Source organism: Mizuhopecten yessoensis, unplaced genomic scaffold (assembly GCF_002113885.1).
Source record: "Mizuhopecten yessoensis strain PY_sf001 unplaced genomic scaffold, ASM211388v2 scaffold8387, whole genome shotgun sequence".
Classification (NCBI taxonomy): Eukaryota; Metazoa; Mollusca; class Bivalvia; order Pectinida; family Pectinidae; genus Mizuhopecten; species Mizuhopecten yessoensis.
This window is the reverse complement of record NW_018407522.1, coordinates 628,914-694,699: the sequence shown is the minus strand read 5'-3', so window position 1 is coordinate 694,699 and position 65,786 is coordinate 628,914. Positions and strand designations below refer to the sequence as shown.

The following is a 65,786-nucleotide window of genomic DNA, read 5'->3' as shown; positions in this document are numbered from 1 at the left end:
GAATTTTGCAGACCGGCGGGTCTTCCAATTTACAGCAAACATTTTAATCTCCGATTTCAAACACCAACTTCCGGTTTTTGTGTCGGAAAATACCCGTCTGTTACTCACACTTCCTGGTGTCACAGCCGACTCAGTATAAGTCACATTGTATTTCTGTTGTTTTCCAGCCTAAGAGAACTTTGTACGAAAAGTTGGAGACATCACGTATGTTTCGCAGATGCGAAAGAAGCGAATATTGTTTTTTTAGCAAATCACGTGATGAGAGTGTAAACCCATTGTGGATTTTACTGATACCCCACATGGACAGGTAACCCGCAGAAAAAATAAAGTTATGTACAGTAGTGTAAACATTTAAACAATAGTTGAAATACATTTTTAATATCTAGTGTATCTTGAATTTTAGTTCAAAAACATCAAAGGTTGTCAAAAGTAATGTACATTTTCTTGTTTACCAGAACAGTTACATGTACATGTAAAAAATAAAGAAACTAGAAAATGTCTGTAAGACATAAATGCCCTGCTGCCATGTGTTCTGTAAAAAGTTACAGCCACTTTGATCTTGATACCCTGAAACATGCACACACACACGGTACTACACTTACAGTTGATAGGTTGATTTTAATATTCATATTTTTTTTCTTTATGTTATAACCATCTCCATTACATATTGAATGAAGTTGCTAAGTGTTTTAATTGAATAAGTCGATGATTTTCTTTATATAGCAACAGTGACCTTGGCTTTGACCTTGGAACCCTGAAACACAAGGGTATACCCATATTTGACCTTTGTATAAAGTTTGACAAAAATCCGTGAAAGAATGAAGTTGCTAAGTGTTTAAATTGAATCAGTTGATGATTTTCTATATATAGCAAGTGTGACCTTGGCCTTGACCTTGGATCCCTGAAATACAACGATGTCCAATGTATAATCATCCTTGACCTTTGTATAAAGTTTGACCAAAATCTGTCAAAGAATGAAGTTGCGTAAGTGTTTACATTGAATCGGGTTGGGACTCGAAGGGACGGACGATTTTCTATATATAGCAAGTGTGACCTTGGCCTTGACCTCGGATCCCTGAAATACAACGATGTCAGAAGTATACTCATATTTGACCTTGTATAAAGTTTGACCAAAATGTCAAAGAATGAAGTTGCTAAGTGTTTACATTGAATCGGGAAGGGGCATCAGACATCTAAAATTAAATAATTATAGTAAAACAACTACATTTTACGTAACACACATTTAACTTTATTGTACAATGGTAACAAACAGTTGACTTTACACTTTAAACTTGTCGCGATGTTCAAGGTAATATATGACCTATCGACAAATGTGGGATATCTTACACCCGGGCTCATATTTACAATGTTCATTGGACATACTAGGAAGCTAAGATTATAAACTACCTGGCTCGTAGCATTTGTAATTGTTGTGAAAAATCCCTCCCTAATAGTTTTCATCGTATCATTAGGATCTATTATCGAAGTGTTATTTAAGGGTTGAAATCTAAAATCGTTTCACTTTGTGTAAATATGGGTTTCAATTTGTATCTGTATATTTATAGTAGACATTCATTTTCTTCCTTTTAAGATATCCAACAACATTCAGCATGGGAATTAAGTTTTTTGTTTCCACATGAAAACAAAATAAATAATCGTCATGACAATTACAAACTAAGCGACCTTTTTCCTCTATAACGTACTATTAATGGCACCATTTTCTACTGATAATTTAAAACATCGATAGCTATTCGAAATAAGGCATGCGTAGGTAAAAATAATAATATTTCCTAATTTCACTGCAAACTTGACAATTTTCCTGAATACTTAAAATAATCATAAGAAAACAAAACCGCAGGGATTTACAATTTAAGTATTTTTTCACACCGTGTAGCGTATCACATTGGACAGAGTTTAGTATTTTAACGTACCGAATGTCGGTACACAGGTACAACGTAATCGCCCTTAACATGATTCTTATTGACAAAGCTTTGATGAAACGGAAACGTTTTAAAATCGTTCATAAATCTCACATGAAATTATAATAATACCAGAAAGTAATCGTCCTTAATGTTTTGAAGGGCACTTTGTTACGTAAACTAGTCACCAGAAATATGACGAAATAAAACATATATTGAAACATTTCAATCGAAGATGGAGGCATGAAACAGAAAAAAAACATTTAACCGCATCACATCATCATACCTGGACTTCTCCTGTGGCTAAATTGTAAGGAAAATGAAGAGTTTTTTAAAGAAAAATATTCCGTCCAACCAATATGTTATGATTATCCAGGTTGAGTTTAAAATGTTCTTTGGTTGATGTTGCAATATCTGTTCTGTAGCATTTAAATGAGGCGACACTATAAATGATACCGTTGGAAGCACGGTCCCACTACAAACAGAACACAATATATCTTCAGCACACACGCAGGCATACACACCNAAAGGCCTAGCGGACGATCTGAAAAATTTGTTTTTATTCTATATTTTCCTTCGCAAGGACTTATTTATTTATTATCTACTATATATATATATATATATAATAAAAAGGGATTAAATGTCCATGTGAAGGAAGTAAATATAGAAAAAATAAGATTAACGACCGACTAAAAACTAGCTGCTTTCACCCTTCACTATATATTTCATTATATAGTTTTTTAGTCGGTCGTTAATCTTATTTTTTCTATATATATATATATAGTAGATAATAAATAAATAAGTCCTTGCGAAGGAAAATATAGAATAAAAACAAATTTTTCAGATCGTCCGATAGGCCTTTCTGCCTTCTAGGGCTTCTTCAGGCGGATTGATATATATATATATATAGTGTAAAGCGCTTTAGAGGGGTTTATGTCAGCTAGATAGGGCGCTATATCAAATGTTGTATATAATCATTATTATAATATTTATACAAAATTTCAAAAGAAGACTTCATTGAACCTATCATGATAGTGCTGACACTGGTTACGGTTGGGATAATATAATATTTACGTTTAACACCAAAAGAAAATGAAAGCTTGTCAATATGTTAAATGTACCTGTGCAATAAATACCTACAACAATGTCCAAAACAATCGACGTACCGTGATACTTTGCGCTGGAAAGTTATTTCTATTAATGTACGCAATTTTCAACACAAGTTGTACTTAAAAATATGTACATTTTGTTGCGTTACACTTTACACTTAAACGCTGCCATTTTATTATACGAACTATAGTATTGTATTTTCGGCCTCTCATGGTTAGCTTCATTACATGAAGTGGTAAATGTGAAATATTATTGCTGCAATATGGGTGGCCTTATTTGAATGATACTTTACTAATAAAAATCAGCAAACTTCGTTTGAAAAAACGGTCAATCGGAGAAAAAAAAAACATATTTCAAAACGAAGTTTGCTGATTAAATAATTAAAATATCATCATCAAATAAAGCCACCCATATGTTCTCTGAAATATTTTTTGTACTATAATTCGGCCCATTTTGTATTTAATACTATTACAGCACTAATAGTCACAGTTTCTGCCGGGGTACGGGGTTTCTGAATTTGTTAATAATATGGCCTTACATAACCGGATACTGGCTTTTAAGTGTCGATTTCCCCCTGTGTATAATCCCCTGTGTATAATTATACACAGGATCAAATGACATGTATCATTATGCATTGATTATTATTTATAGAAAACAAAACCTTTCATTAATCATTTAAACAAAAACACGACTTCCGGTGTCAATGGGGACTGTTGCTATTGTCCTCAGCTCCGCCTGAACTTAGAATTATTGTTCACGTTTAAACAGACACGCGAGTTATCAAGGGAACTGTTATGTGATAAGAAGAAGCTGCAACATGTTTGCACCTCTGCGTAAAATATATCGAGGATATACGCTCGCATTGATAAACTACGACAATTCCTGGTGGGCGATCAGCTGGTCGCGATGTAAACAAACAAGAAGCCGATGTCAACGGAAAAAAACGTTCGGCGGCGTCCAAGGACAGATCCATGTCATCAGATTTGAAATTTTCCGTCCCATGGAATGTGGAACCATGGACATGTCATATATGTAAAAGAATTTTTCAGGACGAGGATGCTAGGATGTTACAAAAGCCAAGGCCGCTTCTGCACAAAATGTTTGGATAAGGGAGACAATGAATACGCAGTGCTGACACGCTCAAACTCCATGTGGTTCTGTGCCCCGTGCCGAGTCACAATTGAGAAGAACCTCCATTCAGAAAAACTAGTGGGCAGAAATGAAAAGAATTCATAGGAAAATACGAGACGAGAATCCAAAACATAGAACAAGAATTAAAGGACAAGTGTAACAAGGAGCAAATAAAAGACATTGTACATGAAGAATTGGCAGCAAAATCTTGGCATAGAGAGCAGCAATCAGTTGATGAAACAAATTCAAAAGAACCCGAAGATGCCAAAGACATTATTACTGAATTTGAGGATAGAAAACGAAGAGAAAAAATTATCTCGATTGTTAGTGTTAAAGAGCAAGGGAATGAGGAAGGGAAGGAAAGAAAGATGGCAGACGAACAAGAAGTGAAGAAAATATTGACTTTATGCAAACTAAACTCGGTTGCACTAAATGATATAGAAAGAATCAGGAGACTGGGAAAATATCAATCTGTTGCAAAAGGAGCCAGACTGATTTTAGTAGCATTTGGATCCACAGATGACAAGACATTTTCATTCAAAAATATTTCAGAACTTCAAAAGGATGGAACATATAAATCCATTAAAATCGGTAATGACCTCACGATAGCAGAAAGACGGATAAAGACAACACTTCGACAAGAAGCAAAACGGCTAAGTACTGAAAAAATCACAATCGGAGAAATATATTTTTCGAGTAAAAGGCTCGCCCTGGAACAGGAAAATCCTCCGCCAAACAAAGCAATAACAAATCTGCGCCGAAATACTACACAGTAATAAGGACAATGAACTGCTTAATGTCTTTACACCAACGATGATAGCCTATTAAATAAACTAGAAAAACTGAAACTAGAATTACACAGTTGGATAATATCGATATTATTGCAGTAACGGAAATATACTCTAAAAACAAAAGATACTTACCGAGTAAGGCAGAGTTTATAATCCCAGGTTATAATTTTTTTTTTCTTATGAACGAGAACACAGAATATCACCAAAGAGGAGCATGTCTGTATGCAAAGGTTCAGGCAATTGTAGTGAATTTAGACAGTCAATTTAAAGAAAGAACTTGGATAAAAATTAAACTGAATGGAAACAATAAACTCTAAGAAGGCTGTATGTACAAAAGCCAAAATTTAAATGAAGAAAACATAGTGTAGGTGAATACTCTTATCACGTTAGCAGCAGCCCATAAATCATATAGTCACTTATTAATAGTAGGGGATTATAACTTAATAAAATAAATTGGAACTCATAGTCGTCAAATGGGAACAAAGAAAGCGAAGGTTTTATAGAATGCCTTATATAAAATTATCTGTATCAACATACAAGAAACAGAACAGATAATGAACCCAGTATACTGGACCTTATCATCACAAATGAAGAGGAAATGGTGAAAGATGTGTCATACCAAAGTCCCGTATGAAGCAGCGATCATTTAGTCCTAAGGTTTGACTATTTTTGTGAAACCAAACAACCTACCAACACGGCACCACGATTCAAGTACAGCAAACTGGATTATACAAGCATATTAAAAGAATTACAAAAATATTGGTCAACAGTTCTACAAGGAGATGTACAAGAAATGTATAGCATATTTATAGATCTTATTGAAACTACTAAAGACATATTCATTCCAAAGAGGAAAGGACAGAAAGTAAAATCAAATAACATACCGTTTAAAGATTCAGTTTTAAGTAAAAAAAACACCGAAAAAAACCCACAGAACATGGACAAGATATAAGGAAACTAATCGTGAGGTCTTGTTTTTAAAGTATACACGGATTCGAAATCAGCTGAGGTGGGAAATACGAAAATCAAAGAGAGAACGTAATAAAAAGATTGCATAGGACATATAACAGCAACCTAAGAAATTTTGGAAATTTGTCAACTCTAAGAGAAAGATTAAACAGGAATATCATATTTGGAAGGTTTAAATGGAGATTATAAACGGATTGCATTTATAGCAAGACTCGTCCGCAGTGTTTTCAGACAAGAGCCTATTGGGGACTTACCAGAATTGAAGAACAGACATATTTATATCCAATGTGAAGACATTGTTTGTACAGAGGAAACAGTTGAAAAACTTTTAGCAGATCTCAATGAGAATAAATCGCAGGGCCCGGATATGTTACACCTAAAAGATTTAAAAGAATTGAGGAAAAATATCAGTAAACCATTATCAGATATTTTTGATAAATCACTTTCTGAGGGTAAATAACCACAACAGTGGAAAGAAGCCAACATCACTGCTACAGTATCTTCAAAAAAGGTGCCAAATCAGAAGCAGGACACTACCGACCTGTTAGTTTCACCAGCGTTGTAGGGAAAACTCTAAAAAAACTGGTGAGGGATAAAATTGTCAACCACATGGACAGAAATATTCTCTTCGGCAACAGGCAGTTTGGTTTCCCTCCGAAAGATCGACAGTTGTGGGACCGCACAACGCACCAAAAATACCGTACGCACATCGTGCATACATCATGCACACATCGTCCACACATGGTGCGCACAACTGTGCGATTTAACAATCGTTTGCCCCATCGTGCGCTTCTCTCCGCACAAATGTGCGATTTGGTACAATTGGTTGATCAATATTACGGAATGTAAGAAACCCGGAGCCCTCGTATGGAATATCAAGAATGGGATTAGCTTCTAGGTAACAGAACAGGTAAATAACATTTTTATGATTGACCGGAGTTTTACCTGACCCGTGCCTTACAAAGAGAGCTGATACAGTGTATGTGATATCATATGACCGTTATAAAAGCACAACTGGACGTTAAGGTAATAGGATTGTGTCGCCATTTCTCAGAAGAATTTCTTCAAATTTTGAAGTTATATTGCTTTGAAGTGAAAAAAACTTTCTGTCACCAAAAAAATATAGGTTGTCAGAAATTTAAGGATTTAAAATGGAAATTTATGCAAAAAGGAGTGAATTTTGAAAGAAAAAATGAAACACACAATGATTAACAAAACATAAAAATGATACTGACATAGATTAGTATTGCATTAATGTATATCAATTTCATCAACGCTGAAATTGTGTAAAATTAATTATCTATAAACGACTAAAAATTGACATTTTATAATTCACATAGTAATTGCATGTAAGAGTTATCGTTTTTGGAAAAAAAAGTCACTGTAGTGAAATAGGTAGCCGGTTTCCTGAAGTACAGAACAATGGACACATGTGACTCATTGATTAAAAAACAACTGAATTAATGCCTGAATTGCTTTGAAATACTTTAATATTGAAAGAACACACTGTTCTGTCAATAATAAACATACAATATTCATCCGTTTAATATAAAACATTAGAATATGCGGAAATTGTGATACTATCTCCCTACATTGGATTTTCAACTAGGGATGCACTTTTTATTTCCTGTTAGCAATACACTCCTATGACCTTAAGTATTTGTTATTTGCATTCGTTGTGGTCTATAGCACCCCTTCACCTGGATTTTTACACATTGGCGAGTTACGTAAGTGCCCCGGGTGTGAAAAACTACGGTCCATGTACAGATACAAAGTGGCTATGTTTACCTGTATACCTGACCGTGTCAATACGTGTATGTGCTATTTTACATGTGTCGATTTGGGTCCCTTAAAAAACACTGAAAAAAACATTTCTAAATTAAGAAAATATAGATAGAAAGATCAGCTGATATATGTAGCTAGAATATAGAAATATATTTAAAAATCTTGTTTTTATGCTTAAACACAAGGCCGTATTTATTTCTCAATTTACACCAACCACGATTGTCATCGCACAACGTTCGTCCATCGTCCGCACAAATGTGCGCAAGCAATAATTGTCCAGATTTCAATAGTTCGCACATCGTGCATACATCGTGCACACTCCGTGCGCACATCGCGTGCACACCGCCCATCGTGTAACGTTGTGCGATCCCACAACTGTATTTAAGGCGCTTCTTAGACCACACTTAGAATATGCCTCTAGTGTATGGAGTCCATACAGGAGCAAGGATATTGATTAAGTTGGAAACAAATCTTTACTTTCCGTGTTGTTGATATATGGAGCAGTCTTCCACATGATGTCATTGATTCATCTAATGCTATACAGTTTTAAATTGGTTTAGATGAGTACTGTAAACGTGAAAATATAACTTTTAATTTTAAAAACTGTTCAATTAACACTTGAAGTATGTTATAATGTAAATTTTGTTGTATGTTCTGAAATGGATATAGAGGCTTGTAGCCATAATGTATCATATTAAATCATATCAAATTAAGTGTGCTGTCGGGATTTTGATTGATAACAAAGTGAGATAATGCTATTGAATATTCAATCAGTGTATCGTATATATGTTCATTCATGTCAGGCTATGTAATTAGCTGTTCTGTAGAAGAACACTTGACCGATAGTCATAGATGTGACATCATCTTGTCCTGTGACATACTTCTATGGTAAACAAAACAGGATTGAAATATTCTGACTTCCTTCAAATAAATTGCAAAGTACAATTTGGTAACGTCGTTTTCGTCCTGCCAGGTATAGACTGTGAGTTGTTTAACCGGTCCACACTCGCCCAGGAACGTTACTTCAGTCTGCGTCAGTGGGTATTTTGCGATGTCGGATGTAAAATGCCGATAGTATCCGAAGAGAGAAGCTTCGGATGCAGCATCGGGACAAAATCGGTACTACTCTGCAACGTTGACATGATCATTATAATCTAGGTCACTGTGACGCGTTTGGAAGGCTGTTTTGAAGGACGAGTAAGGAGGAATGAGGGCGTCTTGTTTTCTAGTCATCAATTGCGCACATTCTTGATCAACCAGTTTATTTGAGCTCTCATAATACGATTGAGGCAATTTCGCGGTTCGGCGGGTCTTCCAATCTATAGCAACACCTTTTATGTCTGACTTCAAATACCACTTTCTGCTGTCGGTGTCGGAAAATACAATTGCATTTTTGAAACTGCCTTTTGTAAAGGAAGACACAGTACAGTTCACGTGATACCTCTGTTGTGTTCCAGACCAATAAAACTTAGAATGAAATGTTGGAGAAAACACACGTTTCTCGCTGACAAGGAAGATGCGAATATTGTTTTCTTTGCACATTTCCCGGGTCGGCATAAATCCGTGGTTAGCAAAAATGGTGGCAGTTTCGAGATGCATTTTACTGACTCCCCAAATGGACAAGTGACCTGCAAGTAAGACATAGCTCTCTACCGTCAACACACCTGTGCATTTACTACCTAACAGGGAAAATAAAGTCAAAGCAGTTGCATTATATTATGGAACCTATGTCTCGTTTCCAGCTTAGTGAAATCAAAAATTCTGCATGTGAAATACTTGTCTCAGGCTGGAACCCCCTCCCCCTTCTTTATAAACAAGTTTTATAGAACTATTTAAAATTGTATAATGGAGTTAGATACATTTCTTTTCGTAGGGATCATAAAGGATTTAAACCTGACCTGACCGGAGATTTTGCCATTGTTTTTGAACATTGTAACTGAATATCACATCGTCGTCAAAATTAGATGAATTGTCTTCCCTGAATAATCTCCCTTAAAATCTTCCTCTGTTTAAATACCTGTACGATCATGGTAAGCAGAAGACGGGATGGCGATGTCATACTCGCATCTCCCGGCTGAAGCATACGTCACAGTGTAATACGTCATCACATCAATATAACCACGTCTGCAACAGAAAGAATCATGTACTTAACATTAATCTTAATTTATCCTAGCTACAATAAGTCAAAACAAACAAAAATAAAAAAATATCAACGATAAAATATATATACTACAGTATACCGCGATGTAAACAATCAATGTTGGTAGTGTAAACAAATCGTTCCACTTTCTCCCTCACTTCCGGTTTAGAGTAAAACTAATTTTGTACAGGAATATCATTTCCGAGTACACACATTCTAACAACTCGTGTGTGTCGTAACCGGTAAAATGTGTTTTATTGTGTTCAGCATTTCCATGCCTATCATTTCACTTGAATATCAAAAATCACTAGATGCACTCTTTAATGATGTTGCATCGACAACTACTGTAGTGTAGTTTATTTGTAATCAATGTTCAATGTACAGATGACCTCCAATAGTATGCATAAAAAGCATTACGTATAACGCTTTTCAATTCACTGACACTCTGTCCCACTGTTATGGCGATCCGATTAGTCGACACGACTGATTGTGTCAATGATCAAAGTAAATAGTAAAATTAGCCTGCAACCCTAAAATACAAAGTGCATTTGGTTCAAACAACACAATGTATACATATGGTTCAGGTCAACTGCTGTACCCGAGGAGAAATGGCTTTTGTCACGTACACAAACACGGTAGCATCCCGAACATCAAACAAATGTTGTAAATAGTTACCGTAGTTTAGATACGATCAATCCGGCATGGCTGTAAGAGCTACTTTTTCTTCACTTGATATCCATACAGCCTCATTAAGATGTGGCGCGTTTAACGACTGGATGCTTGACCGTTATATCTCTCCTGGTGCGAGATCTTCAGATGTTTGCTCAGGTATACCAGATGCTCGTACTTCACGCAGTCATAGTTCTCATCTGCGAGCTCGCAGTTATTCTCAGAACGTTTAGTGCATTTGAACTTAAAACTGTCTATCTGAGCTTTCAGTGGTGCCACTGTTTCGGCTACTGATATTTAATTTCAGAATTTAGCGACTGGAATTTAGGAGTACAAAATGTAGACAGCATATACAGAGTATATACAAAGTTTGACATCATATACCGTGGCCTCTTGGAATCGTTGACTTCCTCGCTGGTAGTGTCACCTTGCGTATCGCACATAACTTGAAACACAATGTTAACAATTTGGTTACAAGCAGGTTACACACATATATTTACATTTGCGGTGCAATGTCACTATGTGCACTACGTTAACTCGGTTTTGGGTCATTAGACTATGAACCGACATGAGTAGTAATACGGACGTGGTCAAAAGGTGAACAAATAATACGGAAGTCACGTTTGACTCTCGCTTGGATTTATTTGGCGGCAAGTTGTTTATAAGGCCATGAAATCATATGTAGCAGTTATATTCAACTCTGTATTTAAATTTTCGGCGGAAATAAATTGATATATATTTATTTTAAATCACAATGAACCTTGTTTTCAGTCGTGTCTCAGGCGTATGCTGTTAACTTTTTCACAACAATAACCTCATCTCGTGGTACAAATACGACTTTTTACATATAAACTTTCATGGCATACTATCAATAAATGTCCTCTAACCTATCCTGACGGTGTGGAAGCTTGCTGACGTGCTCCCGCTTGATGACAAAAATATGACAAAAAGCTCCTGCTACAACTCCAATGAAGCAAAATAATCCCTATTGAAAACAGCAAATACATGTTAAGCTAATAATGCTGATAACACCCACCCACACACACACACACACACATACACACACGCGCGCGCACGCTCTCTCTCTTTACTAGATTACTACAATCTCTGGGCTATAAAAAGCGAAGAGAATTAAAACAGTTGACATGGTGATGATCACGACTGCTAAAGTTCCTCGGCTACGCAAAGAGCTAAACATTGGTACGTGTAACCTTGCTGATAATGTAGATCGTGCCTGAAGTGTAATTGATACTGTATTGTTGCGCAAAGTAGTTAGGTCGAGAGCAAATTTAGGCAATCGAAAATATATGTACATATATTTATACATGATGTCAAATCCCACGTTTTGTATCTCATATTTATGATATGTTTATCAACAATCGGGATTCTGACTACGACGAAGGTCTTTAGTCTCGTTATGATAAATATACAATACCTGTAATATTCTGATATGCCCGGAACTTACGTGTGCGACCATGGGATCTATTCCGTGTTGAGTTCTAGCGAGGAGGATATCAAAAGGAATATGTACCAGTGTTGCTTGAGTGCCTCGTACAGTAAGGTCAAGCTCGGTCAGCCGGCTGTTAGGCCTCTCAGCACCTTATAGTGCATAATACCGATGTTTCGACGATGGACGTCAAACTACTCGTGCAACATATTTATTATAGATGTACATAAATATTAATTTCCAGTCGAAAACGCAAAAATTTACCTGAATTCAAACCTGTTTACATAACATTGTATTTTATATTCAGATATCATTATTTCATTCCAATCCACTAGAGAATCTCTGAAATTGAATGGATAAATATATACCGTGTTTCCTAAACAAAGGTTCTAGCAGACAACAAACTAAAGAAAGATGGTCAAGTATTGAGTATAATACATTTTGATTGAACATACAAGTATAACAGAAATCGTATGTATATCTGAAATCAAATTACAAATGACGTTGAAAAAAAGTTGATGAACTGTTTTACACAATTGTCTTACAGCAATAAAAACAACACTGCCAAAACTAATATCGATGACAAACCTAAGATCGAGTATTACGTAATAAAATTTCAATATGCACAGGGGACATTGACCCTGGTAGCTGTTCACTAGTCTCATTATTCATGTATTCATTCCTTTGTCGTAGCTCCATTGGTTTCGAGTTCGCATTACGGTTTTAATATCACTTCAGTATTCTCTATTTCATTACTATTATTTTGATATGACATTCTCCACTGCGCTTACAAACACATATGATATTATTTGTAGTGAATGTATACACAAATAAGTAATGTTTCAGGCATCGTATAAATAACATTGAAGATTATTGAACTAAGCTGGTAAAGGCGCAAATATGCATGTTTAAATATACATGATTTTCAGGACGTCTTCAGTTTCCTAAGCAGGATTTGAAAGCTTTGTATTTCGGTACAGGTATAAAGAAATATGATATGATACTAAACTATGATCAAAAGTTCCTAATAAGAACATAATCAATAGATACATGCATGGCATCTGATTTTTTATGAGTAGTACGATCCTTTAACAGCGCAACTCGCCCTTAGCACCACCCGTAATTACTGTTCATCAGAACTATACTCGAAGATTGCTGCTGCTGCCTCTGATGATGATAATGATGATAATGATGCCTATTGTTGACATATTGATGTTGATATTGATTATGAAACAAAGGTCCATTTAAATATCACCAATCTCTATATATATATCTTGGATACCTGGAATATATAATGTGTCATTGTTTTAAATGCTTTTAAATGCGTCGATATCTATGAATTTTTGTAAGTAACAACAGCCTCATTGCACATTTCCTTCCCACTAAAAGAGCATATCTCTTGACGTCGATATCGCTCAGCGCTTTTGCATTCAAAGTTTTGTAGAATCCGTAGGTCATAGTTTGTCCACAGAACAGTACAGGAATACTGCCTATCTCCTGTAATACGTCACTATCCTCTGTAAACCAAAATAAAAATAAGTAAACTTAAGATAGTGTATGTGATGTGCTCTATCTCATATTCTGTTCTCATGTTTTAAAGAGTTATACATTATCGAAGTTTAAAAAAATAGTTTTTTTATCAATATTTCATGGTTAAATATAGTGCCGTATATTGCTGAGACACTCCTCTTCAAATCACATTATATCAGCACGCAATAGATAACAAACAAAAACAAAATGATGATAGTGGTCGAACACAACATTTGCGAGTTCTGTCTATGGATTGTCTTAATATGTAGACATAAAGATTCTATGAGTATTAAGCAAAACCAAGACAAACAACTTATTTTCTATTTCAATATCCATTTAAACTTTTTTATCACCGAGATAATACACCTTATTCTTTTTTATTATTATTAAGAGATGCATTGCTTTATTAAAACTGTTTTAATTGTCAAGGAAACTGTCTGGTGGCTGTTTTCAAATGAAATGGCAATACGTTCTTTAAAATTCTTCCGTATGTAATTAGTGACTTAGTCTACAATGTAAGGATTGTAAATGAAGGAGTATTTTTAACACTACGTATTATAGAAAAAATGACCTTTTTTTCCCTTTCTTGTTTTGATTATTTTAAAGGGCTTATTAAACTTGATTAAAGGTTACAAATTATGTTCCATTACTTTTGTCGATGAAGAAGATTAATAGATATTTTTCCTAAATATTATTTCGGTGAAGGTAGTGAAGTGAAATAGTCAATATTCAAATGTTTAAGTAGGAAAAAGAAGAAACTTTTACATGTATAAGTAATAGTACAAACCGACTTCCTCGTCTGCTAATCTGGAATATTCACTGACGATTAATTTAGGTAGACAGTCGGCTATAGGTATCCAGGTGTACGTCTCCGGACATAACAGGAATGACGGGGAATATCTACTCTGTAAAAAGATAAACACAGCTCTCATAATTAGGTTTTCAATAATTCGGACAATATCTGTAATAAGTCATGTCAATTCTTTAAAAAGAAGTAACAGTTTGCAATAAGTCACACTTTCGCTGTAATGAATCACACATTGTAGTGATACATATGTGTAATAAGTCACAAACACTCTTAACAAATAAGTCACATTTCGTAATAAGCTACACAGTAATAAGTCATCTATGTAGGTCATGTCAACTTAAAAAAAACACGTCACAATTTGTCTGTAAGAATTCACACTTAATCTGTAACATTAGCTCAAACTATATAAGTATTATGTCATAAATACATTCCATTGAGTTGCAATAACTCTGAAATAAGTCATACTGATTATTTAATAACTCGCTTTGTAGATAAGTCACGATCTTTGTATATTACAAATAACAAATAATGATATAACGTTTGTGTTATTGATTGTTTAAAAAAAATTGAATATGTACATCATATATACAATCTAAATCATAACAACAACAAAATAGAAAGTTGTTTTTTCATTAGTGGTAAAAGAAACCAATTATCACAATAAACAAGTAATGGCCAAGTTGATCAGATGCTAATGACATTGTGACAAATTGTCATCATTCGTGATGGTAAAAGAGAAACAATATTTCAACCAAACAGATATCAACGTTTACCTTATACGTAAGTTTTGGACAGGAATGTACATAGTATCCCAAGTAGTAGTACATAAAGTCGGGGGCTTTCTTGTTGAGCTCTTGTATGAAGGCAATTTCCCTGTGAAATAAACATGTCCGCATTCAATAAACCGTTTGTGGAATATATGTTGCGTCTAACAACTTATGTACAGTGTAACTATATCCAAACAACAGCTAATGCACTTGATTACATGTAAGTACATCTCCTTACACTCTATTTATATTTAACCAGAAAATAAGAGGTAATTACATAAATTATACAGTTTGATATACATAGGAAACGTTTTACAACAAGTAATATTTTGTAAGTATCCGCAAACATGTTCATGTATTTCTGAAACCTTCAACATTCTTGAAGTCCCGAATATAGTAAAAGATGTTTATGTGTTTTAAAATTTACCTTATTCAATATGATTAGCTACAAAGTCTTTGAACCAATCACAAAAAAACATGTGACTCATAAACCAGTCATGTACTCACATATTCAAATGAATGACGTTTATCATTTACATATAACATGTTTGAAATTTAGTGTAACATCTTAACCATAAACTATCCGTGACTAGTTTCATGAATCTGAAATAGGATGGAACAAATGTAAGATATTATCACATAGTCGTTATATATATTTCATAAACATGTATTTAGAAAATCCTTTTTGGACAGCCTGACATGAAATCTAAAATATCAGATCGAAAAAAACAAAACGAAAAACGCGGGAGATGTCAAATCACAAAACACTATCGAATATCCAAAAACTTCGTAAAACTCACCTGAGGGCAGTATAGGTTCCTATCGACAAAAACCTATACTCTGGGAGGTAGTACAGGTACACGGCCGACAGACTTTGAGGAAGGATGTCCAGGACGCCTACAGCAATGATTCTACCATCTAAAATATAATGTTGGTGGAGGGATCCATACCCCATTGGTGGCCCACCATTTTTAGTCACGGTCTGAAAGGACAAGCAAGGAACATTCCTTTATAAATATTTAGGCAAGAGGCGCGATCGTTTAGTTTAACAGTTACATTTCCTGTGGAAGCGATGAGTTTTTCTTTCAATACCTCACATTTTGTTATATTTTGTTGTTGTTTAATTGCAGTTTTTTGACTAGTAAAGTCGAAACTACTTTATAATCCGACAAACAGTTCTGTAAATGATATATTTCCATCACAGTACTATTTATTGATGCTTATTTTGAGAACTACTTGAACTCCATTCCTATCCTTTCGTTATCAATACACTATAAATACATTGACATTTAGCAGTATTGAGGATGGATGCATTAAAGTAATTCACTTTTTTTCTTCTCGGCCAGTATACGATGTTCCTAAGACTTCCTGTTGTTCATTACCTGATGAATAGAGGTCATAAGGTACTAGTAACCCTTTTGTAATATATGCAAAGGAAAAACTTAATGACACATTAAACTATCAGAAAAGAGCATTGCTATGTTCACATTCTACCTTAAATAAAACACTATGAACAGAATAGTATATGCAGACGAATAGGTAGTGTGCACAATAAGTTTGAGGTGTGACTTTTCTGAAACAAATATTCAATCGAAAGATGAAAATATATATGGCGCGTGCCGGGCTAATATGCCTCGTGCTAGGCGAATATGGATTGGTCAGATATATGGCCAATACGCAGTTAGCAGTATCACTCAAACAATACAACCAGTAGCACAGACAATTTATATATTAAACATACACAAATAAAATTGTTGAAAAGCTAAAAATAAATCATCGCGATTCCCCTACATGAATATGCAACATCAAAACACAATACAATGAGTTATGAGTTTGAATTGACACAATGAGTGGTGATGACGTGACACAAAGAGTGGTGATGACGTGACACATTGAGTGGTGATGACGTGACACATTGAGTGGTGATGGCGTGACACAGTGAGTGGTGATGACGTGACACATTGAGTGGTGATGACGTGACACATTGAGTGGTGATGGCGTGACACATTGAGTGGTGTTGGCGTGACACATTGTGTGGTGTTGGCGTGACACATTGAGTGATGATGGCGTGACACATTAAGTAGGATTGTGACTTGATATATCGAGTTTGGCATAGAGACATAGAGATTTGTGGGAGTGACCTAATACCTTAAGTGTTGATTGTCACCTGATATAATGTACATCGAGTGACGGTTGCGACCTGCTAGACTAATGTAACACACACACACACACACACACGTGATTGGACCTTTAAAATTAATTAATTGAAACCATGATCCACACTATAACATACAGTCGTTTAGTCCTTCTATGACTAATCGGGTAAGCTAGGGGCCAAAAGGTTGGAAATCCAATTGGTCTAAACTGCTGTTAAAATATAAGGGGATATGCGTAAAACACAATAACTTATGAATTTCCAAATTAAGAGGAGTGCTGGTTGATTTCCAACTTGACAAATACTAACGTTTGTATATTATGAACCGTTTCATGCACTTCTTAAAAAGAGATAGCTGTGGCCATCCAGTTTACCTTGAGTGGTGAATGGACTAGTAATTTGAGCCAATGGTCTCTGTCGCACTCGTGTGGCTGGTCTTTATGGATACCCATCCGGTACTGCTTGAACACCTCTGCAGACTCTCTCTCACTTTTCCTGAACTCCTCATCTTGAAGTGACGGTATAATGAGGCGAACCTATAAGTACACAGATTAGGTATTGATAAAGCACTTGTTACAGCAGAGTTAATTTATAAAAATTAAAATTGTTAACCATGCTCAAACGTTTATTCATTTACAAACAACCAATGTTTTAGGATATGAACACTATCTTGATGTCTTGTATGGAAAGGATAACATAATATATACTTATGATTTTTACATCTGATTTCTAATTACCTCCAACTTGTGAGCACATTTCTCTGCTTTGTCAGGCTCACTAATGAACTCTGCAAACGTCTTCTGGAAAGAAAAAAATGCTGATATTCCATCTTCACAACGATTTAGATAAAATCAAAACAATAATGATTTACGGGGATATTAATGTTAGAAAATTTGGAATAGGCTGCAGCAGCAATGCATACAGTACAGATTCCAATATAAAGCCATTCTCTTTATTACAGCAACATTCTTACTAAAGGATCCATCTCCCTCTTCACTGTGCTTTTCCTATAAACAGTAATGCATCCTTAACGGTCCCTCTTCCACTTCACTGTGTTTTTCTTTACACAATATCTACCCTTAATGATCCCTCGCCGACTTCAATGTGTTTTTCCTATATACAGTTATGCATCCGTAAGGATCCCTCTCCCACTTCACTGTGTTTTCTTATATACAGTAATGCATCCTTAACGATCCCTCTCCTGATTCACTGTGTTTTCCTTTATACAATATCTAAACTTAATGATCCCTCTCAGACTTCACTGTGTTTTTCGTATATACAGTAATGTTACCTTAATGATCCCTCTCCGACTTCACTGTGTTTTTCCTATATACAGTTATGCATCCTTAACCATCCCTCTCCTGATTCACTGTGTTTTTCTTTACACAATATCTACCCTTAATGATCCCTCTCCGACTTCACTGTGTTTTTCCTATATACAGTTATGCATCCTTAACGATCCCTCTCCTAATTCACTGTGTTTTTCTTTACACAATATCTACCCTTAATGATCACTCCCCCATTTCACTGTGTTTTTCCTATATACAGTAATGTTACCTTAAGGATCCCTCTCCCACTTCACTGTGTTTTCCATATATACAGTAATGCATCCTTAAGGATCCCTCTCCCGATCCACTGTGTTTTTCCTATATACAGTAATCTTCCCTTAAAGATCCCTCTCCCACTGCACTGTAGTTTTTCCATTTATTCATTAATGTACCCTAGATTTTGTTTTGGTTCAGCTAGGGCTATTCCGTTGACTAGCTAGCACAGTCTGTTAGAGTGGTAGTATGATAATCTCAAGTTCAGAGTTCAAATACCGGTCAAGCCTCGATGTTTAGAGGATAGCCCTACTGTATTTTTAAATTTGCGACTGCATATCGTGATTATACTGTCGGAAATTGACGTGGAGAGGAGCCAGTAAAACGGATATTTGCGACAGTATACTCTTGATACACCCCCGCAAATTTAAAAATGCAGTGGGGTTATCCCCATTCTAATTCAAATCAGCCAATACTATCAAACAAAACGGCGATTTTAAGACATTTTTTAGTATTTTCTGAAACTGCCGTGGATTGGTGACATCAGGAATATTCAAAGAGACGCGGAATCATCTGATCTTTCGGGGTCACTCTATTGTTCGTGGTCATTGACGTCATTAACAATCGCCATCCGGGCTTCATATGCAAATGATAAATTTGCGGACGGTATATTTCATGGTTATACTGTCGCAAATTGTTTTGATTGACCAATCAAATGTCGTGTTACATCTAAAATGAGTTATACTGTCGATTATAATTTGTTTATTTCGTGGTTGTCACTTTCCATGTAAATCCCGCAAGTTATAGGTTTTCTTTCTGAAGTGGTTTATTAAAGCCAAAGTCATGCTTGAAAAATCACTGTCAAAAACGTGTACATGTACGTAGTTGTTGTAGTGTGACCGCACAACGCACCAAAAATAGCGTGCGCACACCGTGTATACATCGTTCACACACCGTCCGCACATCGTCCACACATGGTGCGCACAACTGTGCGACTTAACAATCGTTCGCCCCGTTGTGCGCTTCTCTCCCCACAACTGTGCGATTTGTTACAATTTGTAGATCAATATTACGGAATGACAAAAATACGGAAGGAACGTATGCAATAATGTACACTTTGTACAAATCTGTAATTTCTCATCACAATAATCAAGATTATGTAAAATTTTACAATGTGTACTACACAGTATTACAGCGACCGTTAGGCTGTCAATAATAGGTTTGGCTCCAAGGTAACAGAACAGGTAAATAAAAATTTGATGAGTGACCGGAGTTTTACCTGGCCTGTGGCCTGGTTTAACTGTATAACACGTACCATTACTGTGTTGTAAACGTACATGTGTCATACAAGGTTGATTAAAAACACCGAAAACACAATTTATGAATATAAGAATGTATAGACAGAAAAATGAGCTTATAGATGTAGCTAGAATATAGAAAAATACGTAGAAATCAAGTGTATATGTTTAAACACGGAACCGTATATATTGTTAAGGCATTCCTCAATTTACACCAACCACGATTGTTATCGCACAACGTTCGTCCATCGTGCGCACAGATGTGCGCAAGCAATGATCGTCCAACTTTTTATCATTCGCACATCGTGCACACCGTTTACACACCGTTCACACATCGTGCGCACACCGCACATCGTGTAACGTTGTGTGATCCCACAACTGTACATGGTTTGGCACGTGGATCCATCATCATTTTCTACTACACATTTAATTTTTCATTTCTCTTTTTCAATCTTCACACTAAGTATGTATGCAAATAAACATGGAATATTACCGTACTACAATTACTGGTCGTACTCATGGTACTTCTCTCGCGCTCGAGGCTCCCCGTCGACCCCTTTGAAGACGTAGATTCATCCTCTGCCATACTCCGTAGTTTTCGCAGTTCTCGTAATTTCTTCCTCTCTAAACGAATGTCTTTCGCCTTCCTCATAGCAGGCTTGGTGGGGTCAGCTCCTTGCCCTGAGTTAAATCAGTCATGTCATTTTGAAGGTCCATGAACACATACGATACAGTATTTTGTATTAAATATGTAGAAGAAAACAAGTCCTCGAATTCATCTTGACAGGTAACATTACGGATTAATAACGACTAGAAGTTATTCGACATTGAACCGTAAATCTAGCATTGTGTTCATATTCTGTTTTTCCCACATTGGGTACAAACTGAACTCGCTGCGTAAAATCTTAATTGCATTGGCTAATACAAAAACCTAACAATCACATGAAATAACTGTATCTATTAGTTTTTTCTGTGGTTCGACTCCCTTGTCATATAGATGTCCGTTATTTAGGAGATTTGATTTTCCTCCAATAGTAAACTGGCTATACAATGAAATATTTCTGTCCCTTCTGAACTGATCATTACGGTATATAATATAAGGATTTGATAAGAATTTATTTTGCACTCATATTACCATATATGCCGTCAAAATGAAAGTCATTGCGTATATTTACATCGAAACATCTTTAAATGCTACTCAGAGGAAACGAGTACGAGCAAGTAACTCTCTCTTGTTGAGATAATTGTTCTCACTAAAAACGTCGCCGTTCTCTGGATGCAGTAATTGTTCTCACAAAATAAAACTTACACAAATTGACCATCTAATGATATATAAAAAAGATTTCCTTGATAATATAAATACTGTTCAGAAACAAAGTCACTGATCTATAAAAAGTTTACTCTACCTGGTCTGGGATGAAGTTTTGATGCTGGATCAGGCGTAGACTCAGACCTGCTGTCTTTGATAGTGCCTCTTGTTCCGCGTACTTCCCGATCAGGTTTCCCCCTAGAGGATTTGACAGTCTCCCCTTTCCTGATACCTTGTATAAGGAACTTGTTCACCTGCTTCAGTACTTTTTTGTGTGATTTGCTCAACTTGAAGTTCAATGCCTCCATTCTGATGGTGTACTGTGGGCAGCACGTCTGGTTCATTGTTGGCTTATGAAGGTACTTTCCTTGTCTGCACATCAATGATTCAGCAATGCGATTATAATATAAATAAATTAATGCTAGTTTTATATTTGTTTCACGTGCATGGTCGTACATGTAATTAAATTGGGTTTGCTTTTGCGTTATCTTAACATATTAGGTCACATGAAGACGGTGTTCATAGATGCCGGTGCCACGCCATCGCATATAAGGACATCTCGACCGGTAACATGATTGACCCCAAACTAAACAGGGATACCTAGGGAGAAACTGCCAGAATGGCGAATGAGGTAAGAGAAAACAGAACTGATTTTAATCAAATTTAACTATAAAATGCCTCTCACACGTATTGACGTTAAAATATTAATTTTTCGTTAAACAATTAAATTCAATTGAAGATAAACTTCTTTAAATATTTGGGGCTAAACCAAGCGATTAGTTCATACGTGCTTTACCAGTAATACGCTTTATATCTAGCTAGGTTTACCATATATCGTGAGTTACGTCCCCTTAACTCCTTTCGAAAAACCGTCCCTCACCAAACCAACTTAATTTCTCACAATATTCGAGGTTTTAATTGTAAAAACATAAAAACGGAACCTCGCATATTTTCATCACTATACCATACTTTCCGATTCGTCCCGAACAAAATATACTTTTTTTATTTTTTATAAATGGAATAAAGATATACAGTATTACCCTCGACTGTTGAAAATGACCAATTCAAACGTCGTTTACGTCGTACCGTTCATGATAAAGTCATTAATAGATTTTTTTTTTTTAGAAGCGACATTCTGCTGATTTGATTGTATTTTTCTTGTGACGTCTCGCCGAATGCAGTAAAATTGTGTAAGAAGTATAAAATACTGTTGGATATGTTTCTGCTTATGATCGTGAATATGGAGATAGTACATTATCAGTTTGTGCAAACTCTCAGATAAGGAAAAATAAATATAAGGATATTTTTAATCAATTGTGACTTACAACATACACGAGCATGTAATTAAAAAATAACGGTAATTAAGTTTTTAATTAGTTACCTTCTCCACCCCCTGTCAATCAAGTCTTGATAATCTTGAACGTTTAATGAATCGGACCACATTCCTGAAATCAAAAGGCAACATTATTTTCACATCGAAAAAAATAAACACAAGACACGTACACTTTGCCTATCTGATTGTTGTGATATTTTTCAAAGCAAAGGAATGTAAAGAGTAACTTACCCGAGATTGTCTATATACGTTACAGGTAGGTTTTGCTGAATTTACTGAATAAAAAACGAAATAGGACACGTATTTTAACATGCATGCATGCGACATTAAATATCTACAATATTTCGATTTCAATAAAGTAAGTTTCCTTAAGTTTACATCTTTCATAAAAGGTTGATATATTTTAACTTCACGTTCAAGTATTTCATTGGGTGGGGCTCAAATTTCCAAGATTAGATATAGGAGTGTTTTCGTTTTCTCCCCCGTAGCAACATTTCCGTGTGCTATGATTATCGACACAAACATCTTTAATTCTGAAGTGACTTTCAGAAACTTTTGCGGCGTCTGCAGCTGGCATCACAAAGATCAAATAATATAGATATTCTTTGAAAATCTAAATTGATGTATATTTCATATGTACCTCCCCGTAATTTCTCGTTTGGAACTGTTTCTGGTCTACGTATAAAACCGTAATATTTTCGCAACCAAATCACCGGTAGCACGTTTACAACGATATCATTATCAGAAATGCCATGGCTGATTTCACATGATATTTGAAATAACAAAAAAAAAACTATTTATTTTGCAACAGTTATAAATCAGGCTATTCCAACTTATATAAATCACTCTTGTTAGCTCGGATGGGGTATTAATGCTTAAGGAAACCGGAGTACCCGGGGAAATTCAACGTGGTCGGGCAAGTTCTTACTTTTTCTTCCTGTCCTTCTGAAATCATATGTTTACAAATGTATATAACTACTGTTTGACCTGGCACTTGTATGGACCAAATGTTTATTTTGTACCAGAGCCGTATACAACCATATGTTACAACGGAAGATATATGAATCATTTCAATAAATTAGCATCCGAAGTCAAGTTTATATATACACGTACACTGTCTATACCGTTACAAGTATATAAAACATTTTAATATCCATATTCTTGATACAAAATTGAAAATAATGCACACATCTACGGCTTGTGAAAAGTTACAATACTGTATTCAACAATTGTATATAAATGTTAAAATTGTTATAAATCTAATCAATAAATGTAAATATGCGTGCAATATTTCATGTTTGTATTTGATAATAATTGAACATTGCATTGTTCGTTTACGCCATGTGCACCCTACCAAATCCGTACACTATATACTTATGCGTATATATGTATGCTAGTTGAATATACCCCTTATAAAAGGTCTGGTGAAAGTGGTTTGTAAATAACCTGGTTGGCAGTACTATACCTGAATGAGAGGCAGTTGAACGTGTATTTGAATCGAGACCTTTATACAAAGACTAAACCAACCAACCAGCCTACAAAGTCTGTATACTGTACCACAAGATCGGTTGCCATTGTTTTCACAGTAAAAACATTTCAGTGTGTCACTCGTCCCACAGTAGTCCACGATACCGGGGTCCGGACTCTCCATGACTGGATGGTTGATAGGGTAAATAAAGGACACCCTGCTCCCAGGTCGTTATCGCTATAGCGTGTATTGTATTGATTGTAGACACTCCAGGAAATATGTATTTATACACAGTCCCGCAACGACCTCATGGTTTATCGTTCCTGATATACGAAAAAACTTTACATTACTTTTTGAGGAATTTAATTAACAACCAAAACAACCAGGCACCTCTGCAGGAAAAAACATTGCATCTTCATCTTCATCTCTATGCCTTCCTACGTCAATATTGACGTTTACGGAAGTTTTGGTCTTGTGCTGTATTGCGTTGTTATGTACAGTGATGTTTTATTATATTTTTAATATTTGCTATAGGATAATTAGAGCGCATTATGATTTGTTTGCTTGCAAAGCTGTGTCATTCAAATAGATCATAAATACCATACAAAAACAGTTCAATACTTATATTTACGTTTTCTCTGCCTTTTATGTCCTTTTTTAACTTATAATTTATATTTAGAATAAGAAATGCCCGCCTTATCGACAGTCCACACATTTTCGTTCAATAGTTTGAACAGCGTATTGTCGCGTGCTAATTGGCAAACAAAGTAATACTTTTAAATTTTAACAAACACTTCAATTTTATTCCACAATTTAGTATCAATACAATTGCGTATGATATGTATATAGGGTGATTTAAGTTTATCAATAGAACTCTGAGCTGAAAGTTAGATTTGAAATTGTTTCGATTTTTCCCCGGAACATATTTCGCGCATGGACAAATACAGTGAACACCGTAAATACGACCTTGCCCTTCACGAGGGAGTAATTTTGGAAGTTAATTCGAACTTTTCTCTTTGCTCATTTGGCGAAGAATCCAGGCGTTAATGTATTTCTTGATTGTATGGGAACCTGACAACAGTCGGTAGATTCCATAACAGCGTCGTTATTTGACATGTCGTCAGAAACTGAGGAACCGTGGATGCGAGACGGGTGAAACTGATAGCGTTTGAAGTGAGGGATCTTGCGACGGAGAACAGGTTCGTTACAAATGTCTAAAATGTTTATGTGTGCTGTGACTCGTATCAGTAGGTCTATAGAATATGTGTATTTCAGACATTCGTAACGATTCCCTGTTGATCAGTGCAGTGTAACAGACGATATATCTGATAAATTGCATGAGCGTTAAAATTATTTCCATTGCCGGCATTGGTGATTTCAAACGATGTGCATTTTGTACGATATTGCAGACCTTGGTCTTGTTTTCGTTGTAATAAAAGGTTTTTTTATTTTATTTTTTATTTTGCACATTTTACAATGACATCGTCAAATCTCACAATGCCCAGCGATATTTCAGCAGCCGTCATGTTTATTTATATTGGATATTGTAGTTCCGGTCAGTTACGCTAAGAATTGTGTCTCGTGATGCGTGGTAATTAAAGTCCCATCAACGACACAGCTTTCGAAGAGGCTATATAGTGACAATGCCATGCAAATGTAAATATAAACAGGTTAAAAGCAGTAAGTGTTAGTTATGTTGTAGGTTTTGTATATGTTCGATTATGTTATATGTGGTGCATGTCCTGAATTCTGCTCGTGTTTCTGATTGGATTATTGTATGGTGTATGGAAAGAACGAGTGTCTGTATGTGTCGTTGGATGTGTAGTGTGTCTGTAACTAAGGTCGTGTCCTTGACGTGTTCTGATGTCTGCCGGGATGAGATTGTTAGTTTGTATATTACTTGTTGGTGTACAACTCTTCGGTCACGAGGCCGGCGTCTGCCACCAGACTACCGTGCCTCCTTAATCTAAGTTCTTACTTTTTGTTCCTGTTCTTCTGAAATAATATTCGTTTACAATAGACCTGTTTGTTTATTTGATAAAATACTGTTTGACTTGGCACTGGTGTGGAGCTAATGTATACTTTAAACCAGAGACGTATACAACCATATGTTACAACGGAAGATATATGAATCATTTCAATAAATTAGCATCCGAAGTCAAGTTTATATATACACGTACACTGTCTATACCGTTACAAGTATATAAAACATTTCAATATCCATATTCTTAATACAAAATTGAAAATAATGCACACATCTACGGCTTGTCAAAAGTTACAATACTGTATTTAACAATTCTATATAAATGTTGAAATTGTTATATATCTAATCAATAAATGTAAATATGCGTGCAATATTTCATGTTTGTATTTAATAATAATTGTACATTGCATTGTTCGTTTACGCCATGTGCACCCTACCAAATCCGTACACTATATACTTATGCATATATATGTGTGCTAGTTGAATATACCCCTTATAAAAGGTCTGGTGAAAGTGGTTTGTAAATAACCTGGTTGGCAGTACTGTACCTGAATTAGAGGCAGTTGAACGTGTATTTAAATAGTGACCTTTATACAAAGTCTACAGTGAGAGGAAGCCCGTATGGTGGAGTCATGTAGGCGATAAACGCGTAAACCAACCAACCAGCCTACAAAGTCTCTATACTGTACCATAAGATCGGTTGCCATTGTTTCCACAGTAAAAACATTTCAGTGTGTCACTCGTCCCACAGCAGTCCACGATACCAGGGTCCGGACTCTCCATGGCTGGCTGGTAGATATGGTAAATAAAGGACACCCTGCTCCCAGGTCGTGATCGCTATAGAGTGTATTGTATTGATTATAGACACTCCAGGATATATATATATTAATACACTCGCGCTGGTAAAGACCCGAGACACGATGCCATGGTTTATCTTTCCTGGTATACAAAAAATATCACGATACTTTCAAGGATTTTAATTAACAACCAAACAACCAGGCACTCATTGAGGAAAAACACTGCATCTATTTATAGACGCCTAATATTTACCGACGAATGACACCACAACGCTATATGTTTTTGCAAGTGGGAGTTTTAAATCCGTTCGACAATAGACTTGTACAAACCCCACATGTAAAATATAATGCAATATACTGATGAATAAAATATGTGATCAAGATGACCAAGTAGAATAGTTGAGGACGGCCGAAATTGTCTATATATTGCTATAATCATTGCAGCGATTCTATCACAACTTCCGTGAAAGTACATGATTTTATTTTGCAATTATAAAAAAGAATGTTCAAGTTATACTTCAAAGGATACTGTTCGGGGCTGTCAATGTAAACGTCTCATAGTAATCGTAAACCAATTATGTCTTTCAAGCCAAATGCTAAGTTTGATTTCCCTTCTGTCATTTTCTAGCAATAGTTAGCTTAAAATGTACTATAAGTCAGCTTCATTTACCAATAAGAGCGATTTTTGTAGTATATCCATTATTGTTTCTGCATAAAATTATAAGGAATAATATTAATGCGGTTATGTAATGTTTTTATGACTTGTTAAATTCCTTGCATAATGCTCGCCATGAAAACTGTGACAACTTGTCTTCTACATCACCTGTGTCGCTAAATCACATCTTCAAATGATAGATTTACATTGTAAAGCTGGCATGTGAAAATCAGAAGTCAACATCTAGGAAATTTTCTTCTGAATAATCAATTTATTATATAAGAAACACGACGTTGCCTGTTCTGATGATAAGAAAGTAATTTAGATGTAACTCAAGTAATGTTCACAGGGAAAAGTTAAATGAGAACGAGATCGATGAAAGGAGATAACTGACTTTTTAAGACTTTCTAAGTGCTACCAAATATAAATATAAATGATAAAGTCTCTGTTTCTCATTTAGGCCTAGAGTTTCAAGATGTGATTGAGAATATTTTCGTCTGATTGGATTCTTTTTTGTTTCCACACTTTTTAGATTATTTTTAATCTGACGTGTTTTATTTACTGCCGACTTGTCTAAGGTGAGTTCCGGATTCTTAGTTTTATGCTAATGATTCCAGTACCACTCTCAACAGCTGTAATTACGCATGTGTAGCTGTTTTTATTGCATGACTATGTCTAAAACATTTCTTAAAATCAAACCATAGCAGAACTTAATAAAATAATAAAGAAAAACTAAACAGAAAAATAGCAACAAAGTTCTGAGTGTAAAATATATCGGGGCAAGAACGAGATTCGAATCCTTGACTTCAGATTGTTTTATTATCACTCGAAGCGAATGAGCTACCTGGTAAGCGGAAGTGTACTGGCCTTACTGTACACGTGCTATAGTTACATCTAAAATATACAACAAAACCTTCATTGCAGTGGGACAGGGGCCATTTACTCTTCTGTTATATGCTTGAATTATTTCCCTTTACACGTAATACAGTCAATCAAAGTATATCGTTACAATCAAAATCGTTACGGCGTCAACAAGTCGTGTTCAAAAATAACACGCCTACTAACCGAACGGTGTGTCGCGCACTATATCTGGCTCGTCGATTGGTTGATAGAACGTTTGAGGTCGGTGTCGTCCTTGTAATCAAAAGCAGTGTACAACATTGTATCTTTTTCGGAGACTTGTTGTTTGCACGCTTTGTCAACTTACGATTACGCATACACGTATATGGAAATGTAAAATTTACATTGCATGTACATGTTTCAAGTCATGTGTCATGACTTAAATGTTTCGTTGCATGTGTACTTATCCACATTTTCGTGAACTATAATGGTATTTATGATTACAAGAGGGCAAAATGAAGAACATTACAAATGCTTGAAAGCTGCCCATACCAGCCGCTACACTGAAAGGTAATATCATACAACGGTGCAATGGTGCAACGGTGTATGGTACAAAATCCTTTGTATGGTAACTTACAGGATACTACAAATCACATTGTACATTTTAGTCAATGATGAAGAATAGGAAGAATGGGGATATTAGGTATAAGTGATATAATGCTAAGATATAAGTGATAATACACGTATTAGGTCATGTCGAAATAGGCATACTCATGATAGAGGTTAATGGTTGTAAGAACATCTCGGATTAAAAATAATGATGAAAATATAATATCACAACGTCAAATCCCACGGCCATCTGGGTGGTTCATATATATCTCACCGCCAGCCTCCACACGATCTCTAGGACCATTCCTAAGAGTCCAGTTCATTGTCAATAGCATCTGATCTGGTCATACAGTTCGTATGTCACAGCTGAGTCGGTGTTTAATACTGCTTTAATTAAAGGGCAGATCAAATTCATACTCAATGAGAAGTTGTCAGAATATATGTCTAGTTAGTACCACAGTCAAATGAATGCTACTTTTAACTCTTTGCTTATCATATAGATTTACCTATCTACAAAAACATAGCAATGCATTTTTCTTTTAAATATTGACAGAGAAAGTTAACTGTTTTACACAGTTGTTGAGTGTTGACATTTAAATTGTGGGCACCCTATAAGAAATTTCCAGACCAGGTCTCTGAACCTTAGTAGCATGTTCGAAATTTAATCAAGCTATCGTAAATAGTAAACAGATCCTCCTCTACCTGCAATGAAATCATCATACTTTCATTATTATGAAACGTTCTTTTCCCATAGCCAGTACAATTTTCTATGCGATTTTTCGATGACTAGTACAAGTGAACACTGTTACCTTCATCAGACAAATGACCAGAGAAGCGTATGCACACACACACACTAACCCACACACACACACACACACACACACACAAATAGAAAACATCGTATTCTTCTAAATTACGAAGGCTAAACCATAGATATGCTCTGGCTAATATTGCCATCTCCCAGTACATTATATATATGGTTTCCAGGCCAATTGACTTTAACATATCACTAGACATACGAGAAGCATCACATACGTATAATATATAAATTCAATGGTATCCATGTCAGTTTTTCTTTTGTTCACCTTCAACCATAGTTTCATCGATTTACGGGTTTGTTTTAGTGACGTTTTCGATATGATAAGTAGTTTTTCACTGGGGAAAGCTTTGGAATTAACAACGATGGACTATTGAATTGTGACAGAACATGATCGGAAAACGGTTAGACAATGTATAGTTATAACAATTCGACGTTTTGGAAGTGACGGTGATTCGACTTATAAAGGGAGAACCCAAATTTAATCGAATATATAGTCATGATGATGATGATCATCATCATCGATGATGATGATGATGATGATGATGATGATGATGATGATGAGTATGACGTCACTACCGCTGCTGATGGCGATAATGATGTTAATGATAATGAAACATAAACTCGTTTAAGTATAACACTCTCTGTGTATAGTAAATGTCTGGATAGCACAAATAATAATGACGAATAAATAAATGCAAAGTGCAGTTGTCTAAACTGTTATTAAGCACGTCATTTTTTTATGATTTTCTTATCAACAACATCCTCTGCGCACATGTTCTTCCCACTACATTGGCATATATATTCCAATACTTTGTATAACTTATATCTCAATCTGACGTGTCATCTGAGTTACAAGCTTCCCCTATGCTATATATGGTCTTACATCCTGAGTTGCATGTAGCTAATGCACAGCAAATAAAAATCATCTAATCTGCTTAAGCCTAGCGTCATTTATTCTTTGTCGTCGTCTACGGAGGCATAGGCTGGTCGCTCGGACAACCGACACTACACGGGGTTGTGGATTATGGTGTCAGACATCATGTCGAAGTACCAATCACTATGAACATGAAAACCACGCGGTGAATATGAGTAAACTGACGCCGACATTTAGATTTTCCGCCATCTTTGCTCTGCTTGTGAGAGGTTTATGAAGCTTAAATATAAAACAACAACAAAATTCCTCTGTCAACACTTTACTGCCTCCATCTTTATTCCTTGTTTTCTCTCTTCTCCCCTCCTTCTTTAGTTTCCACCAAGGGAGATAATACAAGTCATAATCATGCAAGAAGAAATTCGTGAGTTCTCTCCCTTCTACAACGCATTAAATACCTTATATAAAGAACCCAATATTTGATAGCCAACTTTCCATCAAACCTGGTCAAGAGCAATATCTTGGGAGTAAAATATTAAAATTTCAACATAGCATGTTGGCCTTTTTCTTGAGATAATCGTCTGCATGTGTCACCGATGTCAAATATAAACTTCCGGGTCAAGGGTAGAGGTAAACACAGGACTCTTCACACAGCAACCTGCACCAAAACATACATGCACAATATAAACAATTGACAAAAAATATGTTAGCTAATTATCTTTAGAGAATTTCAACACCAAACTTTTACACAAATACCAAGTTCTAAGAGGCATAGTATATTTTTACTAAAATACCTATACTTGTCAGGGACTTAATTCGTTGGTACTCAACCCGGAGTCATTTAATTGTGACCTCAGTCCTATTATATCACTTGACTAAGTTTTGTCCCGGTGTGTACGTTTACGCTGTCTGATTTGTCTCCCTTTACATGCGATGCAGTCAGTTGTTTTACGTTTATGACGTATAGCGTTATATTTCTATTATTACTGTACGGACCAATATACCTACCAAAGGGTATTGAGGTTAATTTTTGTTATAAATTTTCCTGTTGGGGTACGTATGAATACGTCAGCAAATAATTATATATATAATTGCAAGAAGAAGTTCCATTTATACACCGTTTTCATTTCACATTTCACAAGTTTCAGATTAAATAACCAGGCATTTATGTGTTATGTTGTTTAAACATAGTGATCAATACAAAACAGCTATTTCTCTTACCAGAACGACACCACAAAGTGAGTGATGACGTCACATGACGTTGGCATCTTGGGTTGCATAGACTTGCACAAGTCCGATGTTTTAGATATTATAAGTAACACACAAATATCAAATAAATCACTGCACATAGATAAAAGGATCGGATCCTGTTATGTTGAGACATGTGTGGTATAAACTGCAATGAGTAGTTCATTAAATTTGTCTCAATACCCATTGAGGTTTGAACACCAAAAACCTAAACACAACATCGTTCAATCCTTAAATACTAGTTATATTGATGTAGATACAAGGTGGCACAAATCGCACTAATACTTTTAATCAATAATAAGTTTATCATGTCTGCTTATTACACGTAAAGGGGATAACAAACACTATTTAAATTTATGTTAACATTTCTTTTCATATTTATTGTTTCCATGAAGTTATTGGGTAGAGTTCATGTTTCATATTTAAATCTACAAATGTATATCCCGTATCTTGTTTTACATCGTAAGTATCTTACATTTCACGCTAAGTTTCATCCTGATGGACGGTTTTTATCAGAGAAACATTTTCTGGACACGAGAAAAAGCCACTGGAATCCCTTTTTCATATCGGGATTATATCGCGAGGGCGTATTTTTGTACACAAAGATGGCTGCTTTAATGTGCAAACATGGTGATATCACGTTTTTTTTGTGCGAGGTGATTGTGAAAATTATAAGTGTTTATGAATTTATAATGTGTGTGTTATTCAAATGATGTATGCACTCTCTCTCTCTATAAATATACTGCTGGAACATTATTTAAACGACATTTATAAAACAGGAAGAGCTCACAATGAGACTGTTTATCATTTGTATAAGTCATTATGAATAAAAAGAACCTGTTTAGCTCGTGGCTTTATATAATTCCACGGGAGTTTAAGCTATCCTTCTCTTAAATCATGTTGATATTGGATCCCTTGTGTCGAAAAACTCCACGTTCTCTGCAGTGTAATTCTCGATTTATTTTCTCAATTACGGACAGAGATGACAGTTCCAGATTGTTTTTGCAAAGGGATACACATTCAGAGAAGGGATTCAAGTAAAATAATGATGTAAACATCGTTTCATCAACTTGATTTTACATCTGAGTTAGAACGGAATTCTACAAGTACAAGAACTTTGCATGCCATTGATGTTTTACTTAATTCGCTTGTTTACCAAGTTCAGGTTATTGTTCAGAATGCTGCGATTTATACACACATGTAAATTAAAAGCAAGTAACCAAAGGTTATTGCATGGTATGCCGTTCTCACGTGCTCCCGCATTGATGAATTGTTTGTGTATCTTGATATTTTACAAAAATAACCCCTGTGTTTTCACATAGTTAGTGCACTTCCTTAGTAAAACTGATTTATCCAATAGAACGTCGCATGCTCAACAGCAGATATGCTAACGACCTACTTGTACTAGCGTTTACACGCGATGTAACGTGAGGCAGGTACACAAGACATCTGCCAGCATACGCTTTATATATATATGTACAACCCTAAATCTTCTGGTCTTATGCCAGTGGTGGTTGGGAGGGGGTTGGTGGGGGGATGGGGTGGGGTGGTTAAGTCGCCTCTTACGATCATGCAGTGGGATATAGCAGGACTATCTCCGTGTCTCCTTTTTAGGGGATATTGAAGAAATCAATAATAGGCCTGATGTACGCCACTGCAGGTATAGCATAAGAGGCGACGTATGTGGGCCCTCTGCAGCATCTTGGATTTACTTCGAAGGAGACATGGAAGAAAATTGATCTGCAGCCCTCATTGCAACGCTTGAAATCTGTTTCGTTTCCTTTCTTTTCTTTATTCTTATTTCTGTCTTCATTCTGTTTCAGGCGATGTCTCCCTAGGCACTGCTATAACCGTTGCTATTGCGAGTATGTTAAACCCAAAACAAACATATAAATCAAACATATAAAACAAACATATAAAACAAACAAAGAAAACAAACGTGAAGCATCTAATTTAGGTTCATGACATACGTAGTCCCAGTTACGTCTCGATATCGGGTTGTTGACATATCATCACACGGACATGTTAAAGTTTAAACTTAAACATTAAAATGTTTTCAATTGACATTCATATTGAAATCAATCGTTGATTTGATGTTTTATTGATGTTTGTGTTGTGATGGCGGTGAGTTGTCGTTGAGTGGCGTCCCTTTAGCTGACGCTGCAATCGTTTTTGATACAAAACCACTGAAGTGACGTAAATGCGGGATTACGAGGAGGCTCATTCAGATACAAGTTAGTATCGCTGTAAATAATATTCACAACACATTTCATTTTGCGAAAAAGTCAATGCAAATTAATGCGAAAATTCAACCCCCTCGCAAATAGAGTGATACACAGTAATCTGTATATTTTCTTGTCAGTCATTATCAATTTCCGTGTACTGAGTCACCAAGACCGGGATTGAGTAGGTGATGTTTTTCAGTGCACATTCATTGACATGTTCTTTGATTTCAATTCACATATTTAATAATACACTTATAATAAAGGGTTGGTATACGATTTTGATAGTTTAGGAATAGATTGATGAGGTATTATGTAATGCGGTTATTGTATTGAGCGATACATTTTAATATAAAGGAACGTATATGCCTTTTAACACTTCCTTTAGAATTAATTATGTTGTACACATCAGTCAACTGTTAGGATGAGACATGTTCGTCAGATCTGACAGTCTAGCATGATTCTTGATATTTGTCTAAGATAAGACTTACGTTGTAACTTATATACTATTCAGCTGGGATAGTCTGAAATTGTCATTAAAGTTTATATCGAATTGAATAACATTGTTACAAATAGAATAAAATCTATGATAGGTCAGACAATAACGAAATTGATCTTTACCTCAAACAGGATAGACTTACATAGTAACTAATATTTCAGTTTTTCGTGGTCCTTATTTTCGCGGATAGTCATTACCGATCATTGTTGCAAAGACACAGTGTACAAACTTAAGGAGGGATACGACTGTTGCTAATTTCGTGGTTTGCATTTTTCGCTTAAAAATCAGATTACGTTAAAATATCGAAACGTAAAACCCCGCAAAAATACACATTTGCAGTATTCTGTTTAGTTTGAAAAGACTTAACGTTGCAACTAATATGCATGTTATATTTAGGTCATTACCGATCATTGTTGCAAAGACACAGTGTACAAACTTAAGGAGGGATACGACTGTTGCTAATTTCGTGGTTTGCATTTTTCGCTTAAAAATCAGATTACGTTAAAATATCGAAACGTAAAACCCCGCAAAAATACACATTTGCAGTATTCTGTTTAGTTTGAAAAGACTTAACGTTGCAACTAATATGCATGTTATATTTAGGTGAGACAGACCTCTCCTAAAAGTATATACAGATCGGGTGTAACAGATATATGCTGTACTTCATGTAACAATCTTACCAGTTTAGGACAGGCAATGCATTTTACATGCAGATCAAGTAACACATGATAGCATTGGTGATACTGGAGTATACAGTTCAGAGAGGAGAAAACTCTTTATAATTGTCATATTCCTGATATGTAGAATGGAATTGAGTTGTTTCTTACATACTCCTCCGATAGAATAAATTGACATTATACGTTACATGTGCGTATCAAAAAAAAAGAGTGGGTGATGGTGATGATGATGATGATGATGATGATGTTGGTGTGTGCGAGTTAGTGTGAGTGTCTTTATCCGCTTATCTGTAATTGCGATAAACGGTAAAACTTTAACAAATAAATAACTGAACTGAAAATACAAATGTACATCTCAGGGTGTTATCGACATTGTAACTGAATATTTGTAAGTCGTCAGCTTACTTTCACTCTCGTTAACATTATTTATCTTAATACAAACCAACCTTCCACGTTTACTGTACATGAGTTTAGGCTCCATATAACACGCTTGTATGCATATAAGTATCTGTTGGTCATTAAATGTTAGCGCCAAGGGTTTCTGTCAAAGAGTTTTCGATAAAAGATATTTTACATTTTGTACTTTTCCTATCGCCATATTTATTCTTTGTGTGTGCTTGTGCTATGTATGTGTTGGTCGTTGTTGTGTTTTCAGGTTGTTGTGGAATTGCGATCCAGTCGTGCAAAGTCAACGCGGAAATGTCGACACCGCAAACAGTTTAAAGGAACACATCGTGAACACAACCAGGAGTTACCCTTTTTACAGTGTTTCACACCGAACAAAAAAATATATAGTATACAATTAAGACAGAACAGATGGTATGATCGGCCTACTTGTCACGCAGGACAAAGTTACATTGTAATATAACGAACAATACTTATTAACTGTAGGACACGATATACGCTGTCTCGTATTTGCATAAATGTCTATGATACCGCATTTCATAGACACAGGAAAAGGCTAATTAGCACAGCCGTGATGAGAGTATAAGTGTAAATATATAGTGAAAACATTAATTATATTTTCTTATTTGCATATTTCCGTCTTTCTCAGTGTAGTAGTGACGCACTACGTGACGAGGTCGACAGCTGTGATATGTGAATATAATATCGAACAATAAACACCACATCAACTTGTTTATTTATTTAGTTCTTTGATTTTAGTTATTATTTTTTTGTCGAACGAAGATGAATTTATGTCACATGATTCCTACTCGAAATATGAAAGTAAGGACCGTGCTCGTGACCACACACGTGACAACACCTACGCGATTTAGTAATAGATACAATATGCCAAAAATGATTAATACTACATCATAAAACTATTTCGTCCTAATAAGACTCATCAGTGACGCTAAGGACAATGACGATATAATCCCAAAACTGGTATAATCAACCGTTGAAACAGAAGGGAAAGCACGTAAGAGTTCTTGATTATAAAGTTTGAAAAAATAAGAATACTTGTTGGTTAAAAATCAATGATTAGTTAAATATTCATATACTAGACAGTGCCACTCCGTAACAGATTTTTTTTTCAAGATAATAAATAACAACAAGAGAGTACCAATGTGTCAATAAAACCAGAATTCTAACTCAATAACGATGACTCTAGTGGGAAATATGAACAAAAGTAAGATTTGCATAGAGACCCTTGCAAAGGTTCAAGGAGAATAAATAACAACAAGAGAGTACCAATGTGTCAATGAAACAAGAATTCTAACTCAATAACGATGACTCTAGGGGGAAATATGAACAAAAGTAAGATTTACATAGAGACCCTTGCAAAGGTTCAAGGAGAATAAATAACAACAAGAGAGTACCAATGTGTCAATGAAACAAGAATTCTAACTCAATAACGATGACTCTAGTGGGAAATATGAACTAAAGTAAGATTTACATAGAGACCCTTGAAAAAATTCAAGGAGAATATGACCAGGTGTTCCGGATGGGTAAGCATCGTATGATTCATCAGCAAATATCTAGGACAAATAACTAGGATGGAATATTTCTTAATCTGTTTACTATTAAGACTTGAACATATTCTTTTAGTGACAGTGGAATGAAAAGCCAGAACGCATTCCAAACAGAACAATCAATAACTTGAAAGGTGCGCTCATTACCGCATTCAGACTCCAATCATACCAATATCAAGTTTGTCTTTATCCTGAAAACGTTAATTGTTGAATAACATAATCTCTGATGGTCAGTTTCGGAAATATCTTTTCTTTCAATTAAGAAATGAAAACAACCGAGTAAATGGAAAAGTGAGTAAAAAGTTAACTAATTCTGTGATTAATCAGACACAGAATGATAAATTATGATAGAAATATAAATGTTTGCATTTAATTCACTACAATGAGTGTGCACAATTCGAGGTGTTTTGGGTCAATATTCTAAAATTGTAGGCGCAGTATTGAGTAAAAAGAATTATTAAAAAAAACATAGACAATATCCAAAATAGAATCTGATCAGAAAAATATCTGAATAAACAATCGATCTAAAAAGAAACAAAGCACGGCTCATTAAGTTAAATCAGGTACTTTCTGTAGCATACACGGTAAGCGTTAATAGTAAAAGACAGTACTTTTTTTATGATAAGCACAATCACAATATTTGTAATATGGAATTGTTTTTCATATTCACAAATATGAATTTCATATGCAATTCATATGCTTTATAGATAAATATATATTGCTAAATTCTGAACGTTGTTTTGTTCTCTGTTCAAGTAAGCTCTCCATTTTTTCCCATTTTTCATCTGATGAAATATGACCCATATAAAAATTGACCTAATTTTAGAGTAACAAAATTATATTAAACTTCAATTTAAGCACTTGATTTTGACATCAATGAAGCCCACGTGGAGTCGCCTTAATTTTTTTAAAGAGCAGTCGCCGTTATCTTACGATTTACAAACGTTAAATGAAACAGTTTTATTCAATGATACAGTACGTACATGCATATGATGTACATAATGTAATCCATGTGGTGTGGATCTTATTGTTATGGCTCATAGAATAGTTATAAGCATATCTTCAACAAAAAGAAACGGCAAACGATTTACCTAGTTTGTAATGCATTCCTATTAACTAACGTTTTCCATATTGTTCATACAAGCTGTTTAACAGTATGCTTGTTTATATAGCATAAACATATTTATAGTTAAATTAGAGTTTTGTTAATTAAAACGGCATTAGACAGCATTTGTATAACTGTTTAAATGCAAGTACAATATGATACCTGTTTTAATATTTCCCAATGACAAACTCAAACTAAAACTATTGTGTCTTAGACTGAGATAATTATTTTTACGCATTACACAAGCCCTAATCACAGTTTACTGTACAGGTAAGTCAGTGATAGCTATAAATAACATCTCCATACCTGCGCTCACCTAGCAAACGCTCCGCACGAGTGACGTCTGTCATACGCAATTATGTACCTGGAGATAGTGTGATACTGTAAGAGGGACTAGAACAACATTCTAAGTTAAGGTGAGTACATTCTGTTTAAATATTTAGTTTTTATTAAAAAGATTTTGATAATACTTACTTGCATTTTGCTAGTGTTATTTTTGTTTGTAAAAACATATGTGTTTTATCTTGTTTTAATTTTACTTAATAATTTTCTTGTTCTACCAGTGACAACACTTGTACACGATGTAAGAACTAGACAAACTTACCCCCTAGCATAGCGCCTTGAAGCCGCTTATCTGTCAAACATGTTTTGGATAAAATTGAGAAATGTATGTCTAGAATAGGTAACGTTCTTTCAAGGTTGCAGAGTTGTAATTCAAATACACTGTAATATTCTAACTTAGGTACGGTATTTACGATTACAAATAATATTCCTTTTTTCATGAGATTAATAAAACAAGTCCCAGAAATATACAAAGAAAGATTTGCGACAAGTTCCAAAACTTTCATTTCGAATGGGAAAAATCTTACGATCATATGTGTGAGCAAATCAATACTTTTCTTTTTCTTTTTGTGATTATTGAGGTAGAACGTTTTAAAATGTCAACTTTACATTCTTAAATTCCTACACCTTGACCGAAAGTCTATCTCTTTCCGTTTTGGTGTCATAGTAATAATCCCATATATATAAAGTAATTTGATGATATCACAATATAGGTCATATCAAGTAGTAATTTTCATCCAAATTATATCCCAAGGAGGTATATTGACTTAATAACTTCATAAAACTGTAATACATTATATTTTTTTTCGATTTGAAAATATTTATTTTATATATTTTCATTTTTTTTTTTTAATTTTTATTTTGCATTTATTGGCGATTGATGTCTTCTTATTTTACTTTTTTGTTTCTATTTTGATTTTTGTTGTTGTTATGGTTGTTTTATTTTTGTTAGTTTCCTGCTTTATTTGTCATAGTAATAATCGCATATATACATATATGACGACATTTCAATACATTTATTATGATATCACAATATAGGTCATATCAAGTAATACTAATTCATCTAAATTTATCTCAGGGTAGAAAATTAGATTAGATAACTTCTTTAAACCATGATATGAAAATGTTTTACATTTGAAAATATTCAATTTATTTTTGTATATATTTATTTTTCTAATCATTAATTTTTTTTACTTTTTCTCGTTTTATGTCTTCATAGATTATTGGAGTATTGGTCATTTAAAATAAAGATACGTTCATTTATAAGCTCTTAGTAAGTTTTCATCTTTTTAGAGTACCTTCGACACGCTAAAAATGTTATCAATGGGTCTTGTGTAGGAGCATGTGATTTAAATGTCCTTTTTGTGTTCCAATACAGTTATTTCTTCCAACTGGGTTGTCCCGTCTTAAATGATGATGATGAAGTGGCCAGTAGCGGTTCTGTTGCTGTATTTATTTATTCAAGGTAAGAAGAATATATATGTGGAATGTACCTATTATACTATATTAAAAAAGGAAAGTAATAAATAAAACTAATAATAATTAATAATAATTCGAGGGCCTAATATACTGCTTCATCACAACCTAGTTCGTAGGTCGTCTCAAAGCGGTTCACAAATAACTATCCGTGGATAAAGGGCCTTTACAACCATCCAACATCTTTCTCAACTCCCTGGGGAGCATACAGCTGGTGCTGCCATTTCGGCGCTCACAGCTAGCATCCAACAATTCTAACACTGCCCAACCACGTTCTAATTTACAGCTGAGTAGAAAGGCAAGAACTTGGTAACCAAAAGAAACAAATATTATTAGAAGTTAAGCATGAAAAGTATATATTCAGTAACGTTTCTCTTCATTACTCTAGCGGAAGGAAGACTGTGCAAACGAAGCGGTTGTTACTGCCAGAACAACAGGGTTCCAACTGGTAACATGTGTGAATGTGGAACTGGTCACTATGGCTACGACTGTGGATTAGCTACAAGTGAGTTTGGTAACAACAGTGTATTACTTTAAAGTGATTCTCTTCTCTCTCATTATTTGTCGTTTACTACTGTTTTGTCCATTCACCTGTAATTCACTTCCAAATTCAATAAATAAATAATCATCAATAACCAATTAATCAGTTCATGGATATATTGTACAAAACAATGTCATGGCATTACTTAGGAAGACTTATGATCATACAGAAATATAAATTTTGTGTTGAATATCAAGTTATGCATCACATAAAATTCTTCTACAAATTCCGTACTGTTTTTTATCTAATTTTCAACTAAATGTTCGTCTTTCTGTACTTGCAGGTAACTTGTGTCACACCAACTTGTGCAAAAACGGAGGCGTCTGTCACGACAATAATAAATGTTACTGTCATCCAGACTACTTCGGGGACATCTGTCAATTTGAAACGAGTAAGTTTTAGTATGTGAAGTGGTTAGTTTATGACAAGAGTTTTAAGTTGAAAGTCTTCCAGTATGCTATTTTGTCACTTCTCACGGTTTACAATAGCCTAGCTGGAATATCTGAAGAAATGACTGTACCATTTGTAGAGCTAAATCATTTCTTTTCTGAAATCCCAAAATTTTTGCAACATCCAAGAGGTTTGATTAAACTTACACATGGCTATTAAGTGCTGTAGCATTCAAGTGAAGTAGCACTATAAATGATGCCGTTGGAAGCACGGTCTCACTACAAACAGAACACGTTGCATCTCCAGCACACACGCAGGCATACACACATAGGGAGATATTAGCCAGGTGGCATATATGACTAGTAGTTATAGCACCTGATAAGGCAGCTCCTGCGAATTCCTAAAAATATTGTATTGATTAATGTATATGCTGATTGTGTATTAACTGTATATATGTGTATTGTAAGGCAATTTAGAGTGGCTAATGTTAGCTAGTTAGGGCGCTATATTAAATGGTGTATATCATAACACCAATGTTACAAATATTGAAGATGTTTATAAACTCGTTTTGCTGCATAATGTTGTGTCGTATGTGACATTTCCCCAGTCGTCATGATCCTGCCATGTCAATCAAAGCTGCGAATCGTGTAGCGGGGGCTCTTTACTGGGTCCCATTGATGAATGACGTGTCAAGCTTTTTAATATCTTTTGCTTGATATTGGTACCGTCTCTGTTCTAAATGCAAGTGAAAGATAAAACGATATGTATATAATAACACAAAAAATATCACCTGCTGAATGACTTGAACAAATCTTGATATACCATAAAATCATATTTGCCTGAAACCATTTGCTTATTTGTTTTTTATTGTATTTTATATGTGAACTCTTTTGTATTGCACATAGTTGCCAGCGGTTATGACTATGTTCTTAGTTTACGAATTGATCAACGTTTTGACAAATAATCACAATTTTTCTTTTTTAAAGATTTTGACATACATTTATAGCTTATATCATAGTCTGTAACAAAGCTACATATGTATAAAACCCAGAAACGTATTCGGATGAATATATTTCCTTCTTACTCTCACATATATATATATTGATTTGGTGAATCCTAATTATTATCGCGAAAAAATGCTTAGACTTTTTTTTTTTTTTTTTTTTTGCGTTCTGTTTTTGTTTCTTAATCATTCAAAGATTATAAGAAAAATAAATGATAACTATATAAATATGTATGTATTACTATTTAAAGACTTCAACGAAGGTTTCGTTATCAGGTATTTGCTAATGGCTATTTATAGTGAATGAATGAAATCGGTAAAATCGGTAAAAGTTCCTTATGCATAAAGCGCATACTCATTTTATTTCAAGTGCCATATTCAATTTAAATGAAATGAGTTAGCATATTTTAGATTAAAGCAACCCTCAATATAAGTGATCTTGAAAAAGGAAGAAATTAGGTACAAGAGCAATAACACAGTTTGATTGAAGGGAACATTTTTCATAAGTGATCGCTTTAATTTGGAAATAAGAAATTATTTCTGCGCTGGCGGATTTTTGGCACCTTAAAAAATCTATCTTTTATCAAAAGGATTTAGAAAATGTAAATTTGATTGACGTTTATTTCTATTTATTTTTAATAACTGATTATATCTCATTAAAATTAAGTTCTACTTTGTGCTGAATTAGTTTATATTGCATACTGTATATTTTATATGTATTTATACTGCTACCTTAAAGTCTATGATACTTGATACTTTAACACTTGCACATTAAAAACTTTTCAAGCTATATAAACCAATTAACAATACCAAATATGGATAAAACATCCATAATACAATAAAGTCTATCTGTTGCTTTGTTGTTTTCAGCCCCTCTCATTTGTAGAATCTTAAAGTCTATGATACTTACAAAAGATGTAATACGTATACACTTGCACTTAAGGTATTGATTCAACTATATAAACCAGTTAACAATACCAGTTATAGATACAATATTTATAATACAATACAGTCCACATGAATCTGTCTTGTTTTCAGCGCCTGTGAACTGTGGAATGGATAGCATGCAGGTTGGGTTTGCTATTCCAAAGGACCAGGCTGTTAGAATCTTTGCTGCAGCGAACGAGGCTTGTGAATTCCGAAGAGTTTCTGAAAGCTACGGACATGCAATTTATATGCTCGAAGTCAATCTTACTACAACACGGAGTGTTCCATGCATGAACGTTATCACTGAATCTAGACAAGTAAGTGATCGTCATCATTATTATCATCATCATCATCCATCATCGTTAACATGCGATACGATAAGTCACCTAACATCATTAATTTATTTACATCTAATGCATACATTTTACTTAACACTCTACACTGTAAAACACACATGTGTATCACGTAGCTATATAATGGCAAAGTAAGATGTGACATGAATTGATCCGACTACAATCTACAAGTAAAACTAAATAGTTACCACATTGCAATGTAAACATACATGAATTGTCACAATATTAAAAGTCCTAATTTGTGTTTAGCATGCATTACATCTAGTTAATATTATGGTATGTTAAATCGTCATTAATTTCATTGTTTGATCTTAAATGGTGAAGTTTTTAAAAATTCGTTTCAGGGTGACATGACGACTTATGCTATTGATGGCTATGTAGCTGAGGATATTGAACTCTATACGCCTAAGGATTGGGCTGTGACATTTGAATGTACCTATACCTCTGTGTAAGTGTATACATACATATATAAATAAACCTAAGGATTGGGCTATAACGCTTGAATGCACTATACCTCTGTGTAAGTGTATACATGCATATATTTTCACATTTACGCTGCAACTCATATTATGAACATTATCAGCAGAAATGTATTTCATTAGAGCAAAAACTCTCGTGACGTAACACGTTGCTTACTTATGACGTCATAGATTAACCTTGTTCAATGACAGTCTTGTCGTATCGCTTCGGATAACATGGAGAATACCCCTGCGTCATGCGCTCAAATGACAACGGTTCATTATTGGCGCCAATTTTACCTAAATAGGGCTGGTCCGCCAATGTCTTTTAAAGGACGACGCATACACAAAACGCAGTTAAAAGATATATCATTTAAGAACAAAAAAACCCAACTAAAATTAAACAATTGTTCCTCAGTAAAAATGAAAATATATGGATTGAACGCGTTTTTTAAATTTTCATGCCGGTATAGAGATTTAAAAAAAAGAGTTCAATCCCTATGTAAATAACAGATTTGGGAGTTTATTTTGCAAATTTAAATAATGAAATGAAATGTTATCGTTAAAATAATTGCTTGCTTGCATGCCAATTTGGCGTAGGTAATCAGATAATCTGATAATGTATCTGGCAATTCTATTAAGCGTATACTAAGCGAGATTTTAATGACGTGGGGTTTCAGCTTAACCGTAATTTGACCTTCATTTTTGCTCTTTTCGTTGTCATTTATTTGAACTTAACTCATTTTACTTTGAAGTCCCTTTTCATCACCATTTTTCAGACCAAATGCAATGCAATTTTATCAATAGAGCGTGCCATCTTTTCCGCTTTACAACATACATAGCGTATTTCAGGAACTCCGATGTGCCAAAATGTTTTGAAGTCAATCCAGTCAATTTTTGCTTTCCTTTGTAGAGCCTGATTATTATTATTATCATCATGATGAAGCGCCTATAATTGTAATATCACTATGCTCTATGTCAAATGCTATCCTTTTCAGTTGACCATTTTCTTCACGTTAAATCTTGTTAAAAGTGAAACTATGGTTACATGATATCTCCATGTTTACATCATCTGACCACTTTACGGCATTAATGTTCTAATCGCCAGTATAAACACGAAAAACAACGTACTATGCCAATTGTAACACACCTTAACACATATATACTATGCTAATATGTTTGGAAACATTGTATTTTCTTGTACAAAAGTACGTAGTAAAATACTTTGTGACCTGAACTGGCGACGTGTCAATCTGCAGCGGACTGACCAATCGGAAAGAAGCTTTCAAAAGTCGGTCATTTGGCCCCGCCCATACTGGCGAGCGCTCGATCTGTATGTTAACGAGGCGGAATATTTGGATTGTTCGTGAACGTCCTGTTACCAAAGTGTACACGACACATTTGGATTAATATTGACAAAATTCTTACATTTCCATGTCAGTATGCATACCAATCTTTGTTTATCGACAAAATCTGTGATTATTTGTATAGATTTGTGAAGAGTTTGTGTAAATGCATACGACACATGTGAAATGTTTCATTTGATTTCGGATCTAAAAAGATACCTTCACACAGATGGAACGAACGTTTCAGTAATAACTGGAGGTAAGAACAAGGAATGTGTACTTTTTACTTTTTAATTCATTCAACAAATACAATTCATCGGTCGTTTCTGTTCTTTTGCCTACTTGCCTTATCAGCGGGATTTCGCTAAGAGGCGAGCTTGACGCCATATTGTTTTGGTTAGAAACGGAGCGTGGCTTAAGCGTGATGAGAGAAGCTTAACACGATTGATCATGATTCTATCGCAGAGTAGAACATGGTCCGTATCCAATCAAAACACGCGTTGCAAACGAATCGTGTTAGAATGTATAATAGAAGTTTTGGTGAGGATAAGGAAAAACATCCCAGATCCAAGGAAAAAAATACTGTCTTGTATACGCTTATACAATTCATTCAAATTTGGTTATATTTTTTCCAAAGACTTTTTTAATCTGTATTTCAATAATTTAAATAATTAAGTTGAATTCTTCGGTTTGCAGAGGCACACCATCACAGAGGGATGTCACCGCTGAATCCTCGGACATTTTGTTCGCGTTTACAGACGTTAATGGAACGTTGGTCGACAACATCGCAAAATACCAGCCATTCGACATAGTTTTCTTCCTCAGGCCTAACTCAAGTATGTACACACTTGAAACTAATTCATACGGTGCAAAGAAAAACACGAAGTCAAATCACTACCACACGAATGTTTTGTTTTATGAAAATGAAACACGTAAACATTAGTATGTACAACATTACAGTTTGATATTATAAGTAGGTATGTGTGTCATCATTAGTGTGTATCAGAACGTGTATGTTATCATAAGTGTGTAGCATTAGTGTGTATGTCATCATTAGTGTGTATCAGAACGTGTATGTTATCATAAGTGTGTATCAGAAGTGTGTAAATCATCATAAGTGTATACAAGAAGTGTGGATGTCATCATTAGTGTGTATCAGAAGTGTGTGTGTGTGTCGTCATTAGTACAGTTGTGGGATCGCACAACGTTACACGATGTGCGCACGATGGACGAACGTTGAGCGATAACAATCGTGGTTGGTGTAAATTGAGGAATGCCTTAACAATTTATACGGTTTCGTGTTTAAACATATATACTTGATTTTTACGTATGTTTCTATATTCTAGCTACATTTATAAACTTATCTTTCTGTCAATATATTTTTATATTTAGAAATTGTGTTTTCGATGTTTTTAAACAAACTTAACCGACACATGCACAATTACAACACAATCCCGTATACAGGTAAACATAACCACTTTGTACATGTACCTGGACCGTAGTTTCCCCCCCCCCCCTCCCCCTCCTGTGGCACTTACGTAGCTCGTCGGGTAAGGACGGGTGTGTGAAAATTCAGGTGAAGTGGAACTATAGGCAAACGAATGCAAATAACAAATACTGTTCATTACGGCCATACGGTATCGCATATCAGCTCTGTGTGTCAGGCACTGGTCAGGTAAAACTCCGGACACTCATCAAATTGTTATTTACCTGTTCTGTTACCTTGGAGCCGAACCCATGTTTGACAGCCTAACGATCGCTGTAATACTGTGTAACACGCATTGTGAAATTGTATAATCTTTATTATTGTGATGAGAAATTACAGATATATACACAGTGAACATTATCGCATCGAGCCTTCCGTATTTTTGTAATTCCGTAATTTTGATCTACAAATGATACCAAATCGCACAGTTGTGCGGAGAGAAGCGCACAACGGCGTGAACGATTGTTAAATCGCAAAGATGTGCGAACCATTTGTGGACGATGTGCGGTCGGTGTGTGAACGATGTATGCACGATGTGCGCACGTTATATTTGGTGCGTTGTGCGGTCACACAACTGTATGTATCAGAAGTGTGTGTGTCATCATTAGTGTGTATCATAAGTGTATGCCATCATTAGTGTGTATCAGAAGGGTGTGTGTCATCATTAGTGTGTATCATTAGTGTGTTTGTCATCATTAGTGTGTATCGTTAGTGTGTATGACATCATTAGTGTGTATCATTAGTGTGTGTCATCTTAACTGTGGAGCAGTAGTGTGTTTGTCATCATTAATGTATATCATTAGTGTGTATGCCATCATTAGTGTGTATCAGATGTGTGTGTGTCATCATTAGTGTGTATTAGAAGTGTGTATATCATCATAAGTGTGTATCAGTAGTGTGTATCATCATTAGTGTGTATCAGTAGTGTGTATATCATAATAAGTGTATATGAAGTGTGTGTGTCATCATTAGTGTGTATCAGAAGTGTGTGTGTCATCATTAGTGTTTATCAGTAGTGTGTATCATCATTAGTATGTATCAATAGTGTGTATATCATAATAAGTGTGTATGAAGTGTGTGTGTCATCATAAGTGTGTATCAGAAGTGTGTTTATCATAATTAGTGTGTATCAGTAGTGTGTATATCATAATTAATGCGTATCAGAAGTTTGTGTCATCATTAGTGTGTATATCATAATAAGTGTATATGAAGTGTGTGTGTCATCATAAGTGTGTATCAGAAGTGTGTATATCATAATTAGTGTGTATATCATAATAAGTATGTATCAGTAGTGTGTATATCATTATAAGTGTATATGAAGTGTATGTGTCATCATAAGAGTATATCAGAAGTTTGTATATCATATTCTCTTACCCTGGACAGGTGTATCCGCATTTTCACCGGTGTGAGATTTCCTTGTCTCACCCTATGGTTGAGAAGGGGGGATTCCCCTATTCCTAACAATGGCATGACGTCACTTTAACAATACAATGACGTCACGTCAACAATCCATCAACCTCACGTCAACCCTGAATTTAGCATGTAGAGTTATCATTACATTGTGCAAATGATACACAATGAAAGAACAGGGTAAGAGAAAAAGAATCATTCACCCCCTTGTGGATGAGATAGTAGCATCTCAACCCTCGGGGAAAGATTCTTTAGTTGCCAAACACTCGGCAAAGCCTCGTGTTTGGCAACTTAAGAATCCTCCCCCTCTGGTTGAGATTCTCCTATCTCACCCCCAAGGGGGTGAACGATTCTATTAATAAGTATGTATCAGTAGTGTGTATCATCATTAGCATGTATCAGTAGTGTGTATGTCATAATAAGTGTATATAAAGTGTGTGTGTCATTATAAGTGTGTAACAGAAGTGTGTATATCATAATTAGTGCATATCAGTAGTTTGTGTCATCATTAGTGTGTATGACATCATTAGTGTGTATCAGTAGTTTGTGTCATCATTAGTATGTATCAGTAGTGTTTATATCATAATAAGTGTATAAAAAGTGTGTGTGTTATCATAAGAGTGTATCAGAAGTGTATGTCATCATTAGTGTGTATCAGAAGTGTGTATGCCATCATTAGTGTGTATCATTAGTATGTATGCCATCATTAGTGTGTATCAGTAGTGTATGCCATCATTAGTGTGTATCAGAAGTGTGTGTCATCATTAGTGTGTTTCATTAGTGTATGCCATCATTAGTGTGTGTGTCATCATTAGTGTGTATCAGTAGTGTCTATGTCATCATTAGTGTGTATCAGAAGTGTGTGTCATCATTAGTGTGTTTCCTTAGTGTATGCCGTCATTAGTGTGTGTGTCATCATTAGTGTGTATCAGTAGTGTCTATGTCATCATTAGTGTGTATCAGAAGTGTGTGTCATCATTAGTGTGTTTCATTAGTGTATGTCATCATTAGTGTGTATGCCATCATTAGTGTGTATCAGTAGTGAATGCCATCATAAGTGTGTATCATCATTAGTGTATGCCATCATTAGTGTGTATGTCATCATTAGTGTGTATCAAAAGTGTGTGTACATCATCATTAATATTTATCAGAAAGCTTTGCGTCACCATTAGTGCTTATAAAAAGTTCGTGTTTCATTGTTTACCATAAGTCAACAACTGTGCGTATGATAACATTTTGGATGTTAATGCACATACTGTTTAAGACAACCTCATTCTGAATACTTTCTGTTAAACTTAAACTATTCGCCACGATTTGTTCTCAATTTATTATTCTTTTTAAACTTTCCGCTCATTCTTTTAGTATTCTGGGCTGTTATCGTTTTGAAACATATTTCGTGTTCTTTATTATATTTGATTAAAGCCTAAATCCTACTCTACACTTCTTTCCTGGTCTTCATCAATTATCAATTATGTGCAGTCAAGGTAACATTTTTATATATTTCTATTTTATTTCAGCTTATCTAAATCTACATCTTAACAAGCTTGTGGTGTACAACCAGAACTCTAACGTTAAAATGTTCACATTAATTGAAGCCGGGTAAGTAGAAGTTAAAACTGTATATCGATCTTAGTATTTTATGATAGAATAAAGAATAAATTAGATAATCAAATGAACTGAAAATTAAACTGTCAAAAACAAATTTTACTTGGGTTGGTTCTTAAAGATTTATATATTGATATATATATATATATATAAAATATTAAAAATATGTGACGTATTTTGACGTCAAGTTCCTATCCTAGTATAACAAAATATTAATTACGATATGATTTTCCTTTCAAATGCAAATTATTTGCCTATAAATCAATATTGTTTATATGTTGATTTAAATCCATATTTGCTTTTTTTTGTACTGATAATCTGTATAAAGCAATTGCCTGTCAAAATGGGACACTATTTCTATTTTAGTGAAATTAACTATATCTCCGAGAAATGGAATCTCTACCGAGACCTGGGACCAGAAAAGACAGCTCAGACGCAGTTTGAGTTCGAAGTAGCTGAAAACGTGACAGTTCCTGCCGTTAAGGTGAAAGTGACCGGTCTGCCAGATCAAGCCTCCATCTATGTAGACTATGATATTAGGGTCTGCCAGACACTGCAATGTCGATCAAATGTAAGTAGGGCATTTTTGTTTACAATTTTGATCACTTTATGTATGCAAGTACTTGCGACATTTCTGTTTTTAATGGAAAGTGAAGGTGCTATGCCGTTTAGTCTAAAAACAGTTTATGTTGTCACATGGGCAAATTATCTCTGCTAAACTTCAACTTATAACGATATAAAATGCTCTCTCTTAAATAGATGCATCCCCCCAAGCAACGTTGTAAGAAGGATATACTGGATTAAGCTTGTCCATTTGTCTGTCTGTCGATAACATCATGTGTCCGGACATCTAATTAAGTACACCATTTGAAAGGTTTTATAATAAACATAATCCAAACATCATTAAATTGCGTACATTATTACAAAATCTACCTGTTATTTATGTTTTAGTTCTGAAATTCCTTAAAAGATTGATTGAATCTCTTGAACTTCTTAATTTTAAACCTTTATAAGTCAAATTTGCCAAAATAGACATCCCTTTCTAGTGAAGTATATGAAAATGATCGTCAGTGATATAATTAGTATATGCTTCACATAAACAGGCCACGTTTTCCTTTTTGTTTTGTTTGGGGGGTATTTTATCTATGGAACTCACTTTGTTGATACTTTGTGGCAATGATACTTATGATATCAACTTTATGATAAACGGCCAATTATAAAATTTTGGAAATAAACATTGACCCTGTACCTATACTTGTCTGTGACGATATTGGCTATGACTTGATTTATACGGGACCGAATTTTTAACCTGTATGTGAGTGACACTTGTACGTATTGGATTATTTGTTGTAAAAGACTACCTTTCATTTAGGGTTAGGTGTGTCATTGGTCACCCTGATTGTCTGAGAAAATAAAGGTTAAAACATTCGAATTCTTTTGGACCGCTTTTACCCATAGCTTATTTGGAGTGATAAATCGGGGAACTATATTTTAAATAAACAAGCAGGCTTTAAGATTTAGAGCTTTAAATGGCTGCTATGGCTTCTGTTTGGCTGACCATTTGAAAACTTCGATAACTGAGAGTGTGGACCTTACACACTTGTGACTTACATTTCTAGTTAAAATTTCAAATATCATTTTTATAAATAACTCCTTTAAGAGCGTTCTACGAAAAAGTGCCATATCAATTGTTACCGTATCGGTGTCATGTACTAAAGATTATGTTGTTGGTTTCAGACGTTCAGCAGACAAGGGGGAGAGTTTTTCGATCTGCACGGAACCAGGGGCTTATAAAGTAAATTTTTGATTTAAGAAATAGCATACAAATAACCATGTTTTCATTTCTGAAATTCGTGCATTTACCAAATAAACATGTTATATTATTACACTTTGTTATTTTTCTTTATATAAATATTTAATGTTGTGAGTGAATTTCCTTCTTGGAACAAAATTAGACTTTTAATGATTGGTTTGGTTTTATTTGATGTTGTTTAGCGTCTTTTAAACGCTAAAGGCATTAAAGGACGTGTCTCAATGTGAGTAACGTATGCGTGTATTAGTGTATGTATGTTAAAGATCGGGTGCTGCACAGCGGCGTATTATCCTGCCTGTGATACATGTAGTACGGTCCTGATAACGACTTTTCTTCACTGAAATACCATGCCGAAGGCCCCCAACACAACATCCCGTCCGGTCACTTTATGCTAACAACGGGTTAAACAGTTATTTGGATTACCCTTAATGTATCGCAATAAGCAGTTAATAAGTACCATTTTTAAGGATTTCGGTATTGTCCCTGCTTGGGGCGAGAACCCATGGCCTTCCTTGCCTGGTCGAATATTAAACACCAAAACAAAACGAAGGTGAGGTATTGCCAAGAAATGCACTAGGAAACAAAAAGAAGTTATATATAGACGGAATATGTCATAATCCAAAATGTAGCGATTGGTGAAATAGATTTATTATGGTCACTACTGTGTTCCCAAAGCAAACCCACGATTTTTCAACATGATGAAGGTTATAGCAGGTCTGTTCTTTTCTTAGTCCCCGACCTGCAGGGATGCCTTCGATAATAAAATATCAATCTTTTATCTAGCACATGTTACATCCAAGTATACTGACATCTTATACCACGACAAAATATTCCTAATACCACGACAAGTATATTAGGATAATAATATGCCTTTATGTAAAATTAAAAGTTTTTACTAGCCAATCAAAGGACATAAACAATTAATGTGCATGAGAGGCCATCGTTTGTTTACATCGAACTTCAATCAAATAACCTGCACTAATTTGTATTTCAATAGATTACCAACTCGGCTGTTAACGCTCAAATAAACTCCGCTGGGGCACTGCTTTTAAGCAAATAGCTTGTGACATGCTCAAATGAAGTTTTAAAATGTTCGCTATATACTTTTATATCCCCCTGATTTGTATTTGCAACACATTTAAGTTGATACTGCTTCTCTGTAGATTCAAACCCATGCCAAACGCAAACTTCTATTTGGACAGTGTTATCATCCACCTTAAGATATGTTGGATCCTTATTTGTGAAACATGTAATTAAAACTTGTATATATTATATGAGTAGAGAAAAGGGAAAGACAATTATGCTAATCAGATACAGTGGCCCGTCAACCACATCACGCATATACATTTTGTATGTGAATATAGAACACGTCACCTAGCATCCTCGTTAATCAAACAATTGTCACGCGTACGTCATTTCCATTGTAGGATCAGAATTGGATGACACTAGTGACAGAAACTGTCCACAAAAAACGCTTTGTTTGTAAGATAACTTAATATGGGTTTTACTGAGAGCCAGTCAAAGAAACAGAAAAATAAAACAAACCCTGAACAAGTGACAACCGGCATGACATTTTATATGGGACATGTAGATTAAACCAAACGTAATGATTGTAACAGAAATCATAATATTAGTGCTAATTTCATTTATATTTCTCATGAAATATTTTCAAGACAACTTCTATCACAAAATTATCTATGGAGTATTTTAAACTTTAAACAGTTTGAATGACACATAACCATGTTCTTAAACGAGGCATATAATTGTTTTCTCTCATATTTGATCATATAAGATAAAAGGTAAGCATGGCCTCTGTTGTTGTCGAATATTGGCTGATCACAAGGTGTGGTAGACATTTAAGCAAACAAATTTGTTAGATAACCAGTGTATAAAAAACACATGCCAAAGACTATGGCGTTTCAATCTATAAAATGTATTCCGTCTTTGCGTATTGCAGAGTTATCTTCTCTTGAGAGCAGGTATTGATTGTTACGTCATTTGTTTGTGAGAGTAACGTCATCAATTTTTGAGAAAACGACGTAATTTTCTCACACAAACCAATAACGTAACAATCAATACCTGCTCTCAAGAGAAGATAACTCTGCAATACGCAAAGACGGAATAGCACATGTGTCAACCATATGGTGTCTATTTACGGCGTCTAAGCAGCATTAGGAAAACAATTGGGTTCTGCTGGATATGTTGGGTTTTTTTTTGACATTATTGACATTGCAGCTTAAGGGTTACAAAACCTTATCTATTTGGTTATATAACTTTAAAATCTCAGAAATGAAAACTGGAATCCTTCACGATGGTTACCGTCGGTTAGCGTTTAAGAATGGGAACAAACGATTAAGATAGTGAGTATGAGGGGAACATACCCTGTAAATGTAATGGCGGGTCCATGGAATATTTTACTTCGTGGATAATACATTTGTAAGGTGTACGTGTTACGACACACAATAACTCATGCCGTAACAAGACATTTTTATAATAGAGAGCGTCTGAATATTGCAGAGATGACAGGATATGCATTAATCATTTTTTGACGTCTTTAAAACTGACACGATATAGCCGCAATGTCTGCACAACTGTAATCCGAACTCAATATCGATAATCTATGACGATATATGAACAAAGGAAATATTAACATGAGCAGCTTCTTCTGCTTCTTCAACGACACCCGGATGTAAATCTAGGTCAAAACAAATTATGTTCACGTCCTTACAGCGAGACGCGGGGCAGGGATTACAGCCACTTGGTATACATATAAGTAAAATAAAAAACGTCGGCCTTCTTATCACAACAATGACATAAAATATTTCGTAATGAAATCATGATAGCGACAATTTAACTTGTCCACACGCTTCAGAAGTCAGGATATATGGGAAACCTGTGATGTGAGATGGTCCATCAGAAGTCTACATTTATCTCAGAATTACAGAAATTCGAAGCAAGCTCTTGATTACCGAATCAACAGCGACATTTAAACAACGTAGATGGGATAGGGGAAGTGGATGTTAATATTAAGGAAAGGGAAGGTATCCACTCGTGATCTTCCATCTTATCTTACTTAAAAGATCTATTACCAGAGTGGCGACGTCAATTTTCGGGTTCAAGTCACGTCACGGCACTGTGTTGTATTCTTCCTTGAGCAAGACTCTTTACTCTTTTAACTGCAGGCTACTCGGCAGTTAATGAGTACGTAGTTGGGCAATGCTAGAATTGTTGAATGCTAGCTGTGAGAGCCGAATAACAGAACCGGGCAGTTGAGAAAGATATTGGCCGGTTGCAAAGGTCTTATAACCACGAATAATGATTTATGAACCGCTTTGAGACGACCTACGAACTAGGTTGTGATAAAGCGGTATATAAAAACCTCAAATCAAAACTTTTCCTTGATTTTTATTATCATTCGGAGGTGCTTTTCACAGCTGATTCGATATTCACAATCATCTTGACGGCATCGTTAAAAAATACATTTTTCTGTGCCATATCAATATCAACAATTTTCCTAATCTAATTAGTTTTATGCTTTAAAAATGATCTTTATTTATTTTACAACAATTATAAAACAAGTTATTTCAACTTATATTAATCACTCTAGTTCGCCCGGATGTTAGCGCGGGTGGGGGTCTTATTGAAGGGGGAAACCGTAGTACTCTAAGAAAACCAACGTCGTCGGGTAAGTGACTCCATGTCTTGTAACGTCCGACCGGGGAATCGAACTCCAGCAGCCTTGGTGAAAGGCAAGTGCGCTATGCACTGCACCAACCGACCACTTCCGCTTTCGTTGTTGTTACTCCGCTTCTTTCTTTGGAAACATGACAAATTTTGATTTGATATACACTTACATGTTGGGGTTTGACGATGCAGCAGAAAACACGCACCGTTCCGGTATAGCTGGTCCCCATTGTTTGGTTATCCTTTGTTTTTTTTCAACTCATTTGCTTTAGTGCCTTTATCATCTGAGTTAATACACGTAACACTCCACACACCTAGTGGCAAACAGCAGCTAACAAGACAGGCATATATTTTAAATATTAAACACGGTGCACAATTAAGTAATATATTTGCATAATCTACAAAAACACTGTCCATGACAATTCATTTCGGAATCAATAAAATAAATCTAACATCACTTGGAAAATTGTGGAATTTCACATGTTAACGAAAAAATCAAGGGAATATTACGAAGTTGCGTGAGAGACTAGAGTGCCAACTTTAATTTGCTCCTTATTCGGTTATTTGTTTTTCTTCTAATTACTGTGTCAGATAAATAACATTAGAATAAAATATAGAGTGGAAATTGTATTTTTTTTTTAATGCTAAAGCATATTGATGTAAACAGTTGACAGTGATAAATGAAAACGCTCTGTGACGGTTTTGTATTATTAAAGATCTTGTCGACGTATTCGGGTCGGGACACTTTGATAGCTATGCTAGACAAATGCACCAAATTAATCCATTATTCGAACTCAAAGAGAATAAATGACTACAAAATATGAACAGGTAAGTATTACAGGGACATCATTGAAAAGGGACATGTAGAATAAGACCAGACGATCAATGAGGGTAAGCGTATTCTGATGGCGGGTGATGGCAACTATAAATCTTTTCCGTGGTCTTCATCAATCCACATCTCTCTAGACTCTTGTACAATCGGACGATACATTAAGGAGATGACAAAACAACATGCTATCTATTTAAGAAACAATGTTGTTCAGGAACGTAAGTGCTTGAGGAAAATAGCTGTTGAAACGAGAAGTGCGACTTGAAAGACGGAGTATCTAAACAAAACAAAACAAAACTAATAAACTCCTTCAAGATATAACCCAGTGCTCTGGGAAAATTAGAGATGCTCGTTCCAATATGAGGTACATGAAATATGTGGTACTAACCAATATAGTATCCTTCTATAGAAACAGCCAGATTTCCAATTTAGACACATTAGCGTCCCCAACGATTGACACATTTTTTTCTGGATTTGACGAGAAACATCAGAATCAGTGCCTCTTTGGTGTCGAAATACTTCCATTTCTGACAAAACTAGTTTCTTTAACAATCTATGTAGGGCTCAGCATGCATAGGTAGGGTGTCACTGTCTCTGTTGTATATGTACCGACGTTGAGTTTTATTTTTATCTTTGCTTGATGATCAGTTTTACACATTACACAAACAATGTCAAAATAACATTTGTAACTGATCTTGACCGAAGAAAATATGCTTAACATGCACAAAGCAGGTCACTTTACACAACTCATGTCATTTTCGACCTTTAATGGGCCTTCATTGACAACGACCTATTGTTTTATTTTGCGTTTTATTGTAAAGAATAGTGGGCGTTGGTATATATAGTTTTATCTTGCATACTTTTGCGGTATAAAGCGAGCCATTGATACTTTTAAAATAAATAAAGTATTGCAAAGGTAGTTACTATCGTAATCGTTTTATTAATAAAGTATGACGTGATGTAGAGTTAAATTACAATTCTAATTAATATATTATTGATCTTTCCTTGATGATTAGCAGTGATTCATCGATAGTTCTGTCTTAAAACATTATTTTGGTAGTGTGACGTGGCTTTCAAAATCGTGATAATGTAGATAGACACTCACTATTTCTAATATGAATTGCATGAATAAGTCATTGGAAATCATGATATGAATTGCATGAATGAGTCATTGGAAATCAACCCTGTATTAATGCATGGCTGCACAAGCATACTGATGACACTGCAAATATGAAAGTGAATGCATTCAGAATGACATCAACTACGTGTTATAATCAACCGTTTGAAATATGCAATGCACTCTTTAACACAAGGAAGTGCGCTGTCATTTCATTTATCACATCGTGAATCGCATCTAATCATGGAAAATGCAGAATCATCAAATGTTATGACATTATCAATTGTAACTCAAAATGAGTATCTATAACTTATATAAGCGAAAATTAGTATTTCTAATTTTGTTCAACTTTTGAATATATAAGTAATTGTCATATAATTGAGGACGATATAATGAACTCTCAGTTTTTCGATGCTAATACAAAATTTTGACATTTGCAAATTTAGAATAAATTTATAAAAAGAACAGACAAACTGTAATTTACATTCAACGTGTTTCAGTAAAATGCATACATTATTTTCTGTATATCGTGCAAATCAACCATTGATATAGTTTGATTCAATAATATAACTCTATGATGACGTCATATGTTACACTGAGTAAGTGTCAAGTAACGTTTCTAAAGGACCGCTGATACGATACTGAACGTTCTCTATTCAAACGATTTGTTTATTTTGTGCAATTCCGTACATAGTTCACAAGTGAATGTACTTTCAGAGATGGAAGAAATTGGCTAGACAAGAAATCGTCTAGTGAAGCACACGCAATACACGTGTTCTGCATATGTAGTGTTTGGATGGAAGAGCATGTGCTCTATCCCATCAATGAACGTTGCCTGGTTCTATCAAAGTACTTAATGCTAACGTTATTTGTTAAAAGGAGAGTCATACAACTGCATATAATTTAAAACACGGAAATAAAGAGATTTTACACTGACCCTACATCTGTTGATGTCCCTTCAGTATTTACTGGTGACAATTGAAAGGTCACAAAAATAAAATGGATATTACTGAATAGTCTGTTTACTTTTGAAGTACACATAGAGAACATGTAAGGTGTAGGATGATAGAGGCGTGGATCAAACTGATTGATGATAGCCTACGTTAACTAAGAGTTGAGCTTTGCAGACAGGGTTAAATGTCAGTTCTACTTTAAGGTTTAACAATGCAGAAAATATCGGTCAACGAGTTCAAGCCTTGTTACCCGACATATCCTTAGGTAAAGGAGCACATGTAAACCTCAAATAAAACCGAATGAGCAGTACGGCTCTGAAATATTTTATAATTACGCGATGATGTACATAATCATCACCTTGACCTGATTACAATACTTAACAAGCTTTCAACTAGGATGTAACAGCACGTGCAGTTTGGTGAAAATGTGAATGAAAATGCAAGGAAATTGTTGCTCTGAAAGAAATTTATTTATTTTTTTAAATTGGAGTTATAAATACCGGTAGCAGTGACCTAGATATAATGTGCAATAACCATATGCAGATGCCTCAACCTGTTTGAAAATCTTAGTAAACTATGGCACTAAGACAAATTTCATCTGCTGTGAGTAACCTGCTTTGTGTGCTCGGCATACCTTCAACTAAAGACGAATCTGCACAGAACATTAAAGAAAGGATGACATGAGGACGTATTCATTTTTTGCACAAAAGTGATTAACATGTAATATCATTTATGTACGTTTACTGTTCTATCAGGCCTCAGTTGTTCAAAAGGTGATTAACGTAATCACTTTATTTAACCTTTAATTTGGTAAGAATAAAAGGTAAAATCCCGTAATGTTGCGTGTAATGTTACCTTGCAAATATATTTGCTGTCTAGAAAGTTTTAACTTATTAAAATGTTGAGTTTTAGGTATGTACAAACTTAAAATTTGCGCTAATCACTGCATTACTCTACTCACATATTGAACAAGTAGGTCCAGGTGTTAGCATTTGCACCTTCTATTTGTGTTTGCTTGCATATTAAAAACATATAAATTGAAACTGAAATGATGATTTTTAGCGGTCGTTAAGCAAAATATCATAAATTTAAAACGTTCAGTATGGTTCTGTAACAAATTCTAAACAACAAACAAATACTGAAATGAAATATAAACCTGTATTAGGTTTCCATGCTCACGTGATATACTTGAGTAATTAAATTTGACATGAAGTATTACAATATAAGAAATAACATGAAAAAAGGATCAAAGGAAGTTTCATTATACAGACCACACCTTGTTTACAACAACGATGTTTTCACCTTTTTATTGCAGTATATGATACCTTGCACAGTTTAGTGGTTGTGCATATATCATGTTTAACGAGCTTGATTTTAATAGAAACGTATTAACGTACACAATGTAAGCCTATGATTATGTTATTTGATTCGGCGAATCTAGACCCAACCCAATGCTGAAACATTTATAATAAACATTCATTAAAAGACAAACGAAAACATGTATTTGCAAGTCGTTAGACATAACATAATTAATGTTTTCAACTTACATAATTACCTGCTGTAGAAACGCTACCAAACCATGTCATACATAATCATTAAATAAGAAATGCGAACCCGTTATAAAGACTAAGGTTAGGATAGGTTATACCCGATTGCAATAACACTTCATAACCTGTGTTATATAATAGACAGTAATCGAAATTCCATAGCTCAAAATATAGAAAGAACATCTAGAATTCCAGTTCCAGAGATAGCTATATAAATTTCGTGCACAAACAAATATCACTCCGTTACAGGCATTGGGTACAATTGTATCTGAAGATCGTTTTAACAAGCAGTTATTATAATGATTCAAAGTTACCTAGATATCTTTTGTAACAGTGATGATTTGTAACATCGCTTATAATTTCGTGAACAAACAACAATTATAGCAAAGTGATGCTTACCATAATAGTAAAAGATCTCTGGCATAAACAATAAATATAAGTATAGGAAACATTCAAAAGCATAATGATTACAAGTGCATTTTAAGATATCCTGCTAAAGATGATGATTCTAGCTGAATACCTCTTGTATAAAGCACACATTGAAAACAATTGCTAAAGGTCTTTTCAGCAAGCAATTCATATACAGCAATAACCAAATACCCTTTGAACAAATAACGATTGTAAACAAAGCTATACAGTTCTAGTATAAACAACGATTACAATGATAACAAAACATCTCCATTGACTGCTTAACATGGCTGATACACGATTGCAAAAGCATATTTAACCTATCAAGCAGCCTAAATCAAAGGAATTTGTTTAACCATACCAACAGTATATATTCACGTGGTATTCACAGTTTATCTGTATGTATTGGTATATATACAATATTGGATATTATTTTATTTCATCATCCAAATAATGACAATAATACTAATCAGTAATAAACAAATACACATGCTTGTCATCTTTAACCAGCAAAAAAAATGATTATATTGATTAAAAAGTTATAACTCTCAGTGTCTTAACAAAGAAATATGTGAAATATCCAAATAATTAAAACACTATTTATCTATTTGTCTATTATACACAAATACCCCTGGTTTTGTATCTTTAACTAACAAAAGAAAAAGATAATTATAGTGATTGAACAGGTATACAACTTTGTGTCTTATAAATTAGCTGTTTTTGATTTTGATCATTTAAAAATTAAAGTTTAAAATATGTAAAAGCATTTGAACTAAAAGTAGCAATGCATACTTCCTAGGCTATATGTGTATGCCATAGTAAAGGCACATGTCTATCGTATTCTACCTGTAAGGCGAAATGATAAGAGAGCAGGCTGGTAGCTTTTGACCCCTGAGTGACATCAGTTCCGCTCATCCTGACTGAGCCGCTGATTGTCGTGATTACAGCAGGCCGTCCACGATGTCGGTAAGTCTATTTACTTACAGTTTATATTACAGTCCACACACATACAAATGGTGTTAAGGGAATTTGTTATATCATTTTTTTATTGGGATGGCTATTATTATTATTATTATTATTATTATTATATATACATACGGATTTACATGTAGTAATATGACGGGGATAATCATAATACAATCTTCATAAGATCAGATTCTTTGTCATAGCATTTTTACATCCATTTAAATATTCCACATTGTTTTTCGTTTTGTTTTGGTGTTTGATCGTTCTTGATGATTTCCTTGCGACTCTCATTTTTATTTTACCAGTGTAGTGGTACTATGGCATAATTTTTCACTCCATCAAAATGATCCATTATTAGTAACAGAAAATCACCAATGATGTAACTTATAGCTATGCATATACACCATAAAGTAATATGCCCGTATAGTTGTCGGCAATGTCTTATCTGTACTATAATCGGAACTTAAGATGTTTTGGTTTACGCCGATTTATTGAAAGCATCTTCTGTGTAGTTCAAACTTATTTTAGGTTTAATAATATGCAACTTTGCAGTCAATGAATTTACCATTTTCATGGCATTTTTCTCTAGCAAATTGTTAAGATAATTACTATCTGACTGAGAATCATAATACACTTGTAATACTGTTATGGTGTGCTAAGATATATGAAGCATATCCCGAAGAAATTTTTGAATTTTTGAGAGTTTAACTGACTAAGTGCCATGCTAATATAGTCAGTAGATACTAAGAACTAAACGCCGAAAAATGGTGATATGGATTCATCGCGCTGAATATGAAGCTAATGTATATGTCACAGTTGATGCTGCAAAGTCGGTGTTATGACACGTCTGATAATAACGGTATTGTGCCCTTTATACTGATATTGAACCATTTCGTCAACAGGTGAAATTGGTAAATCACTGATTATATCAAATTCTAAATCAAAACAATATACATCCTTTTGTACAATTATCGCTATTTCCTATCTACCAACCCATCAATGATCAAACTATTTAAAACTAATCAAGCGATTGATCATTTAATCTGCATTTAAGATGATGATGATGATGATAGTAAACAACGTTTTTAGTTATAATGTTATAAAAAATAGCACTATGTATGTAATATCCTATTTCAGATCTCCTGGTATCACTTAAGTTGATATTTGTCAAAATTGCTTACCTTGGTGTGTCTAAAACGTAAATGGGTTTCTAAATTGAGAACACTAATACAATCTAGGAACAACATGTGTTCGTTCTTTGGAACAAGACTAGAAATCGACTAAATATCAGTGTATGTCGACAGCTTAACTTTTTTACCAATGATAATAACACGTTTGCATGTGTTGTCATTGTTCTAATGATGCTTAGTATGTATGTGCATGCTTTCACATGTTCAAACTATAAATGAAAAGCTTAAATTCATTAAAGGAAAATGAATATATTTGATACATTTTGAGCTAATTCATCTCTTAATGCATGCTAGATATGTTTGAGAATGTTAAAATTATTGGTATTTAATTCAACGTTTACACGAAACGATTAACTCCGTAATATGTCGATAAACGAGTGTGATGGGCCGATAAAATAATTCGACATAAATGGCTACCTGCGATGCTCCAACTGCCGTGACTTGTATTCACTATAAGGTGGTGTTTTCTACCTTTGCTCCAAATATGTTTCCTCCGAAATTGTAGACAAGCTTGTACCTATACTATACTAGATTAGTGCAGAACGCAACCTCCCGAATAATGCGGAGAGCATCATGACCATTGTCACTGGCCTTCACCTTCGATGTATATGATTTATGTTTCAACGATCAATGAAGCGACATGATGTATCTCCCTTTTTTGCTATGATGTCTGTTTATTACCCTTAAATATTATCTTGTATTAAATGTGATAACGCACGTGAGATTATGTAATTCTTTCAACTGTTAGTCACTCCATTCTTAATTGAATACTTACATAAATGTTCCGTGACTGAAAAATCTCTAAGGAATAATTTACTTTTGGGATTACTTCGTACATCCCGTCAGCTCGATCCTCCCTCCCCTGTCAAAGTGTCAGACCAAAATTATGATTTACATTTGAATATTTCTGAGTAATTAATGAAAATTTACTCTGTTTTCTCACCCAAACTGCCACTTTAATCTCAGAACACAGATCTCATTGAGGATTTGATATATTAATTATGTACATTATGCCAATTCGAACTAGCTGATATTGATAAAGGCTGGTTTATTGTTTTAATTAACGTATCTATACAGTAAAATACGTTTACTGTTCATATCACGTGATGATGTAAATGACATAACTTCGTTGCATGAATTTAAAACAACGCGATATGATGTATGGTGGGTTCATTTGAATTAATATTTCACTGCGCATATAATGTGATGAATATCTTAAGCATAATAAATGGTTTTGGTGTTAGTTGTGAGCCAAACATGTAGTTAAAATGTCAACACGATAAGTAGGTTGTCCTGTATGATATTTTCTGAAACACAATTCTTATTGTATTAAGGACACTATCTGTATACAATCATATACATAATTGTTTCCAACTTCTGACGCCCTTTGCTACCATTACATTAACAATTAAACAGCTATGTACATTTCAGTATACACATACTCGCCATCAAATCAACTATCTATGTCTGTCGTTGTCAGTTACACATCGCAGTTGAGACATTCATAACACTTAATTGAAGCATGGTTTAATTTTTCAGGGTGACAATTTAATTACTCTATACCTACATTGAGACAAATACGACAGGGGATAAAGATACCAGTCACGGTGTCGAGTTTTTACGCTTATACACTTATATGAATATTATACAAACTTCAACTGGTGTGGCTTAGCATGATGTATAGACCAATAACAAAGCAATGTACATAGGAATTTCGTTCAAATGGTAAAAACAATGAATACAACTACAGTTGGAACGAGTGTTACAGACATTGGATGTAGATGTAGCTGGAATATCACGTAGTGTCCCTTACTTTACATATTCATACAAGTACTTTACAAAATTATATTTGGTACTTAAGTAAACAACACTGGATGTAGGAGGAATATCACGTAGTGTTCCTTACTTTACATATGTATACAAGTACTTTACAAAATTATATTTGGTACTTAAGTAAACAACACTGGATGTAGGAGGAATATCACGTAGTGTCCCTAACTTTACATATTAATACAAGTCCTTTACCAAAGTATATTTGGTACTAGAATAAACAACACTTGATGTAGGAGGAATATCACGTAGGGTCCCTTACTTTACATATGTATACAAGTCCTTTACCGAATGATATTTGGTACAAGAGTAAACAACACTGGATGTAGGAGGAATATCACGTAGTGTCCCTTACTTTACATATGTATACGGGTACTTTAAAGAATTAATTTGGTATTAGAGTAAAAGACACTGGATATAGGAGGAATATCACGTAGTGTCCCTAACTTTACATATTAATACAAGTCCTTTACCAAAGTATATTTGGTACTTAAGTAAACAACACTTGATGTAGGAGGAATATCACGTAGGGTCCCTTACTTTACATATGTATACAAGTCCTTTACCAAAGTATATTTGGTACAAGAGTAAACAACACTGGATGTAGGAGGAATATCACGTAGTGTCCCTTACTTTATATATGTATACAAGTACCTTACCGAATGATATTTGGTACAAGAGTAAACAACACTGGATGTAGGAGGAATATCACGTAGTGTCCCTTACTTTACATATTTATACAAGTACTTTACCGAATGATATTTGGTACTTAAGTAAACGACACTGGATGTAGGAGGTATATCACGAAGTTTCCTTTACTTTACATATGTATACGGGCACTTTAAAGAATTAATTTGGTGTAAGAGTAAAAGACACTGGATGTAAATGGGATCTCAAGTAGTTGTCCCTTCCATAACACATTTATACAAGTACTGCATATACTAATATTTGGTACTAGAGTAAAAGACATTGGATGTATCTAAACATTTTTTTCAGGTTGGTAAGTATAGATTATGATTTTTTTTACACAACCAATAACTTGTCTATGTGACGTTTCGCTGACTTGTATGATATGTACACTGTCACATTAATTAGACGAATGACCAGTTAAACGTTTGCACACAAAGGTGTAAAATGTGTACGACTTGTCCACACAATCGGTGTCGATTTCGGCTACGCTGTGAGCGTATGTACAATAGTTGTTATATATGTACCGAAATGACTCGATTTAGCTACGCTTTGTTTAATACTTGGTCATATATGTGCGAGAGTTTGTTAGCCCCCTCGTCTCGATTTAGAACTGGCTCTCTGCGGCGAATCCAGATGGCTTCCTTTATCTGCCGCTTGAACAGATTGCTCTCTCTGTCCAAAACTTTGGAGTTATCCCACTCAATCACATGATTTGTCTGTATGGCATGGTATGTGATTGCTGATTTATTTATCTGGGACTCCGACTGCTTCCTTTTCCATTTGGTGAATTTCCTTCCTTTTTCGGTGTTTACCAAGACGGATACTCTGGTTGGTTTCGGATATATCCTTTATATACGGGATGACCACTTGATCTTTGGTTTTGTTCTTATCCTTGATTGGTCTTTTTTGTATTCTTACCCTTACTTTGACACTGTGGTGTACCCGTTTTAGG

General features: G+C 34.8%; 3 protein-coding genes across 3 annotated transcripts in view; 2 read left to right on the top strand and 1 right to left on the bottom strand.

Moving 5' to 3' along the window:
* Positions 1–12,448: 12,448 nt before the first annotated feature.
* LOC110455848 (arginyl-tRNA--protein transferase 1-like) lies at positions 12,449–24,353 on the bottom strand. Its single transcript, XM_021506256.1, has 10 exons — positions 24,260–24,353; positions 22,751–22,814; positions 21,467–21,741; positions 20,554–20,741; positions 17,959–18,021; positions 17,596–17,757; positions 15,867–16,048; positions 15,073–15,172; positions 14,279–14,396; positions 12,449–13,478 (listed from the first exon to the last, which is right to left on the bottom strand). Exons 1-10 carry the CDS (start codon positions 24,351–24,353, stop codon positions 13,279–13,281), a joined length of 1,446 nt encoding a protein of 481 aa, XP_021361931.1. The 3' UTR covers positions 12,449–13,278.
* A 14,407-nt stretch (positions 24,354–38,760) lies between these two features.
* Positions 38,761–51,693, top strand: LOC110455821 (gigasin-2-like). The gene is made up of 10 exons (XM_021506206.1): positions 38,761–38,886; positions 40,191–40,277; positions 40,677–40,793; positions 41,113–41,220; positions 43,261–43,466; positions 43,847–43,950; positions 46,003–46,142; positions 49,720–49,801; positions 50,174–50,378; positions 51,545–51,693. The coding sequence occupies exons 2-10, from the start codon at positions 40,223–40,225 to the stop codon at positions 51,599–51,601; spliced, it is 1,074 nt and encodes a 357-aa protein (XP_021361881.1). The 5' UTR covers positions 38,761–38,886; positions 40,191–40,222; the 3' UTR covers positions 51,602–51,693.
* Positions 51,694–61,001: 9,308 nt separating this feature from the next.
* LOC110455844 (EGF-like domain-containing protein 2) overlaps positions 61,002–65,786 on the top strand; it is a 25,990-nt gene continuing 21,205 nt past the window's right edge. The window contains exon 1 of the mRNA XM_021506251.1: positions 61,002–61,124. Coding sequence (XP_021361926.1) covers positions 61,119–61,124 — 6 coding nt within the window. The 5' untranslated portion in view covers positions 61,002–61,118. The remainder of the gene's footprint in view (positions 61,125–65,786) is intronic.

Excerpts from the sequence above, each read along its gene's own strand:
- LOC110455848 (XM_021506256.1), bottom strand. The coding sequence starts at position 24,353 with ATGGAGAGTCCGGACCCCGGTATCGTGGACTACTGTGGGACGAGTGAC. Across the intron at positions 21,742-22,750 it reads ATTGACAGGGGGTGGAGAAG|ACAAGGAAAGTACCTTCATA; the intron begins GTAACTAATTAA and ends ATTGATGTGCAG. Across the intron at positions 15,173-15,866 it reads GGAACCTATACTGCCCTCAG|GGAAATTGCCTTCATACAAG; the intron begins GTGAGTTTTACG and ends TTTATTTCACAG.
- LOC110455821 (XM_021506206.1), top strand. The coding sequence starts at position 40,223 with ATGATGATGATGAAGTGGCCAGTAGCGGTTCTGTTGCTGTATTTATTT. Across the intron at positions 40,278-40,676 it reads GCTGTATTTATTTATTCAAG|CGGAAGGAAGACTGTGCAAA; the intron begins GTAAGAAGAATA and ends TCATTACTCTAG. Across the intron at positions 40,794-41,112 it reads CGACTGTGGATTAGCTACAA|GTAACTTGTGTCACACCAAC; the intron begins GTGAGTTTGGTA and ends CTGTACTTGCAG.